At 47.1% G+C, this 61615-nt stretch overlaps 1 protein-coding gene across 1 annotated transcript; it reads right to left on the reverse strand.

Annotated features, from left to right (window-relative positions):
* Window positions 1–24447: 24447 nt before the first annotated feature.
* METRNL (meteorin like, glial cell differentiation regulator) lies at window positions 24448–48960 on the reverse strand. The gene is made up of 4 exons (XM_005144234.3): window positions 48703–48960; window positions 42654–43042; window positions 26152–26211; window positions 24448–25411 (listed from the first exon to the last, which is right to left on the reverse strand). The coding sequence occupies exons 1-4, from the start codon at window positions 48807–48809 to the stop codon at window positions 25095–25097; spliced, it is 873 nt and encodes a 290-aa protein (XP_005144291.1). The 5' UTR covers window positions 48810–48960; the 3' UTR covers window positions 24448–25094.
* Window positions 48961–61615: the final 12655 nt, after the last annotated feature.

Below are 61615 nucleotides of genomic sequence, written 5' to 3' on the forward strand. Positions count from 1 at the left end.
AACTTCCTTGAAGTCAGTGATTTCACCTTTTTGCATGTTGTTTTTACTTCCCTTGGTGCAAACCTTTTCTTGATAAAGGACAGGTTGGCTCCTCAGATACCTCAGTTCTCAAAGCTCTGATTATTTCTGTCTAGTGGAGACCCAAGTGCAATAGCTCCAAAACATATCTAGTATGCTGGACAACACAGAGAGAGGCCAGTGAAGCCAAAGAGGATTTCTGGCTGCTGATCAGTTGTAAAAGGTAGCTCTTCCTCTAGACATCAGCCAGTGTATTTTTGGGTCTGCAGGATGTGTGTTGCACTGCCCTCAAGGGTGTGAGCAGAGGAAAGGACTTGAAGCAAATATATCCCAGTCCAGGTCCCTGCTATCCCATATCCAGCAGTGAGCACTTTGCCAGCCATGCAAATGTTGGGGGCATTCCTGCTTTCCAGGCCAGGCCAATGCTCCCTTGCTGGGGGATTCATCACCTTGTTGCCACCTCTGTTCCTCCCACCAAGCTCTGCACCCAGATCTATGTCCATCCCATGGGGCCAGGAGCAATGCAAGGAGGCATCTCAGGTCCTACACACTGATGGACACACTGGGGACAAGAGATTTCTGTCCCTTCTCCTCCCAGATGGGGTCGTGCATGATGGCTCCTACCCTGCCCCAAGAGATAAAGCAACAGCAGCTGCCTTCTCCCATAGCTGCACCCAGCACAGCCAAGGGATGCTTCTGCTGGCAGCACAGCAAAGCCTCATCTCCGGCCACAGTAACACAGGCAGGGCAGCACTCAAAGCTGCACGGCTCAGGAAGCAAAGAAATCAGGGAGCTGGATGAGCCCAAACCCAGATGGACAGAGACGGCCGCTGGGATGGAGGAAATGATTCAGAATCTGGAAATGAGAACAGCACAGGCCGCATATGCTGGGTATTGAGTTGGCCTCTCTTGACACAGAGTGGTTGAGGAGGGGTTGGGACTCAGACAGGGATTCTTGGAAGCATGTCAGGAGCAGGCTGATCCACGTGGAGAAAACCTCCTGGTCTGGGCCATCAGCTGAGGGTTTTCCCTTTCCACTTTTTGCAGGTTAGACAAGCTGAAGATTAAATGGACACATTCCCTAAGGTAATTTGTTTTTATTAAAGGAATAATGTGTGTACACATCAACAGCAAACCCTACACTTATGAGATGTACTGGAGGTTCTAATAGGATCAAACTGGTTTCCATGGACAAAGCATGCCCAAAGGCTTTTCTGGTCCACCAGGATAACTTCTTTGTTGTAATTCCACTTCTCATTCCCAGTGAATTGCAAATAACTCAGGGTCAGCAGCACTGGAAAGGGCTCTTCCTCACCATACCCAGTTAACATGTCCTGCTCCCCAATGCAGCTTCCCTACCCCAGACCCTGCAGTATTCCCCTTGACAGCCAGTCCCTGGCTCCTGTGCTGGGCCCCTTCACCACCAAGTACTTAAGCTCACCTTATCCTAACAAGGCTGCATGGATGGTTCCTCTTTTAGCTTTTCCAGTCCACTTCCTAGACAGGAGCTCTGGTTTCTGCCACTCCATACAAATGGGATTGCATGGTCTAATTGTCCCAGCCTTTAGGCAGAACGCAACCTCCAAGATACCCCAGTGACTTCCATGCCAGCTTTCCTGCTTTTCCCACTCAACTGTTTGAGGCCAGAATCCTCCTTTTGCTTTGCCTCCTTTTTACCCCTCTTAGGCCAAACACTACAGGAGCACCTAAGCCACCCGGCTGCTTTATGCAAAGGGTTCCTCTGATCCCTCCCACCTCCACTGCCATCCCACCTCGGCCCCTACCAGCTCCTTCCAGCCTCTGTCCTCCCACCATCCCTACAAGCTGCTTGTTTTCCTAAAATCACCTCTTACCCTGCTTGTTCATCCTGCAGAGGTGGAACAAGTTCACCTTTCCCTGCTGCCTGCACTGTGGCCTCTCCAATTCACATCTTGCTGCCTATGGCAAGATCAAAGACAGCAGCCAGGCCTGGGTTGCTTTGATAATCTCAGATACTGCTGAGGGTGTTGTGACAGCCACAGAAGGAGAAGATCCAGGAAGGTCAGTCCCAGATACCATCATGTTTAATTTCTCTTCACTAAACTGAAATGGGGTTGAGCTACATCCCAGACTGCCTTTGGGAAATGCATTCATGGCAGGGGCAATGGTGGGGTCCAACACTTGGACATCCCTGGATGTGTGATGTGGGGTAAAGCCCTCAGGTCCATAAACCAGTTCCCCATAGGACAACCAGATGAAACTTCTGAATTTGCCCTTGAGCTGGCTCTGAATGTGACACCCAGGAAAGGCTTCATCTGCCCCCCTGGAAATTCATCTCTTCCAGACCAGCCCCAGACCTGGTCCTGGAGGCAAACGCACCTCCCTGCCCCTGTGTCCTTTGGCCACGGATTGGAAACACCACCTAAATGAGTGGGAAGGGAGTCTGCTTTCCTGTTTGTGCAAGAACTGACTTCTCTGAAGGTTTGCCAGTGGTGGGGCTGGGTTTAAGAAGAATAAAACACTGGTGAGACCAAGGGGAGCACCAGGGAAGGTCAGTGAGTGCTTTGGATTAAAATTTGCCCCCAGATTTATGTGAGGTTCGCATTGTCTCTCTTTGCTGGGTGATTTCTTGCATTCCTGTGGCACAAGAAGCCAAATTCATCCTTGCTCTAAATCCATTTCTTTCTTTCCTGAAATTAGTTTTGCTCTCGCATTTCAAAGACCAGTGATGGCAGAAGAGCTGCTAAGCTCTGTGAGACACAAAGGAGTTGTGCCTGCTGCAGCAGCATAGCTATAAACACAGTTTATGCCCTCTGAGGGATGGCTGTGGTCGTTTTACCTTTGGCTGCCAGCAAGCCCAGCTTGCTTTGAGCCTGCCTCGTAGTTCTGTTCTTTTCTTTTAGGGGAAATAGTAATAAAACCCTCAAAATCAGCCTGATATTTCCAAATGCAGCCATTCCCCACCATCTTCTTGGGAAAACACATGGTGAAGCTTTGTCCCAGCACATGTCCCAAAAACACGTGCAGAGTAAGAAGGGTTTGGTGAGAAGCAGGGGAAGAAAATCAGCAGACTTACACCAAGGCTGAGCAACAGACGGGATCCTGTCTCTGAAGAAATGACAGTGAGTCTGGTGAGGAGGAGCAGACTGTTTGTTGGCTTTTCCATCTAGGAAGCAGGAGGCTGCCAGGAGTCTCCTGTAAATGAAAGTCCTGGAAGAGCATAGCATGATCTGTCAAAGGGAAGAGGTGGTGTTAACCAACACCATCAACAACTGTTGACAGAAGAACCTTCCCTAGACTGCTGGCTCTGGGGAATTTCTGAGGCATGAACAAGTTCTGTCCATTACAGAATCTCTTGCAAAATCCCTACAAAATCTCAGCTCAGGCTCAGCTATTCCAGAAACAAGTAAATAACTTGGGAATAACAAGCAAATGTCTAAATAATCCCTCTTGATCCTGGGCCCAGCAAAGGGCTGATGTGGGGGAAGCACAGTGTTTGATCCCCTTCTGCAAGCACTGCTCTCCTTGAATGATTCCTTTCCCCTTGGCCAACCCCAGCATCAATGTCCCACCAGATCTGCTATGGCTTCCAGACCACTCCTGTCCTTTCCCCTGCATTGGCCCTGCAGAGAAAGGGATGGCCCAGCCAGATGGCAGTGCCAGTGCCACCCCTCTACGGGAAGGTCTTGGCCACAGCAAAATTCCCTGCGACAGGACAAGAGCATTCAAGGAACATCCAAGTTTTCCTCTGCCCCATGTCCCTTTGCTCCACAGAGGCAGGTCAAAGCCCTTTTAGTGTCCCTGCTGAGTCTGGCACCTCCATGTGCCACACACCTCAGGGCCATGCTCCAGAGGAACAGGTTGGATCCCAGCATCTCAGGTCACACCAGGTGGTAATGTAGCCAGGTCTGGCTCAGATCTGCACTGTGAGGCCTAGGATCAAATAAGAAGTCCATTCATCTACCTACAAATGGCAGATGCCCTCATTTCTTTTGCTTTCACTCTAGCACATTACTACTGCACCAGTATATCCAGGAGCTGCCTGCAGTGGCCACTCCATGGTAAGAGGACACATCCATGGCAGCTGGGTTGCCATAATCTACAGTTCATTCCCCTCCTTCTTCCCTAGCCCATGGCCACTCAGACAAGATTTTAATGACTTACCTACTAAGAAGAGAGATTTATAGCTCAGGCAGGAGGCACAGAACAGGTAAATGGCCATACCTATTTCAAAATCAGTATGGGTTTCACTGGGATGCTGCCTCCCTTCCAAGCCCTCAGTTCTGAAAGCTCTCTTACAAGAGAAAGCTGTTGCTCAGTTACGTGGCATTTTATTACAAGTGAGCAAGTGCTGCTCAGAAATCAGCTCAAGTCCATCTGCAAAAGCCTGAAAAATGCCAAACTCGTGATTCCAGGAGAGCATCATGTCCCAGGGCTCCCACCACCTGATCCAGTAGCAGATCTGGACTCATTTTCCAGCACTTTCTATTTAACTCTGGCCTCTTAGAGCTGCACATTGCTTAACCCTGAAGCAGCAAGTTTAATATCCCTTTCAGAACATCATTAGCATTAACTATTTTTACTGCATATTCTTGTTATTCATGTAAGCTGATCCCCCTTTGGGCCTTGCTCCAGGGAATCCCTTGAGCATTCAAGCTCAAGCAAACTCGGTGCACTCCAAGCCGCAGGGAAGGGCTGCTCCTGGATTTCCTGCACACGTGATGCTCACTCAGCATGCACTGGACCAGTGGGTATCCTTGGACGTGTCTTAATGGTCCATAGGCACAGCCTCAGAGAGTAACTGCACCTGGTTCCTGAGGCTCCAGAGCTGGAGGAGAAGGGAACAGGCACCAGCACGGGCAGACAGGAGCTGAGCATCACTGTGATGACACACACCCAGCTCTGATTGTGTGGCAAAGCAGAGCCAGGGCAGATCCCCCTGTCCCAACATGCTGCTCTGCTCCACCCATGCACATCATTCTGGGAGAGAGAAACCTTCTCTGATCTAGTTGTTGCTGCAGTAGGGCAGCTTGCCAGCCTCTTTGTATCACTTCAGAAGTGCAGAACAGCCTGATCTGGATCTCAGGTTCACACCTAGTTCTTGAATGATCTGTTTGGAGCGAGCCAGATTCTTCCTTAGGAAGGATGCTACCTAGTGGCTCTGGAGTGAGGATCAGCGCTAATGCATCGTTTCCTCTCATAGGTTTCCCCACTTGTCTTGCATTAGAAGCAGTCTTGAGACTTACACTGCTGACATGAGAAAAGCCCTCTCCCAGCAGCATCCTTTCTCTCTGATAAGGGCATTTTTCCTCCTCTGCTGTGAATGTCATTGCTGCAACATTCCCTCTTAGCGCTCTGCAGCTCTATATTAAGCCAACAAAAATAAGAAGTCCTAAAACGAAAGCCTCCAGATGATCTTGCCAGAAACAGCACGTCCATCACAAATGGAAATCACATCTGATACTCCACAATGGCAGGAAACTCACCTGGTTTTATTTAGTCTCCACACAGCTATGTGCTATTGGCACTCCTCCAGTGTATCTCTTTGGAGAGGGACTTTTCAAACTCTCTGTTAGTGGCTGTCCTGTCTAATCTAAAGGTGCCCTTCATGTTTGGTTTCCACTGATGCCCTTTGCTGAGCTTCTTCGTTTGCCTGCTGTAAAAAAAGCTATGAGGGAACTCAGCAATTCATGCATTTACAGCTCTGTTCCCACAACAAGGTGCTTAAAATAAAGCAACTGGCTCAGGGTAATTGCTTGATATGAGAAAGATTATACAGGCAATGAACATCTGTATCACAGCTACGGTTGATGGCTCTGAGTGCTGTATCATGTGCCAGGAGCTCTCTGCCAAAAAAAATACCGAAAAACAAAAAGATTTCCAACCCAACATATGCTTATATAAGGTTTATCCAGTATGCAAAGAAGCTCATCAAGAAAAAAAAAAACAGAAGGCAAGAAAGAAAAGGAGAAAAGAGTGTTGAAATAACCCAGGAAATTGTGCAACTGATACCTGAACCTGAGCACTGCAGATCCTATCCGGAAACCTCGCTATCTCACCAGGCTTTGGTGAAATAAAACAAGTTATCCTGCTTCTCGAAACTGAACTTGTTGATGCAGAGGCAGATGGAGGCTGTGCAGCAGCACGGTCACTGCAGGCCAGAGCTGATGGAACACGGGCCAAGTTTCGTGTCATCCCCAGCCTCTGGGCAGGGTAAATCTCCCCTCGGCTGCACCCTGCACGTCATGGGAGCCTCCGGGGCTCAGCACACATCCGAGGACACTGGTTGCTCCTTTGCATGGGGCTGCATTGCCTCCGTGGCTGTTAGCATGCACAATGCACAGATAAAACAGAGGAGAGGAACAAGTCTGGAATTAAACCAGTCATGAATTTTGGCCAAAAAATACAAGCTGACCCAAAGAAAACTTGTTCCTGAGAGGAGTTCAAGAACATTTCCCACCTTATTAGTTCCACGTTTGCATCTGATGTACAGAAGGGTCACATCCTCCCTTATCCCAGGACCCTCTGCTTCAGGGGCTCTGCAGTCCCCACTCATCCCCTGCACAAGACTTAACCTGAGACTCCCAGAAATACATCTGGGAGCCTGAGGCAAAGCCACAGAGCCCATAACCCCCCTCGGATCACAGGTGAGGGTTACGTGAGCTGCAAGTTCCCTTCTCAGCACATGATAGGGGAGCACGGTAGGGACTTGCCCGGGCATAGCACGGGGAGCTGAGCACCGCAGCTTCAGGCTTGTACAGGGAGATCCCCTTCCCATCTAGCAAGGAAAGGGAAAGTTCCCAGGCTCAGATAACCTTATCTGTCCCTCTGCTTGTGCTCAGGAGGGCTGCGGACCAGGGAAGATCTGGTTCAAAGCTCAGGTTCAGTAGAGAGCTCATCCATCCCATGACCAACCACCCTTGCTAATGGTTTGTGTCTGCCCTAATGATCTGGACACCAAGGGGCAGCTGCAGCAGGAGGAGAGAAGTGCCAGACATCTTAATCTTGCATTTAGCAAGGGATAGCACACAGAGGCAGGACAGGACCAGAGCTGTTGTCTTGCCCTGAGCAAAACACTCATACATGTCTCCAGAAAGAAGGGATTTGCCTACAGAATGCTTCAATGGGAGAGTCCTGCAGTAGCATGGTGTGAAGAAGCCTCATGGGCTCGGCCTTTAAAGGTTTGAAGTTTGGTGGCATTGATGGGAGTTTCACACTACCAAATGCTCACTCTTCTTGTTTAGCCTTAGTAATACATGCAGGGACACACATGGCGCTGCCTCACCTTGGTTTTTCACACATACACACACTCCCCACCTCACCATTAGGTTGTCTTCCTCCACCGGTCCAAACCACAACCCTCTTCCCTCCTTGCAGCTGCCTCCCCATCAGCCTTGGTGGTGAGCACATTCACAGAGTCTGGATGGAAGCTGCACTCCTCCTGGGCTGCAGAGCCCAGAACTGCCTAAAACCAAATGAACGACTTCATGTCAGCAAGAGAAATGCATCCCCACTGCTGCCTTCCCAGGCCCAAACCCATAACACCTCATAGACAGCCCCACTGCAGGATGTGGCCATGCCCTCTGGACCAGTGGGACCTAAGCCCTGTGATCACGAAGGAGCCCTTTGTACCTCTGGAATGGTGTCAGCTTGTGAAACCAAGCTCCAGCAATCCCAAACTCCTTGATGCCCAAGGAAATGAGAGAGCAGAGGGGCTGGGAGAGTTCCCGAGCACGTCTCAGTGGGCAGAAGGAGGACTATCAAATGAGATGTGGATGGAGAACAAATAAAAACCAGCTGCTTTTCACCAGCTCTTCTCCCAACTGGAAAACAACATGCACACACATTCAAGAGCAAGGGAAGAGGCACTGATGAGCTGTTATCTAAATTTATTGCCAGCATCTGACCCACAGTGGGGTCTATTTTTTTTCTCTCTCTCTTCCTTTAATTTACGACCCAGTTTCTCATCATGTCATGACATCACCCAGGGAGATAGATTTCATAAACACACACACACATCGCTCTGCAAACAGGATAAACCCCGAGGCCATCCCGGGCTCCGTTCAGCATCACCCAGCAGCGGTCCCAAGGCACCCTCTCTTCCAAGAAGTTACTTGGTGTGCCCATGACAGAGCTACCCACTGCTCCAGTTCTATGGGGCTGAAGGCAGCTTCGGGGGGGGGGGGGGATTTTTGTACCACATCAGCCTAAAAGCAGTGTTGCACCCCTGTGTCCTCTTGCCCCACCCTGATGGCAATTTCCCTCCAAGGGAGCCAGACAGCTCTGCTCTCAGACATGATTTATGCTGTTTGCTTTTGGCAGGAAAATAGATCAAATCCTTCAGAGACTGGGTGGAACCAGAACTGCTTTCTCCATCGCTCAGGCTGGAGAAGCCAGTGGTCAGCGTATGCATGACCGATGTGGTCCCCAGCCCAAGACCAGCAGTGACCATGCAGCTCACCCAGTAAGGAGCATTTGGCTTTCCTACATCTACATAAGCAAATCTATGGCAAATCTCGTGTTCCAGAATGCTTTGATATTTGTCTGCCTGTAGCTTGCCTTGGTGAGAAAGCAGGGATTACCCATCTTCACAGTGGTAATCTCAGCTGAAAGGTCAGGGCCAGACGAGCAAAGGGCTTGAACTTCCCTCTGCTTTTGGAGACGGCAACAGAAGCTGGAGCTCAGGGATGACGTGGTAAAGTACATAATCATAGAATCACAGAATGGTTTGGGTTGGAAAGGACCTTAAGATCATCCAGTTCCAACCCCCTGCTATGGGCAGGGACACCTCCCACTAAACCATGGCACCCAAGGCTTCATCCAACCTGGCCTTGAACACTGCCAGGGATGGAGCATTCACAACCTCCCTGGGCAACCCATTCCAGTACCTCACCACCCTCACAGTAAATAACTTCTTCCTTATATCCAACCTAAACTTCCCCTGTTTCAGTTTTAACCCTTTACCCCTTGTCCTGTCACTGCAGTCCCTAAAGAAGGGTAGTTTGCCTCCAAACTGCTTTTAAAACCAGTTCAGCTAAACTGGTGTAAGAATGGATGGAAGCCAGCCTTGAGAGCAGCAGCAGTAGCGCGAGCAGGTATTCTGTGGCTTCAGTATGAATGCTTCAGGATGCATTCCCAATAGCTTGACTTAGTTTGATCCCTTGTAAAATCAATTAAAATTCATGGAATGGGAAAAAGGAGGAAAATGAACTTCCCTGGTGTGTGAAGGCAGGGGGAGAAATACAGAACCCTGGCCTTGTTGTTTTGGAGGAAAGGTTTGACCAAGGAAGAAAGAAAGTTCTGTTTCTACAAAGAAATGTTCAGATGGTGAAATGACAGGGACAAGCACGTCAGTCCCCACATGTACATGGGCCATTAGGAAACCCAGACAAGCAAACCAATTATAGCACTCTCAACACTGACATTGCCCTCTTCATCTTCACAAGGTACCATTGCATCATGCTATAAAGAAAGAAACTGAGATTAAAGAGCTGGCCCATAGTAGCAGAAGCTGCAGGGCAGGCAGAGGATTACAGCTCATGTTCCCCAGGTGGTCCAGCTCCTCATGATATCCGGGAACCTCAAGCTGAGGCTCACAGCATGGGTACAACCTCACAATATGAGCCTTTTTAGAGCTCAAAAAGTGCTTTTGCATCATCAGGCTTTGAAAGACAACCAACATTAAATAGTGAAAACAAGTGTGACTCCAGATCATCTTTTTGTAAGGCTTATGGAGAGCCCCAGGTCTCAAATACCAGTTCTGGTAGTATCACAATGCAGCCATGGTACCTCCTCCATCACATGAAAGGCCTTAATAGACACAGCTAAAGAAGAGCTGACCAGAACACTGGGATTTAGACTATTTTCTGAGATGTCTTCCTAGAAGCTTTTAGCTTTCACTTTATTTTCTCATGCTTAGGACAGAAGTCATCTTTAACAGACACTGTGCATGACCTCAGCATTAAAATAGACTGCCTTCACAACTGGAACTTCCCTCATTTGTTAGCATTGGGTTTAAGTTCAAGTTGAACCCCTGACCTGCTGGCTCTGCACTAAGATGCTTAGCAAGCCATTGCAGTTAAGGATGCTATGTAATGAGCCAAATCATCTTTCCTGCAGCTCCAGCACAGCCAATGGAGCTGGACTGGAGGTTATTCTGCTTCAATGATTTCAGCAGTCTGTCAGAAAAGCTCGTTCTATGTAATCCATGTGTAAACAGTTGTGAGGTGGGTGGAAGGATATCGTGATTAAGGAGTCCTGTCCTCAAGGGTCACAGTGCAGAAGCTCTGTTCATGGATCTGCACACAAGCTGCAGACCTCACATTGGAAAAAGTTAGGGAAGACAGACTTCTAAAACTCTCCTTACTGTAGACTGAGAGTAAGCAGGCTGAGCCTCTTCAACCCAATCCTTCTCTGACACAGGATCTTCTCATGCCTTCTATCAGGTCTGTATAAAACCAGGCAAGTGACCCCATCTCATGGTGTGCTGAAGAGAAAGTCATTCCTTGCACCCACTCTTCATAGCACCCAGACTGAAAACAGAGGAGAATTGAGCTGTCCACACAGATACCCAGCTATGCTCACACTGGGTCACATTTCCTTCAGCACAATATACCTGAGCAGGGCTTGTCCCGGGGCTGGACACCAGCAGGTCCAGATGACCCCATAGGGATGCTCAGGAACACAAGTCTTGACATCAAGTTGCTCCATCTTTTTCTGTGCACCCAACCTAAACCCCACCTACCCAGCTCCAGACTGACATTCCCGGGAACCCCCAGGCTCTCAGCAGCACATTTAACCCAGGAGCTCTGGGATAACCTCCTGGCCAAGGGGGAGCAGCCTCCTCCAGCCTGTTTGCTGGTTAGGATAATTCTTCCTTTGACTGGTGATCAAGAAGCTATTATGTAGTGAGAGTGCAGTGATTTGTTCTGTAATGCTCATGGCACTGCTTCAGTGCTTGGCAATTCTGTCTTGTTATCACTGGTGGACAATTTTACAGGCCACTGAGAGACCTTCAAACGCAGCAAATCCAATTTGCTTTGGAAGTCTCCTGACACAAGGCCTTGTCTTCATGGTCCCTCGGCAAACCATTTTCAGCACATGCACTGGTTCATGACCCTGTGATTTAACCGACATCATTAAATTTTAGCAGAAGAATCCATCACTTTGAAGGAAGCCCTGACAAGTGTGTGACCTAAACGTGAGACCTAATACACTGGCATCTCCACACAAAGGACTCCTTTTCTCTTACCATTTGGCTTATCTCCATGCCACTCCCAGGTCAAGTTCAGTAGTAAAGCCCTGGTAGTCAATGCACCATTGAGCTGCTCCAGGAAAAGCAAATAGCATCAATGTGAAAAATGTAAATGTGTGTTTCTTTGCAGCATCCCCTCTGCCAAACAGATAACAAGTTTATGTAGGCACAGGGAAAAATCCCTATTTGAATCATTATTGTTTGCTTATAAATTAACCCACAGAACTGCGCCGCATGCCGTGAAACAATTTTACATTACATGGGCTTAAACGGTAGGACTGGTATAATAAACTCTATGTTGAGTCACCAAATTCCTCACATTCTTTGACTTCCCATTCGGTCTCAAATGTCAGATCTCTCGCTGTGGTAACACAAGTGGTAGCGAGGGAAGGGGGTTTGCGTGGGGTTTAATTGTAAAGGCAACATTCTCACAGAGAACAACAGGGTTCACAACCCCACACTGCAGCTTGGGCAGGCTTCAAAGGCTTCTTGCCTCTCCAGTGGGTCTTGAGGTGTTTAAGGCCCCTCAGATCTGGTGGAGGGTCTCAAAGCTGTACAGCACCCATAACCCCTGGGCACCAAGCCTCTGCAGGCTACTGCCTTTTCTCATAGTGCGTATGGGAGTGGGTCTGAGCATGGTGGCCAGCTTGGGGAGGCTCCTCTCTTTGGGCTGCAAACCACCAAATCATTGCTGTAGCCTGGCAAATACTCTCCACTCCTGTTGTACCAGTCCAAAGCAATCCCTTAGAGATTGTTCTGCAACACCTAGGCTTGATTTATAACTTCAGTACATAAAGATTTTAAGATCTTGTGGATTCTCCTTTGTATCCTGGTGCAGTGGAATCCAGACCTGCACTTGGTTATGCAGAGTTCACTGATGCTTTTTAGCTTTCTTTCAGTTGCTCCTCTGCCTTCAGCTGAGCACCAGTGAAGATGATGCACCTTCTTCGGGAAGCCAAGAAAAACCTGTAGGTAAATGGCATAACCTTCCTTCAAAAACACAGGTGATGCTCAGACTTCTTCCATGTCCTTAAGTATGGATGCTTGGTGAAGGCACCCCAAAGGAGCTCAGGAAAAGCTTGGGAGCCCAGAAATATCCCACAAAGTTCCAAGATGTGTCTGCATGCCTGGATTAGGAGAGAGAAATCACACAGAGCCAGCACAAGGAGCTGGATTCCACTTCCCTCTTGTGCCTAACAGCATCCTGATCCAGCAGCAATGCCGAGCTCAAGGCTGCAGCAGCAGATGTGCAGGTTTGACACTTGCAAGCGAAGCGAAAGCACCGCAGCCCTGCTCCATCCAGCTCCAGAGGAAGCCCAGCAGCCCACGGGAGGATGTCGTGCACCTGCAAACCTCTTCATCCCAACAACATGGCCCCGTGCCTGCAGTTTTCCAATGCTGATAGAAGGAGGTTGAAGGGGAGAAGCAAGCTGCGTGGTTACACCGGATCTGTTTCACTCCTCAGGGACCTCTCTGGCCTGAGCCCATTGTGCGCATCCAAGCGGTTTGTGCTTGAGCAGATCTGGCAGGAGCTGGGCTGGGGAAGGAAGGGGCCTGGCACCCTGCAGCCACAGAGAACCCATGCAGTGATGTAGGGGAATGGCATCGAGATGCACTTTTTCTCTACCTCCTCTTTTATGCAGGAGAGATGCAATCCCCGCAGCCACTCCAAAGGACCCCCACTGTGGTCCACCTCATTGCCCCAGTGTCAGGAGCATCCAGAGCCAAGCAAGCCCTGTGCCCCACACTGATTTAAACAAGCCCAGAAAAACCACAAATGAGGCACATACATTTAGCATCTAAGGTCTCTTCTCAACTATGACCAACAGAAAACATGTGTAGGGGGGTCTGCTCATTTACTATCCAAAATGTCAGTGAAACCCAAGAGAAAAGGAACCAAATACAGCAGTTACCCAGGGCTTCTGTAGCCCCCTACAATAATTGAATATAGATAATTTGCACTGACTCCTTTTTGTGCTGACTCCAGGCATGGAACAGAAAGATCACAAAGGAAAATTACCCCCAACCCCCTGTTTGGGGGTTTTTAATACTTAAAATTGGGAGCAGAGGCTTATGAACCCCTCAGAGGGAAACATCCAGCCAGAAGGGCAGGAGAAGGGATTAAGGATTTAATCCTTTTAGGCAAATGCAAACTACTTGTGTTTCAGCTGGAGAATGAATCAGAGATGATTCCCAGCAATCCCTGATTTAATAACAGCAAGAGCTGGGTGCAGTGGATGCAGCTTCCTCTCCTCCCTCTACCTGCTGAATCCATCTCCAGTTTTTGAGGTTGATTCAGGGCTGGTCGGGGTAGCATTAACTCAAAACTAAACAGCCTGCTCCCATCATCGACAGGGAGCCATGGGTCAGCTGGAAACCAGAGAAAATCTGTTTAGTCATTTCTGAAGGCAAAGCAAACCATGATGATATCACTTGTGCAGGCGGTCGCAGTTCACTGCCAAAGCACCTGGTCTCAGCACCTCAATAAAGCTATCAGGGATCCTTTGGTGAGCTATAAGGGAACCCCTTGTGCTTTATTAACCAAAACCATGGTTTCTTTCTAGAAAACCCAGCAAACCAGATGCATACGGCCACGGGTGCAAGCAGGGCTGTGTGAAGCTAGGCTCAACACCAGTGCAGTGGAGCTCAGTCCTCCTTCATCCCCATGACATGCTCTGGGGAGCTGCTCAGACCCATCCCAAGCAGGACTTCTGTATCTGCATCCTGAGCTTTGGTGGTGGAGAAGCAGCCCCATTGTCCTCCAGCCACCACTGAGCTCCCAGCCAGCACCAGGCCACCCACCCCAGCAATAACCAAACTGCTCACAGGGACTGGGGCAGAGCAAGGACACATCCCTCAGGAGCTCCTGTGGGACTTTGGATGCCCACCAATGGGACATGGAGGTCAAGAAACCTCACGCTATGAAAAGGCTGCATCCCACGGGCCCATGATGGAGAAGCATCCCAAAGCCATGGTCCCAGGGAGATGTGGCATTCCAGCAGAAGAGCTCATCTCCCCCACCACAGGCAAAGGGAGGGTGGGAAAGCATGGAACAGCACTGTGGGGATAAAGGGGCACAGCTGGAGCACTCAGTTTCCTGGGGTACCCACCAGTAGTAGTGTGATGCTCCACTCTGTAAACCAAATAGCTCATGGCTTTATCAACTCCAGAACAAAACAAGGAGCTGCTGGCCTCTTCCCTAAGGGATTTACTTACTGAGGAGGCCACAGATAGAGCCCCTCTAAAGCAAACCCATCCTCTGCTCGAGCCAAAGGGCAGGACCCAAATAGCACCAGCAAACAGCTCACAACACGCAATCATACTCAGCCCCTGTGCTGATTGCACCTGCAGGTCCAAGCCGGGCTGAGAGCCCTGGTGCAGCGTGCTCACAACCAGCAGCACTGCTCTCAATAGCTGTGGCACTGCATAAGCAGGATAAACAGAGGGAAAGGGAGGCTCAGAGAGAGGAAGCAACTTGTCCCTGAGTCACCGGCAGCTAGAAATAGATTGCAGGTCTCCCCCTCCAGACCTGCTCTGCTCCTCTCCCTGGGAATGCTCCTCTCTAACTGCATGAGCATCTCCCAGCCTCCCCCTGCAGCACTGCTGCACTCCCTTCCTCCTCCCCAGGACTGAAGTGGTTCAGCAGCAAGCTCGGGGTTGGTGGTCTAGCCAGAAAGGCAAGCAGGGAGGCAGCCCCTCTCCTGGGACCAGACTAGGTGGCCTTTTCTTCTCAGCTCATGAGGAACTCAACGGGGGAAGGAGGAAAATAGAAAAAAAAGAAGAAAAAAATCCGTGTCTAAAGCTCTTATATTATTTTTTTTTCCAGCAACTGCAATTGTTTCTGTTTCCTCATAAATCACATAGGCCAGGGACAGCCAAGCTGCAGAGCATTATTATTGTCTCAATACGTTTGTTGAAAGAAAAATAACACTGCGGCTTTGCCGGAGCAGACAGGATCGGCTCTTCCAAAAGGTTTGTTGATATTAGCCCGCAATCTTGTCGGGCTCCATGTATACTCTGGACTGAAAGAGCTTTGCTGCATTCCCATCTCTAAGATACGGAGAGTCACCAAACCCAAATATTGCTCTGAGCAGCTGAGACCTCAAAAGGTCTGTCTTTATTTGCCATTAACTCTTCAGTGGCGTTTGTATGTGTTAAACTCAGAGTCCAGCAGCTGAACTCGGCTCCAGGCTGAACTATCTCACATCCATCTAAACAGCAGCAGTGGTTTGCAATGCGTGATTTACTGCAGTAGATGTTCCGCTGGATGTGAGCAGGACAAGTCCCTCCTGCTCCGGGGCCAATCAGGGACAACCCAGGCTCTGTTGTGTGGATAAGCATCAGACTTGGGTACATGCTGGCCATAGATCACCGAGTTACTGCCATCACACTCCCCCACACAGTGATTCTCAGCCCCCCCAGCCTGGGTAGCAGTGAGGAGCTATGGGTTCTGCTCCTCACCAGCCAGGTTCTTTGCAGCTCCCCATAGCTCCAAGCAGCATCAGCACCTCAGGGATAATACTGGCAGGCCATAGGCTTAAAGCCCCAGTGTTTAAGCAGAACCATATGATGTGCCAGAGCAGAGCAGGGGCCACCAGCACCCCTATTCCCCAAGAGAAGCAGCTGGTTGGGTTGGATGTGGAAAGCAATGCTCTCAGGTCAGTGGTGTGCCCATGTCCTTGTCTGTCTATGCTCCTCTTCTGTCATTGATTTCCCTTAAGTATTGGAGAGCCTGGATTTCTCTTTCCATAGCACATGGAAACCAGGAGAGCTCTCCAGCAAGTCCAGGAAGCTCCAGCCACAGCGCATCAAGGGCAGCTCCAGCTCACACAGGGACAAGGACATACTCACCCCATCATGAAGAGTGTCAAAACTGACCTCTGGGCTGACCTCATGGTGCTTTTGAATCAGGTTTCCTGACCCACAGGGGTCCCATAGCAAACCTGAAATGCCTGAGTTGTGCTCACCCCCATCCCATCCGCATCTGCAAAGGATGCACAAACGATCAGCCAAATCAGGACAAACAAGGCAAAGGAGTACTGAAGGGCTTTGGGTAAGCACCGGCAGGGAGCCCAGACAGGGCACATCAGCTTAGGTGTGCCCGTTCACACCTACCACAGACTAATCCCAGTCTGCAGACATGGAAATAAGGGAAGCACCAAGACAAAAGAGCCCACAACAGGGAGTGCTGCCCCACTCAGAGATGCAGCTTGAGTGAGAGCATCAGCTCTGCTAATTACAGCAGTCACTGGCTATAGCCCATAGACAATGCCACAGCAGGTAAAACATGTCCCCTGATATTTCCAAGTGCCACATATCCTGGTACTTATGACTTTGGATAATAGAATGGTTTGGGTTGGAAGGGACCTTAAAGCTCATCCAGTTCCAAGACCCTGCTGTGGGCAGGGACACCTTCCACTAGAGCAGGATACTCTGATCCCCATCCAACCTGGCCTTGAGGGAAATGATAGTTTAGTTTTGGGTGCTGAGCTAAGGCTATGCTGCTTTTGGAAGTTGAACAACAAGCATGGAGGGGGTTTTCCACCCAGCTGCACTTCCGCTGCCTCTGCAGCAGTTCCCCAAAACCAGGCTGCTTACGCAGGGCTTGCTTAACATCATCACCCATGCCCTTCTCGCAGAGGGCCCTGTGTCACCAAGGGAGAAGCAAAGGGCATGTGGTATCACAAGGGAGATAAGGCAGGCAGACAAACCAGCCCTGCAGAGGTAGGCAGACATGGTTCAACCCATCCCTTCAGGAGCAGCAGGAAAGAACTAAGTGAAATAAAAGCCAAGGTTTAGCTCGGGTTTAGCTGTTAAAGGTCTCTCAAGCACAATAAATATGTATAATAGATCCTCTCACCTCCAGGAGCCACTCCTGCACTGTTCGCACCCACAGCATAAGGAATCATTTGCATCCATGAGTCAGCAGAAGGCACTTGATCTCCATTCAGTGCAAAGGGGTGATTGCACTAGACAGACCCAGCCAGGGTCACATCCCCGCTGACCATGGCACTCACTGTCTGAACTTAGGCAGAGCTTGAGCAGGGCTGACCAACTCAGGTCTTCCTTTCCCAAAATCCACCCCTGATCTCCAGTATCCACATTGCGGATGGGATGTCCCTGTGTGCCCCAAGCACTGACAAGAAAGCAGGTACAGATTCAAACATGCCCTGGAGGATTAAAGCAGCTGTTGCAGGGTAGCAGCCTTTGGGGTAGACTTTGAAAGCATTTATTTTCCATGCTGGAATAGACACAAGGTCTTTTTGCATCTGGGACACAGTAATAGGCAAACAGGATTTCTCTGCAATAAGGCTAGGAACAACCCAGGAGTGGAACATTGCACAGTCAGAAGCAAAAGGCCCAAGGGCAGGGTAAGCTTGGCTTAGCTGCCCCTGCTATCATTACACAGGGCTGAGTTGGCAGCCAGAGCCCTGCGTAACAGTTTCATGCCCATGCAGAAAGCTGTCCCTGGGATGTGGCCATGCCTCAATTCCACCTTCCCATTAGCCAGCGATGCAAAGGTGAACGGTATCACCAGCAGGCTGTCATCTCCATGCAGCAACCAGCTCCCCTGCGAAGCACTGCTGCATCCCCAGCAAGCTCAGATCACAATGAAAGATGTGTTTGTTTGTGTGGCATCCCAGTCCCCATTTGTCCTCTCTGAAAACCGCAGTGTAACAGCTCCAGGGCAGGCTCCAGCTTGGCAGGAGCACAAGAGCAGTGTGGGGGGTACCCAAGACAAGCCCCCCTGCTCCCTTTCAAAAGCCAGCTCCAGGCTGAGGAGGCCAAGCTGATGTGTTCAACCATCAGTATTTTTAACTCTCCAGGCAAATAAAGCCTCTGCACAAACCAGTCTGACTCCAGTTGGATTTGGTGCTTCCCAAAGGAACTGGAGAAACCGGTTGGTGATGGGGCAAGCTCTCCACAACCACCACAGTGCTGGAGGGGCATCTCTCCTGGCTCCCCAATGGCATCCACACCACCTCATGCACCCCTCCTTTCACTAAGGAGTTTCAGTGGGTTTCCACGCAGGGCAGTGACACCCTCACCACTGTATGTGACAGCAGGGCTCTCCAAGCTTGGTCCAAAGCCCTTCTCCCTCAGTTCAAGTGGGATAAACATGTTTATTGCAGGATTCAGCCTCATTGCTTCAGGCTCCAACCCCAAGAAGAGCCCACAGGGGCTGCTGGAAGCATCAGGAAGGACCCATTAACCTTTCAGGGCAACCTGGACCTGGCACCAAAGCTGCTGGGTTCAGCATCCCTTTGTCCAGAGCAGGATCCCACATCATCCCAGACTCCAGGTTTCTCAAAGCAGGTCTCAGGGAGCCACACAAGAGGTGGCAGCCCCAAGGGGGGGTCCCCACTTCTGTATCCCCAGTTGCTGATGCCATGGAATGGGGACCGCAGGGCAGGAGAAGCAGCCCTGCATCCCAACACACGCAGCACACACTGCTGCACGTGAACAACACGCTGCTGCAGGTCCCAGAGGTGTGACCTGATGCAATGGAGCAGGCGCAGGGAGCCTCACCCAGCACCCCACGCACTGCTATTGCTATGAGATCCCTCCAGCACAAGCAGATCCTCATCACAGGCACGAGATGCTCCACAGATCCCCTCTCTGGGCTTGAAACTACGTGGTCACTGGCTGCAGAGGGCAGAGCCAAAGCTCAGGTGTCCCCAGTGCCATAAGCCCAGCATGGCCACCCTGCCAGCAGAGCACAAGGCCTCCATGGTGTGTTTCTCAATCCAGAAACCCATCACCACCTCACCCAGCCTCCTCCATAGCAGTTTTGTCCTGACATACACATGAGTAATAACATGAAAAACACTCCAGTGAGACTCTGCCAGCCAGAGGAAGAGCCTCCACCCCCAATTCCCTCCTGCAATGGGTTTCACTGCAGCAAAACCAGCACTGCTGCAGCACACATTTCCCCCAGCAATTATCCCAGGCTGGACACCACATTCTGCCCTGAAAGAATGTAAAATATACACCCAGAAGTAACCTTAAAGTTTTTACTGAACTTCTTGACTATTGCCCCAAAACATCCAGGACGTGACTCTCCCAAAACCAACCACTCGCTTCTGCTGCGCTGCTGTGGATCCTAAGCCCCAGGAGATGACTCTGGTTTACAGAGAAGCCAGAATAAAGCAAAGCAGCTGAGTCAGCACTGAGGATAAAGCACTGAGGATAAAGCCCTGAGTCAGCTCTGCTGCAGCACAAGCCAAGGCTCCTCTCCACACTGCTGGCAGCCTCATCCTGCCCCTGGCAGCACTGCATCAGCCTGCAGAGACCACAGGGGTGAGGCATCGCAGGCTGGAGACCTCAAATATAGGAGCAGCCCATCCCAATCCACAGCTCAGGGGCACTTAACTCCATGGAAGGACTAAGGAATCACACACACCTTCTGGAGAGGCTCACAGCAGCAAGGACCATCACTAGCACAGAGCAAGGCTGAGGGTTATATAGCACCGTGTCCTACAGCAGCCTCCGCTCAACACGCTTCAGCTGGGGGAAGAAGGTAAATGCCATCAGGAGTCCCCGGCTGAGCCTGTGCTCTGCTGCCCCTCCATAGGAGCCACTATCGGTGCTCTCATTGCCCTGCTTCATGGCCACGAACAGGGGGATTTGACCATCCTAGAACTGCCTGTTTGTCCCTTCAGAACCTCTCCTACGAGCTGGGCCCCTCTGAGGCTTTGTGAATCCACATGCACACAAAGACTGCTTGCCAAAGCTTCCTCCAGGTTACTATATTTGGAAGTTGTGCATCTTCCCCCCCTGCAGTGAGAGGAATAAAACATGGGACAGTGTTTGTTTAAGCCAGGTGAGAGAACCATTGAAAATTGCCCTTTCTTTTGACACCTGAAAAAGAACTTCATGGGGCTGTTTGCTTTTCATTGCTACTGAACATCTTGCTGTTGGTAGGAGAGGAGGGAAGCAAGAGAGTGCTCACAGTTATTCACAGGGTCTGTCCCCCAATGACTCTCAGTGATGCCCTGAGGCAAAGGCTGATGGTGAAGAACAAAGGATTGCCTGGAGAAGGTGCCTTCTTTGCTCTAGCACCCTGACCATCCCACCATGCCCCTGCCCACCTGCAGCCAGCCAAAGCAAGGCTGGATGATCCTCACTGAAAGCAGGATCAAAGTCAGCCGAAGGAGGAGAGGGTTGGCCCTGCAACAAGAAAGGGGAATTGCTGCTGTCAAACTGGAAGGGATAAACTTGCTATCTCCTCCCTCAGCCCAGCAGCTCCACTCCTCCAGGCCTGAGTCTTGCTGCGGTCAAAACATCTGCACCTTGTTCTGGCTCCGTGCTGCTCCTAGCCCCTCTCAGAGACCGGCACATGTCTCCTGATACTCTTCTGTTTTACTTAACACTCAATTTGGTTTTCAATTTGATACCTACTGGAACAGATGGTGCTGACATTGCTAACCCTGTTTACCATCCAACCAACACCTCTGACAAGCATCACTAAGAGACTTTTCCAGTTCCAGACGTTAGTATCATCTAATTAGGTCTGTAATGAGCAGAAGCAGGGCTCCTATCTCCCTCGGAGATGTTGCACCACGTCTGCTGGTCAGGCTCAGAGCTCATTCAAGTCCTGCCACACTTCAAAGGCAAGGTGCAAGAGCCAGATCACCTCTGTTGCCTCCTGGCAGGGTGACTCACATCAGACCAGGTCGTTCCCTCCCTTGTTTCAAGCAGCACAGACCAAGCAGGTCTCTGTCCTGAAGGCACCGACACCAGTGTCAACAGATTGGCTGTTGTTTTGCTTGAGCGTGGCCACAGTGTCCTCCCCCACAGCCCATACGTGTCCTTAGATCAGGGAGAAGCTGTTGCACAGAGGACTAGACCACAACGTGCCCCAACACAGGAGAGATAAATCAAGGCAGTTCCCTCCCCTGCACAGCACAGGCTGAGCCATGCTGATGATAAGGTGCTTCTTCCTTATCAGAAGAGAGCAGCAGTGGGTTGGTGCTAAAGCAATGTCTGATGCATCCTGGCATGAAACCCGGGGTCACCAGCATAAATGGGACAGCAGAGCAAGGAGAAGGTGGCAGAAACAGAAAAGAGGGTGATGAAAAGCTGCCTACAGATGTTTCTGATTGTACCAGGCAGTTGGCCCGAGGGTGGGATAGGACATCACCTGATGGGCAGGCTGCAGGGCATGCACCTTCCTGCAGCGTGGCCATGGCTCACATGCAAAGTGTATCAGTGCAGCTTGGAGGTAAATGGCCTGCTCTTCCTGAACGGGAAGCAAACAAGTGTTTGAATCAAGATCCTCCAGTCTGGCTGTAGGCAAACCAAGCACAGTGATCTCGCTCCCCTCCACTCCAGGCACTGAGGTCATGGTGTTTGGAGATGAGATGATCCTGTCTCTCCACAGGATGAAAGAGGGCAAACTTCCCCCCAGGCAGGCAGCATCTGATAGACCTCAAATAGACCCATGAAGACACCCACACGAGTTTCCCAACCTATTTGTCACTGCAGTAAGCTCTGCGTGCCTCTTACCTAGGAGGTGACTTTAATTCACCAATGTGTTTGTTAGTGATGCTTTATGGAAAAATAAGAGAAGTCGAAGGTTACCATGGAAAGTGTTTTCACTAACAACCCAAACCACAGGCTTGCCAGTGTTCAGATGCAAAACCAGCAGATGCCTTCAGCCTATTTATGGATAGTGTTGCCCAACCTAAGGGGCTCTAACCAAGACAATTGAAGTTCATTAGTTCTGCTTTCTTAGGAACAGATAAGTAAGTCTGTTGCTGTAAAGAGGAATTCCATTATGTTAATTATGGCCCAAGAGGAAGCCCTTCATCTTGAGAGAGCAGGAGCAGTAAGAAAAACACTGCTTTGCAAGCACCTGCCCCACCTCTGTCCTGAGTCACCTTCAGCCAAGGATTTTCATTAGGTGGCAACAAGCACGTCCTCACATAATGCTGCATACGTGTGTCATTTGCTTCTCATTATACAGCGGAGTCAGCACATGTGAGCAAAGTCATTTTTAATCCATCCTTTCTACCCTGATTCTGCCGCCAGATAGGTCACGCTGTAATTGTGCTTCAAAGACTTCATGGTGAGCATTTGGGAACTGGATTCTGGGGCAGTGGGTGGAATACCTCCATTAACCTCTGGCTGTACAAAGTGCACACACACCCCTAACTACTGAGAGATGTGGCACCAGCCCTGTGGCCAGCCCCAATCCTGCAGTTAGCCATGTCTTAATGCACAGCAGCCAACCTGTGATGCTGCACTGAGCAAGGCTCAAGACAGGGACACGTTAAGAGAGGAAACATTGCAGAGCAAGATCTTAACATCAGTTTTGATTGAAGACCTGGGTTCTGGGCAAGGTTATTGCTCACCCAGCCACTCCCTCTGACACTCTAATTGTAGGCACCATCAGTGGGATGGACACATAGCAGCTACAGAGCGGTCCAACACTGCATCTCTGCAGGTTGTTATGGAGCTGAGGCAGGGGAAGAATCAGCAGGGAAACATTTCCCCTCCTGCCAAGGATTTCCAGGGAGCTCACAGGCAGGACACAGACAGCTTCTTAGGGAAGAGCAATTCAGCAGGGAACAGGGCCAGTGCCAGTGGAGGTGGGGAAAGCTGCACTGCTCCTGCTTGGGTAGACAAACAAGGCAGGAGTGAAGAAAGGCACCAATTGAGTGCTCGGCTCCAAGTGTGGTTCAAAGAGTATCGAAAGAGAAAAGGTCTACAAACAATTTAAACTGCCATAAAAATAGAACTGCAGCCAAAGGTAGAGCTCCAGGGCCAAAGCCTCCCTGTGTTTTGCTTGCACTCTCCTCACTGGCTCAACATTTAATTCAGACTCTTCCCCTCGCTCCTGCAGCCTCGCATAGGAAGAGGAGAATGGGCAGGTTGGAGACAATTCCAGGAACATGCTGTTCTTCCCATCTGATCCTGCCAGCAGCCACTCTGCACTGGAAAAAGCTCATGAAACACAACAGGAGAGGTTAGGTACAGGGCTTCTGAAATGCTCCCTTAGATGTACTTAGTGTTAAATCACAGAATCATTTTTAAGAGCCTACAAAAGGCTGGATTGACATCCCTGGAAGTGGAAGCAATGCTGCAGGAGAGGGGTTGGGACAGGCTGAAGACAGAGTGAACCATTTCCACTATCCAGTAGCCCTGACCAGTTTGCTTTTAAAACTCCAAGTAGGATGAGGGGGGAACCTTGAACCACGCAGAATAGGATGCTTTGCCTACAGGAGGCTGGAAGGCAGCTGGGGTCAAAGCAGGAGATAGATGGGTACTAAATGGGGTTTAGGTCTTTGCAGAAGCAGTTATTGAGCCTCTTAGGATCATCTTAGCACAGCTAAAAGAAACTCCCATTCTCCAACAGGCCCACAGGAGGAATCTTGCTGAGAGACACCTTTAGAATCGCTTTCAGAGGGATTTTGGTCCTGTATACTTCAGACCTGTATTTGGGGACAACCCTGGGGTCTCAGAAGACATCTCTGTCCTATCCATCTTAAAACTTTCTACATCCCCCTGAGGAGATCATCCTGTAAGTCACTCCAGATGCCCTCCCTGAACCTCAGAAACAATTACATAAAGGAGGGATGAGGCAAAAGGAGTCACTAAGTGGAAACTTTTTATTTAAAGAACGTGAGGGCCTAAAATCAAAATTGGGGTAAGTAGAAAGCACAAAAGAACATGGCCAAGAGGTTAAAGATCCTTGTGAAGGTACCATTAATGTAATGCAGGTTATGGGGAATGATGGGACTGAACAAGGGGGGAGAGCTCCTGTACCTCCCTTGAGACAACACCTGCAGAAGTGGCCCACCCTTAGGAAAGCCTTTATTTCTCAGGAGGTGGGCTGGTCCTGTCCCCTGCGACTCCTCGCCCCAAGCTCCCAGGCAGCACAATTCAAAGCATCAAGCAAAGCACGAAAGGGGCATCCAGCTCTTTAGAGCCATTCCCAAAATAACCCCATTGGCATCGCAGAGAAGAGCTCCCAGAGCCTTGCCTGGACACATGTCTAAAAAACTTCCCAAAATAGCTCCTGCTTCCCCTTTGAAAAGCATTGCGGTTCCCAATGCCTCACAGGAACTCTGTTTCTGCTCAGAGAAGCCACAAACTAAGTGAGCAGCCCAGAACTGATCTATGAGCACATCTGGACTAGCTGAAACCGGCCTTATGGAGAAGGAAAAAAAATAGATTTTAAACAGCATATGTCAAATCCAGGGACCTTTATTTCTCTGGAATGGAAAGAATTTGCCAGCCTGGACAAAAAACTGCAGGCAGCGATTGTACATTCTTTCAAATAAAAAAGAAGAACACACACACACACACACACAAGAGTTTGGCTCCATAAATTTCTGTCATAAGAAACAACTTTGAATTGTACACCAAGCTTTTTACAAAGCATCAATGTTAAGATGTTTTACCGTGCTCTATCGCATTCGCGGCCATTTACACAGAGTACGTCATACCAAATGCTACATCGGCTTAAAGACAGCTTTCAAAATTAGTATTAAAAAGATACAAAGGCATGTTGGCTTTCATTTGGGTTTTTTATTAAGACATGGGTGTTTTCTTGGTTTGTTTTCCTAAGGAAGTCACTAAAAAAATATAATAACTTAATTCATAAGGACAAGATTGGTTAAAATCCAGCCTTGCTTGCGTGGCAGCCTTCTGAGCTCGTACCTCTGTTGCTTCCATTAGTCTAACTGCAGGCTGCAGAGGTGTCCTGCGGGGTCTCAGCCTGCACTCCACATCTGTCCGTGCTCTCAGTTACTGGTTTTGTTCAGTTTTCACGCTGGCCAGGAAATATTCCCAGCCAACCACTGAAAGCACTCGCTCTTCAGCCAAACGGGGGACTTCAATCTGGGCCAATTTCACATGGGTTTAGCCCTTTGTCTTTTGCCTCTTTGTACATCCTTTGGAAGTCTTTAAAACGAGGGGCACAGCCTAACCTGGCCTCCCCAAAGTGCATGCGTCCCGTGAAAAGGAAGTCCCCATCTCCTGGTTTCACCCCACACTCCAGCAGGGTCTTTATTTGTCCTCGCCAGTTCCCACTCTCCCCTGTGAGCTGGAAGACTTTGCTCTTCTGCCTGTACAGTTTGTTGACACCAACGTGGATTATGGATTCTTGCTCCTCTGCCTCATTTGTTACATCCTGAATGGAGCCTCTGATCACTGGAACAGAAAAAGGACATAAGGAAGGATTACTCAACTCTAGAACCTCATTCTTCTAGAATAGTTCTGGTCCAAACTCAGCCCCATGCATCCAGGCAGTTCAAGGAGAACCGATTTCACTACAGCAGCCCCAGTTTTGGTCCTTTACTTCTATCAGTAACCTCCAGTGTATATTTCTATTTGTTACAGTTTATATTTGTAACTTGCCCAGCAAAGGGAACACACATATTAAACACAAAAACGACTGCATCAGAAAAATAGCATCAATCATGATAAAGAGTTCTATCAGCAAGATACATGGTTAAATCTCCCTGACAACATACTTTATGTTATTTAGCCATTACAGATACCAGCTGATATTAATTTCCCCTTTAAAAAGAGAAGCATAGAGTATTGAAACGTTTGATTTTTCTTTACGAGTCCATTTTAGGGCAGCAAGTAAAAGCCTCTCCTAGATGCACCCCTGTCTCTGAACATCTACTTCCGTTGTGGTTGCTGGGTCATTCTCTGCCTACCCTGGGGAACACAGAATGACCCAGAGTGGACAGAGAAGTGCTGGCTGGGCAGCATGGTTTTGAGGTCCTTCACACCATGTCATCCTCCTCCCTTTCCCATGCACACAGCTCGTTTAGACCATATTCACCACCTGTGGAAGTTGCCAAGTGTAAGTAGGTGTCTATCAGCGTTCACGGATGTCACCTTCAAGTGAGCCACCCAAGGAGAAGGGAGCAATAACTCACCAAAATCACTAGTGCAGACAGCCAAGAGGACCTCAGTGTCACTGCATGGTCGGCAGGGAGCTGCAGAGAAAGGGAAAGGATTAGCAAAGGATTAGATGGTGGTAAATAAATAAACCAGTATTTAAATTAACCAAAAACAGGACACACACATACACAACACAGGGACAAGTGGTCCAAAGCCCTGTCAGGCATCACTGTGGGTACAAGAAACGGAGGCTCACCCTAGCCCCTGTGAGATTCTTGTACTTAAGCAGGAATATGGATCTCTTTAACACTCCTGCTGGGATATATTATCTAGCAAACGCCCCCCTACTCTCTGTGCTTATGCACAACCTATTTTGATGCCGGGTGCATTTGCAGCATGCTCTGCTCTAAATTCAAAGCTCTCAAAGGCTTTGAAGACCATGTGCCTTTTAAACTGATGGCAATGCTTCTTTCTTACAATTTCTACCAAGTGTTGGGCTATTTCACAGCCATTTAGTCTATCACCACATCAAAGATCCAGGAGGTTACAGAGTGGGGGAGGCAAAGAGAGGAGGGGAAAAAAAACCCCAGCGCATGTGTTTGAGGGCGTTGAGGCAAAGCGGAAACTCGAGCCGGTATCTGCTAGAGCTCAAGCAGCACAAAGACCATTTCCTGTACTGCTGGAAACATTTGGATATCTGCACTAATCTAATCAATGCAAGAATGTGGCTCCTCTTTGTACTCAGCCAGCGATTTCTGAGGAGAAGGTACTGTAAGTCGCAGTACAGATGTTTCTATAATACCCTGTTGAGCTGAGGAATTTGCTTACTATCAGGGTCTGCCCTGCCCAGCGGTGCTAATTAAGTCTGTCCACTGGTGGCCCAAGGATCAGAGCCACGGCCTTGGCTCGATGTCATCTCGAAGCAGCACTTCCACATCACTCAGGAAAAGGAAAACCCATGGAGCGTGCTGCTCTGCCTGGATCAGCGCAGGCAAAGGCTGCGGCAAAGCAGGGCTCACGCTGGAGATGAGGCGAAGCAGCGGAGATACGGCATATTCATCACCCAGCCCACCATCAAACCCCCAGGCTGAAGCTACCGCGCTTCCCACCCCCAAAAAATGCAGGTTTAGAACCTCAACATCTGAAAACACTTAGTCACCAGATTCCCAAATAGTCACACCCTTCCTCTCACCCCCACCCAGAGAAGTTTATCCATTGCACTAAGTAGATTTAAAGCAGTCTAAACAACACATAGCTGATGCCTACAACACTCGGCTATTAGCCTTCCTCTGTTAGACAACACAAGCCATTCTTTAAACGTAAGACATAGCAAATCTCTTATTTTTTCCAAGGTCCCAGAAAGGCAGTGATCCAGAAAGAAGGATTATTGAACCAAATCCACCAGATCTGCTCCAGTCAGATGATTAATACAGTGTAACACACATTCTCTTTAATCCTATTAAACAGCAAAATGCACATTTCTGGTCAGGGATATTTGAAGGAATAATTCAAGCAGGTTAAAAAGCTCCAAAAGAAGAGACAAGGAATAGGCAAAATAGTTTTGCTAAAGCATCTGGACCAACTGGGCATTTCTATTTAGTCAAGTCTGAATGCCTCTAGGTCCTTTAGAAAACAAGTCAGCCTTTACTGCTCTTCTTTCCCCTCAAAGCATTTCGGCTCTCTTTTCTGTAAAACGTTTGGAAGCTGTTTAATATCACAAGAAATACAGAGCCAGGCAAAGTCTGGACATAACTGGAATACTGTAATAAATTCAGTCTGAAGATATTTTTAGACTCAATAGGTTTTGATAGGTGGCTAGACCAAATATTAGTCACATAACATCCTACTATGGAATTGTTTCATCCATGGCACTTCCAAATTCACCCAGAGCAAATGCCTCCCTCTGCCCAAATCAGGACCTGAGCTAGAACAACCAAATGGAGAGAACCTGCACCCCAGCACAAATCCTACAGCGTTTTCACATGGACAGAAGCTGTAGAACAAAGCACAGCTGATGGATGCCCTCAAAATCCACAGCTGGATTTCAGATAGTTTCTTCAGCAAAGTTCTAATAATAAAAAGACATCTCAGCCTTTTTAAGTCTGAGTGAAAACAGTCTTGGTTTAGATCAGACATCTCTGTAGTTCGTCCAACCCCATCAGAAAATTGAAATGACTAAGCCATTTTTGTTCTCAGAAGGAGTGCAGCACAAGCAAGAGCATTTAAGATGAAAAGCAAAACACTTTAAAAGTGGTTCCCCTTCCATTTAAATAGACTGACACCATCATAAATCAAATTAACAGATCCTCGCATACACACAGAACCAAATAAGTTTAATTGTGGACTCTAGGCAAAATCCTGCATCCTTTTTAAATGCAAAAGGAAATTAAAAGTGCTCAGCATTGCTCACACTAGATCATTACTTATAACCTGCTTCAGATCCATGCTGACTCACAGCAGTTTGGTGGCATGCAAGCTTATTTAACAGCCATTTACCACCACCCATCACTGCAATACCAGGCATATGAAGAACAGAAATCCTTTTCTGTGGAACAACTCCCACATCTGCATTCACAGAGTATCAAATATATCTTGCAAGTGGCAAAACCAAGGTATGCAAGCACAGATGGAAAGCGGGTCGTGAAGGATTACTTTCGAGGTAAATGGACCATTAAAAAGCAAATAACATTCACTCGCTACAACCAAAGCTTCATTCCTGTACAGCCTCAGAAAAGAAACAAAAATCTTTAGGTGGAGGCAATGCCTGCACTTTCTTTTGAATCACAGCCATTAAGGAATCTGTGTGTTGATGCCACAAGTCAGTGATTTTAGCTGCAGTTCAGCAGTCGATCATCCCGGGACCTGCAGGTGTTTTCCTTCATCAGCAGGTCAAAACAACACACACACCTCAGGAGAAAATGGGAAGCATCCTTAGAACTAAAAGCAAGGAAACCAAAAGCAGCACTTCACTCATGCACAATGGGTGAAGATGTTCACGGGCTGGGCAAGCAGGCCCAGTTACTAAACAAGATGCTGTGTTTGCTGGATACCCGACTCCCCAGGGATGTCTCAGGCTGCCCAGGTTCTCACATCCAAAAGCAAGTCTGTGAACTTGCAACAACAACAATATCAACGTCAGCTGCTCTAATTCCTTTAAACTCGATAAGCCAAAGAGCCTTAATTCATACAGCAGCAGGGGAAGGGTGAAAAAAAGAGAGAGAAAAGCAACTTTTTATTGAAGCCCTCTAAAGCCCAGATGCCTATAACTCAACTCCACCGCCGGTGGCATAAAGCCTGCATTGTGCAGGTCGGCTGCCGACTCTCCTGGGAATGCCTTTGATGGATTTTGACAGTATCCTGACCTGAAGTAACCTGAGGCAGCCCTCTCCCTCCACCCCCCAGTCCCGTGCCTCCAAAGGCCTCTCTATTCACCTCCCCGCAGAGGGAGATGTAATTACATCATTCCTCACAAGCCAGCAGTCATGTCCCAGCTGCTTTGAGCGATTTGCCCTCTGAACCTGATGTTACCGAGAGGGACATGGTGATACTAACAATAGACTGCACTTGTTGGCCAACAGCTTTGTCAAACCCTTTGCTGGAGGTTGCTGGTCCTCTCCACGGGGAGGCAGAAATGCTCAGGAAGAGAGGGACATGCCCCAAGGAGATGCCACGAGCTCCAGAAGGTGCCAGCTAAACCAGCATGGAGGAGTTATCTAGAAAGGATTTACTGTGAGGGTGCTGAGGCGCTGGCACAGGGTGCCCAGAGAAGCTGTGGCTGCCCCATCCCTGGCAGTGCTCAAGGCCAGGTTGGACCCAGGGGCTTGGAGCAAGCTGCTCCGGTGGAAGGGGTCCATGCCCATGGCAGGGGTTGGAGCTGGATGAGCTTTAAGGTCCCTTCAGCCCAAACCACTCTGATTCTATGATCTCCAACACTGGGGATGGATTTAAGTGCACCATTACTGCTGCATTGTAGCATGAGTCTCCTCTGCCTCGAAAGCTGTGGATAGTGTTGCCGTCCCCTCCCAGCACACACACACAGAGCTCCAATCCTCCTGCCTTTGGTTTGCGACATTTGCACGCAATCCCCCTATCCTCTGCAGCCAGGAGATGGGGGTTATTTGAAGGGCAATCATCATGGTTTAGGATGACAGCTCTCTGCAGGACACGTTCAAAGTGAGACGTATTGGCTCTGGCTGCAGGCGTCACGGAAACCACATGAATGGGCCTGATCTTTTGAAACATTTGTGTTTCAACAGCCACTCATGGTTACAACTGACCTTACCTTACCCCAAACCCAGCTTCCAACCCATAAGGAAGAAGTCTTCTGTCTGCCTTGAATGTTCTGAACGTGCTTCACAACCTCATAGCTATCAAGAAGACCAGAGGAACGAGGCTGCTGGTCTCTACGCACTGTCCCAAAACTTGACAAACTGAGCCCCAAAGACCTTCTCCATCCACCCCATCTCTGAGTAGGCTCAGCTGAATATACATCACCGCTCTGGCAGCACGCACAGGAAGAGAGACGCCCTTTAAGCAGAAGTGAAAATGTTGAACACAAAGCAATTGCAGAAAACCACTTTACCGAGGAATACCCTTTGGTTTTATTAAGCAGCCTGCATACGCGTGCGGTGAGATAGAGGTGTGGATGGTGGGGGAGGCAAACAGAGCTGGTTTATCTGTGCTTCCAGTTTCCGTGGCATACATCACCCACACGTCAGTATTTCTGAATAACCCTTTGAAGAGCAGTCAGGGCTTTTAAGTCTCAAAAGCTATTGAGGAGGCCCAGGCAGGGCTGGGGCATTACTTTCTGTTAGTTCTAAGTTTAAATCTTTTGATTAAAACAAACAGTCTTTTCTCTTGCATGCTCAGCAGAAGACATCAAACGGGTCTTGTCACAGACCAGGTTGATTTAAGCTAAGCCAGCCTGTACTGCAGCACCTCAAGCTGTACCAGTGCAAGGCCACAGCAGCCCCATTTCCCAGATGAAAGCTCTCAGGCTGACATCAGCATTAGTTCATATGGAACCAAGAAAAATAACCACCCACAGCCTTCAAATTCTTGCTGGCAGCTCTGTAATTGCAACCGTCCTGGAAAGGGCATCATAGGATGAGTCTCCTTCCTGGAAACACGGGGCGCAGACTTCCGAGAGCAGATCATAAAAATAGAGATGTGGTTTCTCCAATGATGGTGCATTTCTCAGTCATCTTTTTCTAAGGCCTAAGTAGAAATGACTGTGTCTCAACCGGATCAGTGACTTAGCTGCGAGAAAAGAGTTTAAGGGCAAACGTATGTGCATGAAAAAACAGTATCTTGCCCTGATCCTACTTTAACTAATTAAAAGTAGAATAAATCCTTGTAATTATTTCTGCCTCAGTTTGCTCAAGCTTCCTGGCTGAAGAGGCAACACTTCTGCCATGAAACAAACCTCTCACAGCTCATATCCCAAACAAAGACCTGCCACTTTGCAGGGGAGGTGGACAAGACTTCGGCAACCGCTCTGGTTTACCAGGCACCTTCTTTCTAGATACACCTTCAACTTTCCTCACCCCCTCAGAAAGCTCTTCCTGAGCAAACCAAAATAGCATTCAACCTCAAAACACTCATAACCCCCACACTGAAACACCATCTAAACTACATCAATGCACCTCCAACTTAAAATGAACTTGCTAGCTGGAGCTCAGGGCAGCAGAGCAGCATCCAGCACACCTGCATTTAACACAATACCTGCAGCCACGCAGGGAGGGAAAACAAGGCCAGATGACACAGAGCATCTCTGCAGCTGGGCTGGAAGTTACTGACACCCAGTCACAACACACAGAGGAGCTCTCTCATCACTCTTTTTGTTTTACAAGGTTTTCCTGTCTTTGGATGGGATAGGATTACGCAGCTTTCTGCAAGCACTGCACTTTTTCCAGCCTGTCAGTAGGAAAACACCAAGTCAGGGAGCAAGCACGAGAACTGGACTTGTGCTGCTCCCAGCCCCTTGGCTCAATAATCCTCAGACACAGGATCCAAAGGGATTGTGCTTCTTCGATGAATAGAAAGTTAATGCTATGAATAACATATGGAGAGAGTTTAGTGCACTTCTGAAGGCAGAAGAATTCATCCCCATGTTTGCTAGGAAGTTCATCTGAGCCCCTGAGCTGAGCAGAAAAGGCAGCTCAGAAAAGGATCACGAGCAAAGACACAAAACTCAAAGACTCCCTTCTTCTATGGCCAAAACACAGCCAGGACTTGGTACGGGACAAGATGGTGATTCAGCAGCTGGACCAAAATCATGATGCTGCAATGGACATTCTCCCCTGACCTCTTTGTGTGAAGCAGGAACGTTTTACCTCTTTAGAAAAGAAAGTGTCAACTCCAGCTCCTTGCCTTGGCTCGTTTCTAACATTCGGTTCAACTTGCACATGTGCACAAGTTTCCAGAAGTGACTCGGAAAATACAGACCCTGGCCAAGAACAATTTAAACCTGCAAATAAGTTTAATGAAATGCAGACTTTCATATGCTGGGGCATGGACTGTGCCAAGAGAACTGAGTTAATACCACTTCCTTCCTGCAAAGAAAGGATAAAAAAAGCATACTGTAAACCTCACCGTCAGAGATGCGATGACCTTTGTGTTCTGAGGAACGTGAAGACAAGAGACCATAAACCAGAAATTTATCTGCTCACAGAATGTCCTCCAAGAGGTTATTAAAGCCCTTAAGTACCAAAGAAGACTATTTCTGTAAACAGTGTGAGGAAGAGATTTGGTCCTACACAAGCTCCATTTGCAACAGCTTTCAAAATGAAACTTGGCTCAGCAGATACAGAGCACGTAAGGATCCGCTGGGATTGCAGAGTCGATGCCTTTCTGCTGTTCCAAGATGCAGCACCCATTCTAACAAATGAGCTGAAAGGTCAGCAAGAAACACAAACAGCCATTTGTTTAAAAATGTAAAAAAAGGAATGAAAAAAGGCACAGAGCAGTTTTTATTCAAGCAGCATTAGACACATGAAAAACTCTACCTCCAGGCACCCAGGAGACATTATGAGAAGTGTCACATCTTCAAGACACCTCTTTCTATCCCACCTCCTCTGGGCTGTGTATTGCTTCATCAGGGAAAAACACTGCCTGTCCTGAATACCACCTCTCTCCTGCCATATGCAGCCAACAGGCAGAGCTCAGCCTCTATCAGACCCCAACTCTGCTGATCCCAGAGCAGTGTTCAAAGAGTAGTGCTGGGCTCCAGGCTCTCACACTGTTGTGGCAAACCCTGCTACTGGGGTGGGCAGCAACGTAATGTTAACAGGAGCAGTGCCAGCTCCCAGCCAAGCTCCTACACTTACCCATTGCATCACCAGCTCTATAAAAATCCTCCGTTACAGTCAAGTCTGCAACGTATCATGTCCAAAAAGCCCTGCTCAGCAGATCAGGCTTTCAGTAAAATTCCTTCTGTCTGGATTGCAGCAGCAGAGAGTGAGTGCAGAAGACAAGAAGTGTCTCTACAACTGTGCTAGTCCACGTTTCTGTGCAAGCAGCATTTGTAATCATCTGCTTCCATTCCCCCCTTTCTAACTGCAATTAAAAACAGTCAGAAAGGTAACTGCTGGGAAATCCTCCTGCTGTATGTGCACAAGACACCAATATAAAGCCATAAAAAAATACATCTATTCGCCTCTCTCACAGAAAACACCCCTCTCCTTCCTCAAACCTACCGCTGCTGCCCAAGCAAAGGGGATTAGGAATGGGAAGTGCTGGGGGGCACAAGGATGTACAAGTTGCTGGAAGCTGGAGGTGCTTCCCAAAGGGTTGAGGGACTCCTCGATCTCTCCTCAGTCATTTTGACAGGGGAAGAACTAAACCTCTCTCCTGGCTGCCCCAGGAGAACCTGCCAGCACAGGCAGCATCACACCTCCACACTGCCCATCCACCACCCGGCAGCACAGCACCAAAGCAAGTATTTCTACTGAGTCAAAACGCACAGAGGTTTATGGCTTGGCTCATCCCCTCCTAAAATTCACTCAGAAAAGGCTTCTTTTTCCTTCTACAGAAAATGTCATTCCAAAGCCTTGTAAAAGCACGCACTAATCGGGTCTAGGAAAACACCAAGCTACAAAGAGAGTTTTGATGTCTTGTTTGGTTTTGTCTCCGATAGCTAACAAAACACTCGGCTGAGATGTCACACAGGGCTTGCAAGGCAGAAAATGAAAAGTAAGGTGTTTTGTACTGCCATGCCCTGGGGAAGCTGTGCAGACAGGCGCACGGCTCTGGTGCCAGAACTTCTCTCTGCCCCTGCCAGGGCTATGGGAAAGGCTGGAGCCAGCACCTACTACCAGGCTGGAAACCTGCCAGGAACACAAAGCCTTCCCTCCCTCCCCACCACTCTCTCCTTTTCGGTCCGGTCCATTAATGCCTCCTGTGGAGCAGGGGAATAGAATTAAGTAACAAGGGTCTGGTTAAAGTTAAACCCTGAGAGTGCAGTAATGACAGATCAAAGATTAAGTGAGTCTTAAAAAAAAAGAAAGCAAGAAAAAGCAGCCAATCTGCACTCCCATCCACACAGGTCCTCCCTCCTGTTTCTAGAAATCAAACTCTTTTTGGTGTGGGAGAGCTCTGAAGGAACAAGGGCAGTCTTCATTCTAAAACTGTGTTTATTTGATCAGCCTGTTCTTGAGGAGGACTGCGAAGGGCTCTCATGCAGCAAGATCCTCAATGCTGGAACACTGTCCAGTTAAACCCCCAAAAAGTTAAAGAAGGGTTTCAATGTTGTTCGTGCACAACAGGAAAAGCTTTAAGATAGGCACACATTTTCTTTCTTAACAGCACACGTTTCTTTGTCATACTGAGATCATTCACCTGTTCTACAGAAGCTTGGACCTTTTCCTATTCTTTTAGGTTTCTCACATCCACTCACGTAGATGAAGTTGGTGTAAAGCTCCTAACAGTACCAGTGGGGCAGACTTACATCCTATACAAACAGGGATGATCCTAGGGTGGTTAAGGCAACAGAAAGCCAGGCTCCAAGTGCGTATCAGCAGTAATGATCACTACAAGTCTCCCAGCAAGCAGGGCTTCAATCCAGAACCACCACAGAGCTTATGCCTGTTGCAGGAATCAATGGTCAAATCGCATACAGAATCACAGAACAATTTTGCCTGGAATGGACCTTAAAGCTCATCCAGTTCCAGCCCCGCCACAGGCAGGGACACCTTGCTTGCTTTCTCCAAGCTCCATCCAACCTGGCCTTGAACACTGCCAGGGATGGGGCAGCCACAATACAGGAGTCGGAGCAGTGCAGAAAGATACCTGAGGAGTGTCCATATAACTCATACCAAACAAATCCTTCCACAAATTTGGATCAGCAGCAGAAGTTCATGCTGGATCAAAGCTGTGTGTCATATGGCGGCAGCTTTTTTAACCCAGTATGAAGCCACCCAAGGTCAGATTTAACATCTCACAGCTTTGGGTCCAGGGTAGCTTGCAAGTATCGTGCAATACTGCAGCGCGTATTATGGCTTTTAGAGCAGATGAAGGTGAAAGAGATTTTCTGTCGTGCAAATTAAGCCCCTAACAGAGGGAAAAACTTGGCCCATGTTTTTCAGTAAGTTTCTTATTCCTCTGGGAAGGTGGGGGGTGGGAAGAGGAATGCGGTTCCCCCGCCCTCCCATCCCTTCTTTAACTACAGCCTCAGGAATTAGCAAACTAAACACTTTTGCAGAGCAAGCACAGAGCATTATTAAAGACTGCCAAGCAACTCCGTTGGATTGCAAATCTGTTTGTGGGACGATCTTCTGCAGCACATAAAGGTCAGAGCGATGCAGAGCCCCAGCTGTCCGGACAATACACCTGACTGCTTATTGGTTTTGACTGCCCACTGAGTTGAGAAATAAGCTAACGGCATTTGTGGCCAGTCTAGCAAAAATAAGCTATTTTCTTGCCCCCTCTCCCCTGCAGCTGTGTATTTATCATTGCAGCTCCATTGTCACCTCCTCTGCCCACTGCAAAACCAACTCTGGTCCTGGCAGCATCAAAAGACAAGCAGGGCCAGAGGAGACTGTTGTCAAACGCATTTTCTTGGGGGAAGGAGATTAAATTAGGGCATCCTAATGTCTGTGGGCTTTTTTTAGATGAAGGCTTCTCAGTTCAACACTTTTCACCTTGCTGAGGCTCGAAGCCCCAAAACATCACCCTTGCTCAATTTAGTAACATGAAGAGCATGTGCGTTCCTCAAGCACCAGAACTGCACTTTGAAATCATTTCACACAGGAAGAAACTCCAACAACTTTGCTCTCAAACTCTCTCTCCCCTCCCCAGCCAATCATTCGCAGCATATCTGACCACTTTTGGCACATGAACAATAACAGCAGGTTTCTAGCTCCTCAAAATTAATCCCACTCCAAGCCCTGTTATACAGCAGCCGGCCTGATCAATTTATGTGTTGACTCATGACACCCAGTTCAGTGATATACCCTCAAAATCTAGCTTAAAATGTGCTTTTTCAGAGGCAAAAAGGCTTCGTGAACACAGTTTACTCTTCTGTCAAAAGTTACTTTTTATCTGGTTTTGTATCATCATTTACTATGGGAAAATACATGGAAGTTACTACAGAAGATCCTCCTGCAAGGAAGATGAGCGCACAAAGAACTACTCAGAAAACAACATCTCCTAAAGCAGGAGTGTCAAAATGGTCCCTTACAAAGCAAATAATTGATGTCTCTTTTGAACAACTGCATTAAAGGCTGGTTTCTGGTGGTTTCCTCTTAAAATTTGCTGCTGATCTTTTAGAGAGAAAAAGCATATAAATTAACAGCAAACTAGCTGTGCTGGTGAGCCTACCTTACATGCCACCCAGACAATGTGTACTCAGACTTACAGAACAGACCCTTCAACTCTGTTGCTCATTATGCATTTCACCATCAAATCTTTACGGGAGGAGCACATATCAATTGTGCTCTGTGCAAATCGAACCAGACCACACTTGCTTTGTTTTCCCCATTTTTTTCTGATGGCAAGGGGTGCACTGGAACACACAACCCTGCCAACCCTACAACACAGAGCAGTACTCCCACCCCTGCCACACAGCACGATGCCGGCATCTCAGATGGTCACAGTGACTCAAGCAGAATCTGTGCTGAGCATAAAGGTCATGGGGACTTTCAGTTTAAGTGTTCCAAATGCCTCTTTCCATCCATCACCTCTTCTGCTAATGGTGGTGATGAGCAGAGCAGGGACTGACTGTGGTTTCCATATTGCGAATACTGGGCAGAGTGGGCACACCAACCACAGCTTCCTGATCAGTGGCCTCTGGGACAAAAAGCAAGAACATTTCCACTCCAAAAAGAAGTGGGAAATACTCCAGTCCACCTGCTGCTTCGGGCTACAGACCTTAGCAATGCATTCACCCTCCAATAAAGAAATATGGGAGTATGGGAGCGACCAGGGGAAGTCATGACATTAGGAGCCTATAAACTGCAATGACAACAGCACTCTAGGAGAATACCTGCAGAGAGATGGCAGAGTGGTGCCCCACCTTTGCCAAACCCAAACTGCAGTAAAGATCAAAAGTTAAGAGGGGTGCTTCAAAAACCATTCATTGGTAGAAACACCAGCATAGCCCAAATACTTCTGAGCCTTCTTAATTTCCAAGCTGTTTTCTCAGGCCAGTGAATTAAAAGCATACAGGAAATAGCTGGATACTGTTCTTAATTAGTTAACTGGATTTATCCAGTTTTGCCTTGTTTTTCAGATACCCACTCAAGTGCTGGACCTCCTATGTGTTAATATTCTCAGTCAGGTACCCAGCATTAATAAAGAAAACGTATAAAACAGTTACTAGAACCTGCACTAAGTTGGTAGATGCCATCAAGATAAAGGGATATTTTTGTTAAAGTTTGACTTCTTTACTACACAAAAGTGGGTGGGTAATGAAAGATCTTCCAATTTAGCCCTTGAGCTCTAACAACCAAATTACAGACAACCCTGTGAGTGTGCAATGGGAAAAGCAAACTACACAGCTTACACAAAGCTGGATGCAGTGCTCAGACACACTTGAAACACAGACTTTAGGAAGGAAAATAATGGTTGGTTGGGGTGTGGATGGGGAAGGATTGACCTTCCTCTCCAAAAGGTTTGGTCAAACCTACTGATTCTTGTTGCAGGCTACTTGAGCAGAAGCTGAGGAACTTAAAAAGCAAATTACTCAAGGGACATTCACACTTTTCATAGGAATTTAATCCAAGCAGCTTGCTGTGGTGCAAGGCAGACCTAGACCAGGCACATGTTTCACTAGAACTGAGAAACTCATGAGGGTCATCTCTTTTGAAAACCTCTAAGGACTACATGGCCAAATGACACTTGCTGTCTACTTGCCAGTACAGGCAGTAGAGTGAAGAGCCAGGGTGTTTTCTTCCAGCACAAGCAGAAAAGATTAGAATCAACCCAATTCAACAACTTCAACAGGTTCTGCTGCTTCTCAAATGGCCTCTGGCCAAAATGTCACAGTGCTTCAGTACTTCAGCTGGGCAAACACCAAGACTTGCTTGCAAGCATGAGCTAAAGTTAATGGCCCATCAGGGTGGATGGAAATTACATAGGGGTGCAATGCAAAACCTAATCTGAAATCAAAAGTACTTTCAGTCATCCATCACTTTGGGTATCAATAGGAGAACACACCCATCAACGCATCTGAATCGGCAAGGTGACCCTTCTTAGGGATTACTCCCATGAACTAGTGACAAGCACTGCAGCATGCTTGCCTTCACCCACCTTAAAACACAAACGCCCAGAAATGTGCTTTTTTGCTTGCTACCATCACAGTAAAAACCTTCCCATACCAAGTTTCAGCAGTCTGCATTAAAACCTACCAGTACACTACAAATATCTCCTACAGTTAGGGAAGTCTTAAGAGAATGTGATAAAGCAGACTTAGACTAGCCCAGAAAAGGGTTAAATCCCCAAAATCTGGAAATTGTGAGACTTCACTGTGTTATTCAACCTTCCCCAGCAAAGGGAAAGGCCAGTTCTGAACCTGCTGTGTCTTCTACTGAATTATTTGCTAGACTCTGATTAAGTGGGAAAGAATGACTGTAAACTAATAAAACTTGAGGTTTTCTAATTAAACCACAGGCGCCCTGCCAAGCATTGTTGATTTGTTGATGCACCCTTCAATGTCAGGACTCTGAGGACACAACAGGTCATTAAAGTATTAAACAGATGACTTATACTCTTTAATCAGAGCTCCCATGCCAGGTTAGGAAGGGAGAGTAAAATTCAAGGGCAGAGTACAATAATTATCACCAGGAAGCAAACACACCAATTAGGGAAAGCAGAGAGAAGTTGTTAGCAAGTAGTTATTGCACAAGGAAAGGGCTGGATTACTGAGCCCAGCACACCTGGGTCTTTTACTATAGTCATCTGCCCCAGTCTGCAGCCTTAAGAAAACTGCAATATCAGTGACATTCCTTTGCCAGCAAGTGCTGCAAGTGCAAAGTGAGACCAGGAAGAGCGTGAGTTTCCTCCTCTGCCCAGCCCTGCCTGCACAGCTCAGCCCCCATCTGCAACAGCATCTCACACCTTTGTCATCTCTGCATACATACTGCCAGCTCTGCTGAACTCCGTCAAACTGCAACCGACACGAGCAGGCTTGTTTTTCCAGTGTGAAACTGCCAAAAAACACTGTAAGCCACATTTGAGAGCAAGGGACCCAAGCACAGTTGGAGAAACATGCAGGATCTTAAATCCAGTTTTCAGCTCCTTTAAGGTCAGCACTTGCATTTGGCTTGAGCCTCCTCTCTGATGAGGGAATCACCAGTGATTTCAGTCCACGGGCTGTAAACTTCCCCTCCAACTGAACAGCTCAGTAAAGGGCATTTCTTTGGAGGTTTCACACAATAACTAGAAGCAGCTCCAGAAGAAAGAAGGTCTACGAACGGCAGAGAGCCCTAGATATATTGCTCTATGGAAGCCTCACAAGGCAGCTATTTGGCAGTTTCCCCAGACATATAGATATTTATAGGTGAATAAAAGCGCTCATCTGACTGAGTAGTGGAAAGAGTCATGTATGGCATTTCCATCGCGTTTTCACCCCCCGCTGCCCTGCCCCAGTCTGGGGATCCAAAAAAAGGCAAGAGAAATCATTTAAAACACAATAGAGATCCCCAGTTTGCCCCAAAGGCTCTGCTGATGAACTATGAAAAAGCTTCTTCTGTCCAAACAAGACACTTGGAGCACGAAGCAGATAGCCTACCACATTGTTTCATACGACAGCACTGAAATTCAACCAGTGTCTATTACAGCTGAAAATACAGCAGTCACAGAAAAAGTGATTTAATATGCCTATCAAAGAGGAAGGCTGTAATTGGATGCAGTCCTCAGTCTGACTTCGGAAAGTCTCTGAAAAACAGTCCCATCAGCTTTAAACACCTCCCCAAGATTTTACATGGAACGAAGATGACTAAAACCACAGCAGTTTGTGCTGGGTTGTGATGTAAAGTATGGCAGCAGCAAGTCCTGGGGATTTTAGCACAGCTAAGGGAGAAACCATATCTATGTGCAAACTAGAACCAACAGGGGTAGGCAGGATTTCTCATGTATTGTTTTACTATATGCAAAACCAGTTTCAACTTTTGGGGGGAAAGCAAGTAAATATAGCTCTTTTCTTGGTAAGTTTAAGTCACTTATCATAGCCTGCCTGCATCTCCATTCTCAGCTTGTCAAAGAAAGGACTGAATCTGGGAACATTCTCCAAATAACTGATTAAACAATGTATTTAATGTCTTCTACAATGGAATTTTACTACATAGCTAACATTCTGCACAGCATATTCATCTTTGCAGAAATGATCTTACTGTGAAAACAGCTCTGCAGCAGACCCCGTACTTCTTTTGCAGCACTGGTAAAACACAGAAGCAGAGAAGTCTGCTTAAAACACAAAACACTCAATAGTAAGCTACAAGTTGCATACACAGCAAGAGCAAAGAAGACAACTTCCATATTTTAATATTTGTATTTATAGGGGTTTTGTTTTAATAGCAAACACGCCATCTATCAGTTATCGGGGTTACTGCATTAGTCCTCAGCCAAGTTCCTCCTTGCTAAGAACTGCTCATCTCAGACGAACTAAGATCTGTACAACAAAAACCAGCCACACCTGAACTGGCGTGCCAACATCTAAATGCTAACAGGGTGGCGAGTACACACGAACATACAAACTTCTAAACCCAGAATCCTGTTGTGGAAGGGAGCAAGGGGAAGGGAGAGGATGGAGCTCAGCTCTGCCATCACTTACCCTGAAAAGGAAAGAGGGATGTAATGCCTGGAAGATGCAGGTGCCGTTTAACTAAGCCACACTGCTGTTTCTCAAGTATGAACTCAGGCAAAGCATATGGTATCACTACCACAGAATCTAAACAGCTTAAGTATGGTGTCTTAGGCTCACTTCACACTGGGTTTTACCTGGGGTCAGTGTGCTGGGAGGACTCTTCTCCCTGCAGCAGGCCTGCCTTCACTCCCTACCATTTCCAAAGAGAAATCTGGTTGCCACTACGGCCTCCCCCTTTAAAATACCTAAAGCTTGAAACCTCCCTCAGTCACCTGGGACATTCCTTAGGCTATTCTGGACATTTCCTCTCCTTGGTTTTGGGGATAAAAGCTAGAGGCCAGGCTGAATGGAGATGCATGAACCAGATATACCTATCTAAAGAGAACTTCCCTTCCCCCTCCCCACCCCATCCTCCACAAATGCTAGTTTTTCTTCTTCTCAAGCCATTTAATCGATTAGCACAATTAGGTTACACCTAGAGCTATTGTTCCCAAAAGGTATTTAGCTTGCTATTTGGTATCAGACTTTAAAGGCTTTGTAAGCTCTTTCAGTTTGTCCACTCCCCCTTCCTACAAGCTTTTCGTTGGTGTAAAACTCCTCCCTACAAAACTTGCTTTTTGTAATGGTTGAGAAAAGACAACACTGGCATTGTAAAAGTATTGTCATGGTGTTGAAGAGCTCTGCCACGGCACAGTAATGCTCAAGAGTGTAATAAGCAGAGCTGAGGAAGGAACACACCATTTTCCTTGTTAAAAAAAAGCAGCAATAATTAGGTCAGCAAGTAGCAGTAGTTGCAGAGGGACAAAAAAACCCACGGAAAAGGAGTTCCTCCTTGTTTCAATGTTTATTATTCAAAACATGCAGCGGGGTCTTAAAAACTGAGTAAAAAAGTAGTTAGAAAACTGTTACAGCTAGGCTCGGAAGCCCAGTTCACACTGGAGTTCAGTGCAGGGTAAAGCAAGCTCCTGTGATTCACCCCACGCCTGCAAGGGGAGAATCATTCACCATGTCGCCCTTAAACAAATCATTTGGAAGGCAGCCTATGCTACCAGCTTCCAAAAAACAACAGCAAAAAGAAAACAGAAGAAAATTAATTCTTCCGCAATAGCCTGTTTATAAAACATGTCCTTAAAAGCACATGAAATTCAGACCCAACACTTCCCCACTCACTCACTCAGCCATCTGTTATGCATCCAATACAGCACGTGAAAACACAACCAGTATCCCACAACTCACCAGAAACTGTGTGCAAATCAGATGCTACCCCCTTGCTCATCAATTCGTACTGGAAGCCTGTAATCTTCCTGCTAATGTCCTGCTGAGGAGTGGCCTCAATAAACAGGCCCCCCTGATCATAGCCGAAGCAATACACTTTACTGGGGCTGCGATCTCCATCTCGGACCAAGAGTTTCAGTTCTCCAGTTTTTTCCAAATAAATATTTGCTCCTGCAGAGTCCTTGAAGGGCTTTATGCAAACAGTCAAATGTTTGTAAGAGGCAGGTGAAGTATTGGGTCGCAGGTTGACTATGAGTGCTCCCGTGGGATACATCCACTCTATTGACCCTTCAGAACAGCGGAGGTAGACCTGTTCAACATCCTTCTTGTGAGACTCGTGAGTTAAGCCACTGGGGGAAGAAAGAAAGAGAAAGTTAGAGAAATGAGAGCAATGGTAATGTGACTGTCGTAACCTCAAACCTTCAAAGACCCACATCAACAAATGCAGGAAACCTATGACACTATTGAGTATTTGCCTATCCTGCTCAGCAGCACTCGGAAGTGCTTGTCTCTTTCAAGACTGCAACCTTAACATTAGGAGACAATCTTAAGTCATCTCCCAGAAGAAAAAGTCAAACCACTCGTAATTGACTTCAAAATGAAATAGGATATAAGCACATGATCAAAAGCAATTAAATTACTACAGCCTCAGTTACTGCCCGTCAGCTGAGCTGTGGCAAATGACTTGGTGCATACTAAGCAAAGCACGTACACCTGAACTCCCTTCCTGGTGGCTTAAACCAGCACCTTCTCCAGCTTCGGACTCCACCTTTTTCTAAGTACTTTGTTCCCCTTCCAAGTCTATATTCCCAATGGATCTGAAACTGGGAAGGATGCCAAGCTCACCCTGTGAACTAGAGCAAAGGGATGCTCTGGGTGCTGCTGATACCCTCTGCCCCAGCTGGGCAGCCCAAGTCTCCAAATTGGGAGGTAAGGCAAGAAGACACTACACTTCTCAGCCACAGCTGGGGAAGCATCAAACTATGCTGCTTTAACTTTCCTGCTCCCTCTATTCTCCCCGGTTAGGTTAAAGTTTAGCTTTTCATTTTATTGCCCAGCTTTGATGGGCTGCAAGCAGACACACAGCTATGGATATTCAGCAAGAAAGAGAACATGTGCCCACTCACTATTGCTGGGGCACAGGGCCACCATCAGTCTGTGCCCTTATGAACACCATGGCACAGAATCAACAGCCTTTTTGAGAGCTGGTGATCATAGAAATAGGATAGGAGGACAACAAAGAGATCCCAGGGCCAACTGCTAGTGAAAGGAGAGCAAACTGCCATACTTGGGCAGGATGACTAGTAAAGCCCCATGACTTGTCTGCCAACAGACTACACTGAGGACCACTCTAAACCAACCGTTTGTTGCCTGTCATTTGATGCTGGACCAATTCCCCAGGTTCTTTATCCAGAGTGACTCAAAGCACTACTAGAACACTGCATGCTGTAGGCACTCCAGTTAAAAGAAAAAGTTGTGGAGAGCCTGGTTTATTGGCTTCAGAGTTGGGCCATTAGGCAAAACCCCTTTGGTCCCAGTCGCTGTCCTGTCACAAACCTATTATATGAGTAAGGGCAAATCACTTTACCACCAAGCTTGTTTCTCCTCCTCCGCTTTGAGCACCTAGCTCCCAAACAAGCATCTTTTACTCTCTGTAAAGCACCACTCAAAACGGGACTATTCAACACAGCTCACGGGTCTGCTTTGCAATACTTCAGAGAACTTCACAACATTCCCACTTGTAGGCAGATGAACAAAGACAAGGAAAAAAAAATAACTGAAAAGAATAAAGTGACTCGTCTGAGGTTGCACAGGAAATCTGTGGTGAGGAACGTATTTGAGTGTAGTGCAAGTAATGACAACAACTTCTGGTTTCTCCACAGAAACCTCCAAATACACAGATCGCCACCCCAAAGATATATTCAGGTGCTGAGCCTGGTTTAAATTCAAGTCAGCATTTAGAAAGTAACAAGAAGCCATGCATAAAAGAAGGGGGGGGGGAAAGCCATATGGTTTGCATTTACTGTTGATGTGACTCATTATTGTGAGTGTCAGTGTGACCCATTTGATAGAGGTTACATGAGGAAGCTCAGGAAAAAAGTCATATTTAATAACAACGGTGCCTGCAAACATGTGCTTTTGAACCATCTTGAAAGCCACATCAAGAACACAGATGAGGAGAAAAGAGGGACAGGTTTTTGACCTTTAGTCTTTTGCCCTCAGATTCAGTAGTACTTAACACATTCAGGAAACTTAACATGCAATGGGATATTTCAAGTTGACTGTAAATCCACATCTGGTCCACAAACTCGGTTTCACTACAGCATGCACACGATGCCACTCAACAGAAAACACAGAAGTCTATTTATGTGCAAGCAGTGAGTAAGTAAAAGTCAAGAGTGTAAAGCTTATCCCTCAGCAAAGGGGCAAAAAAACTACCCTCACTCATCACTCGCTCCTTCTAAAGATATCAAAACAAGCAGCAGAAGTTTTGTAGGACTTATACTGGTAAATTCCATGCTGAAGCCTGAGTGGTTAAACACAAGGAAGGCAGCAGGGGCAAAACTCTGAACTCATGCAGTGAAACTGCTTTTGCAAGTGATCCCAGCAACACTGAGGCACTGAATTTCTGCCAGGGAAAAAAAGCTTTAACATTCATTTTGTTCAAACGTTCATGCAGTTCAAACAAAACCAGGGTGGACTCTGAAATTATCTTCTGAAAGCCAATTATATCCCACAGGCAAGAGTGATGCCATTAGACAGATACATCAAGCACAAGTACCTGCACACATTAAGCCTTATAATAAAGGATGACTCAAAAGCAGATTTCAAAATACATGTTCACATTACTTAACAGCAACCACCACCATCCAGTAAAACCTGTCACTTTGCTTTCTGTCTAAATGGCTTGTCACCACACTGAGGGATTGCTTAGCATCACGTTTAGTTTCCACTAGCCAGTTGTCAGATACACCATGTCCATAAAATAATGGAGGTCCAGGAGACTCCCTCCCCACCTCCAAGCTCATTTGAGCTTCGGTTTTTCACGTACATGGCAAGGAGATAGGGCAGCTCTTTCATGGTTACAGTGATGGATGAGCAATCCATCCTCCCTTTCAAATCTGTGCTGTTTATTGGAACTTACTTCTACAACAAGTACTACTTCCTCATACCAGCCCATGAGGACATCCTGACTCACTGCATTTGTCTTCTCATTCTTCTCCCTTTCTGTGGTTTCAGCCATCCCCCTGTGTCTTCCCTGGAAGATCTATTATGGTATCAGTGCAATAAACTGTTATGCTGCAACAGGTCTTATTTAAAGAAAAAGGGAGCAGGAGGAATATTCACATTGTCTACTTTAGCTATTTACTTTATTTATTCTATTAAAGATACTCTGAGGAGCCCAGAAATACTCACGTACTCCCAGCAGCCCTCTGTGAACACAGGGAACTTTTGCTCCTAACCCCAAGTCCATCTAGGGAGCATCCAGACTTCCCTAGAGCCTCCACTGGTGCAGAGGGTGAGATGGATGGACATGAGCAGCCACATCAGAGCTGAATTCTTGCTCCTACAGCCTACAGTCAAACCCGCCAGAGTAGCATATTCTTAGTGTGTCACTGAAATGCTCTTGCCCAAAGCATCGAGAGGTCATTGCAGTATAAAAACCTGAAGTTACAGCAAGAGTAATAAGCAGGCACACACCACTGTGAAGTTTCTGCTTTCTTCTGGACAAGGCTTTCCTGGAAGCTCTCTGCCAAGCTTTTTATTAAGATGCTGCTGTGGCCTACTGAGTGTACTTAAATTGCAGGTGTCAAGCTGTGCATTGCATCAGATTTCCTTGGAAGTGTGGGGTATCTACAGGAATTCCAGCAAAGCTCTTCACTCTGCTGCAGGATATAAGCTTGTCACTTCTCCACAAGCTAACGGGAGGGGGGGGGGGGGGGGGGGGGGGGGGGGATAGCATATCCAGAATATTCTAAGATTGGTGCTTTCAATATAGACATTTATACAAAAGATGAGAAAACACCTTCAGGTTTATGGTAGGAGGTGACCAGACTCTCAAATCTGCCAGTACAAGAACTTCACTGTGGGAACAAAGACTACATTTTGGTATTTCAGCTCATAGGGCTTTCAAAGCGAGTTGAGGTAAAAAAAAACATCACATGACTTCAAAACACTATATTCCACATAAAAAAAAATCCTTTCTGACCCATAAAGCTATTAGTATCCACATTGAAATATTTAATTAGAGGGTATTTTTCTAGTACACCAAATTACCTTTCCTTCCTTCTCCACTGCTGGTCTTTCAGGACAAAGCAGATGCTATTTAACAGCCTCAGGAGCTCTAGCATTGTTGATGACACCTGTTTGCTACCAGTAAGACCAAAGCCAGCCTGGTTTACTTTATCCCCTCTCAAGATTCTTGTCCACCCTGGCTCTGGTTCTACCTCACCCAAGTGAAACCACCCAGACTGAACAGTGTAGGAATGCAGCTTGTCCTTCCTTGTGCCTCCTTCCCTGTGCCTCCAATAGCATCATCATGGAGTCATCACCACTTTGCTCACCAGAGCAACGGCAGGTGAGTGAGTCCAAGCTTGTACCACCAGTTCACCCCAAACTCAGTCACAGAAAACACATTGCCCCCTTAGCTGATATGGGAGGCATTGCTTATTCCAGCCCTGCTCAGATGGCATGGGCAGACACTGCTTGCTTGAAGAAAACAGGACAAAAATAAGAAAGAAATAAGACAAGACTTGTCATCATCCCTTTAAAAATTATGCCGTGGCACCATATGGTAAGAGCCAGGTAAATATATGCAGTTGAGATGCTCAGGGAGGAAAGCAAAATGATACAATTAGGAGTTTGCCACAGAACTAATAGGGTTTGGTCCCGATCGAACAGGCTCGCCTTCAAGAGGATTCACTGGGATTAGCTATACATCAGTTGTAAAGAGTCAAGAAAAGTTCAGAAAAGATGTAAATACCAAGCATCTGCACAGTTTGGACAGTGACAGATAAGAAATTACTACGGTGAAAATCAATCCAGCTGTTTCCCTTCCATGAATTCTCCCTACTGCAGAATACCTTACCGATACAGGCAGGCTAAAGGTTTATCTTAAAGCAAGTCAGATTTAAGCAGCACATTAGAGTCCAAACGTTTTACACTGCGAGAACTGAAAGCCCAACCCAGCAACACCTGCCTGTTAGCACAGTCGCTTATTTAAAAGTAAGCACAGTGGAGGAGGTCACAGACCCAACCACACACGCTAAACTTATTACAAGCAATTAAAGGCAAGATAATTTGGGAGATAAACACTTGAGAACTGGAGAGGTTTCACAACCCCTGCAATTAGAATAAATCAGGAGTGAAGCCGCTGCGCCAGCCCCCGCTCCCAGGGCTCAGCATCATCTCCATGCCCTCCGCAGCACGGAGTGCGGGATGATGATGCCATCCCGGGAGCAGGGCTGACGCCAGGCGGGGAGTGCGGAGCTGCGGCGGGTGCACTCCGCAGGTGCAGCGCACCCGGGGCCGGCCCCAGCGAGCCGCGGCGGCCGGAGAAGCCGGGTCAGAGAGCCGGGGCCGGCGGACGCGCACCCGGAGCCTGCCCGGCCCCACTGATCCACCAGGGAAGATGGTCGCGGGGAGAAACTTCTCCGCGGCGGACATGGCACCGCCCTCCTCGTCCTCCTCCTCTCCAGCCCCCCGAGCCGCGCTGCCGGGCGGGGGGAACCCAAGCCCGCCCCGGCCCCTCCATCCCTCCCGTAGCCGCTGCCCCCCGCCTCTCCGCGACCAGCGGCGCCGGCTCCGCGGGGCAGGGCTGGGAGGCAAAGCCGCGCCAGCCGCTTCCCCGAGTCCCGGCCGGGCACCGCGGCTCCCTGCGCCGCTCCGCAGCGGGAGGGCTCTCCCTTTTGTGTTCGGCACCGACTTCTTCCCCCGGCGGGGCGGGGATGGACGTGGCAGTCCCCGCTCTCCCCCTTAAGCCGCTCAGCTCGGCGGGGTCTCTCCTCACCTCCCCTTCCAGTTGCACAGGTCGCTGGAGTACTGAGCCGCGGCGCCCAGCAGCAGCCGCAGCCCCAGGAGCAGCGGCAGGAGCCCGGCGGCCGGGGTGCTCCGCATGGTCCCCCCCGGCCCGGTGCGAATACGGTGCAAGGCGACGCGGAGCGATGCAGCGGCGGGAGCTCGCCTACATGGCTGAGAACGGAGCAACTACCCCATGCCCGGCTCCACGCTGCGCTCCGACTCAGCTCTGAACTTCGCAGGAGCGGGCTGCGGGCTCCAGCTGAGGGGCGGGGAGCGGCCCTGCCTCCCTGGGCCGCCCGCGGGGACCCGGCTCCGCCCTCCCCGCCCATCCCTCCTCTCTCCCTCCCTCCCTCCTTGGTGGGGCCGGCCCTTGCTGCAAAACGCGGCGCCGGATCGAGAGCTGCGGCTGCCCCGTGGGCACGGCTCGGTCCGGTTCGGACCCCGCCGCAGCGCTCCCTGCCCCGCCTGTCCTGTCCTGTCCCCCAGCGCAGGGGGCAGCGGTGATGGGCGACAGGAGCAGAGGGGTTCCTTTGGCCTCCCTGCGGCGCGGAAGCGGTGGGTGCTGGCAGTGACCGGCACTGCGGGGACAGCCGGTGCCAGCCGTGCACTCCGGCTCCCCTGCCCCGCAGCAGGTTTCCACCTGGGCGCGTTGCTGCGTGCGGGGAGAGGGATGAATTTGTTGAAACCTTCTTGTGTCTCCACTTAGCAGGAAGCACTTGGGGCTTGATGGTGGTTGTAAAACTCTCCAACACTTAATGACCACTCTGGATAACTCCTTGTCTTGTTTAATGTCCCCGTTTATTCCACTGTTGACTTTGGATACTTAACCCTTGGTGGCAGAGAGCCTTCTGCGAGAAAGCAGAGGCAACAAAAAAATGCCTTCCAGGATGTGAGGGAAGTGCAGGGGGTGAATCAGCCCAAACCCCAAAGTACCATGGCCAGGATAAATGGGGAAAAGAATCCTGGATATGGGGACAGGGCGAGAGACTCCAGCTGCACACAGGCTGTGGTCCGATATGCCAGGCGCCACGTATTTCTGTCAAAGAAGCAACAAGGGAGTCGAGATTGATACTGTACATCCGCAGATAGGAGAGGGGTTAAAGCATTTCCAGATCACCGAGTTTCTTGGTCTCCTGTTGCTCTTTTCAAGTGCCTGTCACGCAGCTTTGTTAAGGGCACCGCACAGATTTTTCTAGGTGAGAGTTCATGGATGAGTATTAAAGGTTTACACCCTGCTCACAGTGTGTTACTCTCGTTAGTACCTTTTAAAACACCTTGCAAAGTGCCCTGGTGCTGTCTGGGAGGATCTGCTGGCTAAACCGGGGTATTCCAGTTCTGAGTGCTTCCTGCCTGCTTCTGCACCACGTATTAAATCCTTTGCAGTGCCATTTGAGGGGTTAGCTTTTCATGTCGTTTTTGTCTGGTAAATTACAGGTACTGTTCTGTTGGTGATGATGTATTAACATAATTACAGTAATTCCATCAAATGATGCAATGCATGTAAACATGTAATTAGCATGCAGGGACAACACTGAGCAAAGTGATGACAACATGCAATAAATGCAAAATGCTTTATTCTCCCGGTCATGTGCAGCGACAAGGGCTTTAAAGCTCAGTGCCTTGATTATTGCTTTGGAAGGAGATTTTATTGGAATGTTTTGCTTCCTTCCCTCGTACTGGAAAGAAAAGCATACAGAGACAATGTCGTAGTGGTTTATTCCTCGGTGTGTTTACATGTGAGACCTTCTGCCTGCCTCCCAACTTACTGTATCTGATTTCCTTTGCAATATTCTAACTTGCTGCATTTGACAAAACAAACAAGTGCCCAGGCAGCTGCTCACATTACACTTTGGAACTTTGGAAACTGGCTGAAAACTGGGAACTTTACGATACAGAACAGCATGTGCTATTTTGCAGTTGCCACTGCCTCTGGCTTTCCTTCTCCCCCTTCAGAAAAGGCAGCAGCATTTAGTGCGGGGGAGCCGGAAAAGTAATGGCAACATGGGGACTTTGAAAGCCCCTCCTGTCCTCCATGCCCTTATGATGCTGATGCAGTTCCTTCATCTGACCCAAGCTGATGAGTCTTACAATTAGCAAAGCCCACGTTTGTGGCTGCAGAGTCAGCGTGGCTGGCTGCAGAGCCAGGGCTCATGGCTGCAGAGCCATGGCCAGGTTAAGCCTCCCCCAGTTCAAAAGTGAGGGGCAGAAGGAGATAGGGAACCTCTGCAGAGAAGGGGGCTGCTTGGTTTGCTCATTTGCATCTCAATCCCCACAATGCTCTTCCGGCTACTCACAGCTATTCCATAGTAGTGCTCTTGGCTGAGATCTGGGAACACGCTCAAAGGGTGAGGCAGCTTTTGGATGCACTGAGCTGTTTTCTGTTTGAGCTGTGAAAAGCAAACATCTTTTCAAGAGAGAACATTCTGAACAGTAATTTTTTCACATTTACAATTCAGAAAGAGCAGAACTTCACTGAAATCTGGAAGGAAAATATTGTATAATGTCAAATGGAAACATAAATCCTCTGCAGCAAAGGTTTCACACTACTCTGAAAATAGAAGCCACTAAGTTACTACACTTGGCCTAATTGTGGCAGGACTGGAGATACAGGTTCTGGAAACAGCTTCATACACTCAAACACTTGAACCCCAATAAAGCTCCATCACCTTCCTTCCTCAAGGAGCAACCTGAAAATGAGGATCTACACAGTCACTTCTGACACTTGCTTTTAAATTCACTTTAAATATTTGCTTGTCACAGCTACAAACCCAGGCACCAACGGTGGCAATTTGAAAGGACTCGGAGAGCAGGTGGCTGCGGGAGGAGAACCTGCTGAAGGAGAGATGGCTAATTTGCTTTGGTACTTTGGAGAAAACAAAATCAAGCAGTGATTAGAGATGGGCTCAAGCTCAGGTCTGGATTTACATTTTCTTCAAAGCATGGCTGCATTTAGATCCTATGTATTAGGGACAAAACTCCCCTGCCAAGCTGGGGCCTGGCCCCAAGGCACGGTAAGGATACTCTCAAATGCAGGATTTTGGGTTAAGCACATCGCAGCTGAACACGCAAAGCTAGTTTAAACAGTGTGGCAGAGCTAATCTGTTGAAAGGTCTCACTCAGCCTTGCTTGTTCCAAAGGGAATATATATGGGAGAACTGCAAACTTCTTGAGAGCCTTGCTGGTCATTGCCTAGCCCATGTGTTGGTTTCATCATGTGTCCCTGTTTTTGCAACTCCCACCCAGCTCCCTCTCAGCTGATTTATTTTCACACTACTCAGCTTGCAGGAGGTGAATCAGGTCCTGTGGTTACAGAGCAGACCCAACGGCTAGTGCATGGTGTGCAGCCCCTCACCGGCTGCCAGCAAGGGAAATCCGAGACTTTAAAGGAGGAGGGGGAAGGAGGAGAAGCAGGGTATTTTGTGGAAAGGCAGAGCCATAGCTAAGCAGCATGCATGGCAAAGCAGGAGGGAGAAGAGAGTGGTCTAAGAATTCAGATAAGCCACAGAGAGGACAATAGAAAATTCACATAGGCATAATATGAAAGAAGTAGAATTTGTAAGGTAAATCCAGCAGACAGATGGGAGTAAGCAGAGTAACAAACCAGGGAGAGGTTCAGAGCTGAATGGACAGTGTGAAATCTTTGTGTGTAGTAGAGGGGAGACCATGTTACTTGCTCTCATGAAATTAAAATTAGTAATGAAAATACATTCACCCATAATTGCACCCGTATGCCTATTCCTGCTTACCTCTCTCAGTCCAAATATCTGAGCATAGCTGCTGTTACTCCTAAATTGCTGCTACTCACATCTTGCTTTTCTTGGTTTTGTTTCTGTTTTAAGTGGAAACATTTTGGCTTTCAGAATGCAACAGAAAATGACACCCATTAAAAGAAATACAAGCAAATCCTTCCTAGAAGAAGCCAGCATTAACTGCACGCTGAAATAGAGCCATAGGCCAGCAGTACTGCTGATGGAACAGTGTCAGTTTAGGGACTGCATTTTAAAGAGCGAGGCAGCATTGCAGAAGTGTTGAAAGAGGGGGCGGGGAGCGCTGGAGCAGAGCTGCCCCTCTCCCCTTGGACACACAGGCAGCGCTGGGAACAAACAGCTCCCGCTGCAAGCGCAATCCAGCTTCCGCCTCTGGATGTTTGCATTCGGATCCCAACCAGCTCCCACCCGAATCAATGGATCTCGCTGCAGGCACAAATGGAAGACTCAAAATACTGAGGTTTAATTGTCAGATAAGCAGAAAAACTCTGGAAAAAAAACCCAATAATCATTATTTGGACAAGTTAATTATAAGACATTACCCTAAAATAAATAAATAAACAGGTGGAGATGCCCGGACTTGTGATGTGGCCAAACCAGTAGGTGTGCCTCGAGTTACACGTATGGGCTCCCGCTGTGCAGAACACAGGGATGCCACCTCTGCAGGTAGTGAAATTCATTGACCAGGAATACTGGGACATTTAAAGCAAATCAGTAGTTTGGCTAATGTGTATATTTTATTTTTTACATTTCTGCACTTAAAGAGTTGCTGGCAAATAAATGTCTCTTTCTCCTCATGGTCTTTATTTCCATCTCCTGCATATGAAGAAGGATAAAACACAGGACTAACACTGCCTTTCAGGTATGTCCTCCTCCCTGGTGTTCCCTAGAAGCAATGGGGAGCAAAGCCTCTTTTCAAGACCAGTAACTCAGCCCAGGTAAGAGCTGAATCACCTTCTGCAAGTGCCTGCCTCTCCACGCTGACTGCAGAGGGAGACTGACTACACTCCCCGTTACACTGCTCTTAATATAAGCACCTTAGCCAGCTAAAACATGCAGATTAGGCAGACTGAGTGAGGTGTCATAATCTTGGCCAAGAAGTCTAAAGTGGAGTAAGGATTAGACCCATGCTCTGTGATAGTGCTAAAAACATAATTTAGGATACCAAGGCCCATTTTCCCAAATCTCACTGCTTGGTTTTCATCGAGCCAAGGGCGAGAGCATCAGTAGCAATGGTTCCGGTGCTGTTCCCACCCGCCTCCAAACACCTTAAAGTGTTTTAAGCAACCCAGCTCATGCAGACAGGACTTGCACATCAAACTGAAAAGCACTGAAAGGAATAATGTCTGCACCCAAGCAGCCTATTAGGAGGATCAGCAAAGTAACACAAAGCACAAAAGATGGCTAAGAAACACTCATCATTTGTCATCCCACACAGCAGCCCCTATCTCAGGACCTAGGTACCTGGGCAGAGGATTTAGTGACTAAGCCTAGAGACTCCTCTGGGTTGCAGGCATTAACTCATGCTTGCATGCCTGAGACTGCATAAAGCTGAAGTCAAACCCAAAAACCTCTACAGAGGCCTCAGCGTATTGTTGTTCTGGGGATAGTCCTCTGTGTTTTGTCCACAAGAATTAGTGTTTTCTTTTCATTTCACAATAACCTAGGTATTTCAAATGTCTGCCAAAAAGCACTCAGAAACCCAGCATTTAATCTGAGGACTTTTAAGAGGACCAGTTGTTTATTTCCACCATCTAATGAACATTAATTTCCTGTTTTAGAAAGCATAATTCATGCCACTGGTGAAGCTGATATTTATCTTGATGCATATCCTCTTGGCTGGCTTAGTTTTTCATTTTCCCCAGTTCCTCCAGCTTACAAACAGCCTGCAACCTGTAGCCTCAGCCTGTGCAGTCAGTAGTGCTGCAAACCCATTCAGAAGTTTCCAGTACTTCTTGGGAGAATCTGATAGCACAGGCCCGAACCCATTAGCATTCACTTCTCATAATAAAAACAAAGCTAAAGAGAGTGTTTGTAACACTGATCTGAAAACAAGAACATATTTTCCTTTCTGCTTCAGAATTTAGACAAAACTAATGCAAGTTACACTAAACAAATCCAGCCCTTGCCAGGATAAACAAACATTTGCAGTGTTGCTTGTCATGAAATAAAGCCACCGACATGCATTTTAATGCAAGTCTCCTACAAATTGTGCAAAAATAATTGTGCCCTGTGTATTCGTTGCCAGGTTACTAGAAGGGAAGAGGATATTTTTGCCGACATGATGAACTAACAGGGTAAATAATTCAACTTAATCGTTTTCAAATTTCACACTTAATTCTCAACAGCAGGTCTTTTCAGATCCACCTCAGATCTGACGACAGGGATGACTTTAGAGCAAGCTCCTGTGAGCCATATTTAGTCCATGGGGTAGTTTTTATACGACAAACTTCCCCACCCCCCCCCAATACAGTAGCAGTTTTAGGGCAGCAAGCTTTGCTGATTGGTAGTAGGAGCACATGGATTTCACTTTTTCCTGAACAAAATCACTCACTAAATAAGTGATGTCTTAGCAAATAATGCAGCATTAACAGAGACAAAACAGAGCTCCCTGTCCATACTCAATCTGCCTGCACAGCTCTCCTATCAGTGACATTCTGGGAGAAACAGCATTAATTCTTATTAAAGCAGATCAGGAATTACATTATTACATATTCGCTTAAAGAAAAACAATGGATCAGATAATGGAATGAGATCTGTGCTGCTCCATGAAGCAGGGCTTTTTGTGCTGTTTTGTGGCAGTATTTGCAGGGCAGATGTATGCAGAGGAAGGGCTAAAGGGCCCTGCATCCCTTTTAGCACCACCCAGCTCAGCAGCAAGAAAACTCCTCCAAAGAGACCTGCAGCTCAGATGACAAACTTTCTATTTTGCAAAGTTTCCAGATGACAAACAATACATCTGCTGAACGAGGTTCTGATGGCTTTTAACTTTTGTTCAAAGCATATTTTGGCTTTATTAGGTCAGATTACACTCTCATTTAGGTGCCAACAAATCTGAGCACAGAAACTCTCCACTGATAAAGGTCTAAGAAGACAAGTGAGGTTCTATGTCAAAGTCTCCACTCAGTTCCTTGCATGACCTTCTGGAAGACGTTTCTCTGTATTATGATGCTGAATTTAGTTGGTGAGGAGCTCTGAAAATCAACTGACACAAATTTATGGTGCTCTGCCAGTTTGTGAGAACAGTGGCAAAGGCCAAACAACATGAAAGCTTGAAGGTATGCTGACAGGCCTTATAGAAGCTGCAAGATCTTCATTTGAAATGTCCCAGGGACAGTGACAAGCCATGAAATCTAACAAAACCTGTCAAGAAATTAATAGCAAATTCATAAGTATTTTTACTTGGAAATACCATGCAGCCAGAATAAATGTTAATATTTTTAGAAGATGCTGTGGTCACCCAAACTCTCTTTCTTTCAATGCTTTTGGGATAAGTCCTTGAAGCAGTATGTATCAAATCTGACCTTTGCCATCTTAGTAATACATATGTCTATGTATCTCCTGCATTCTCCAACAGGATTCTGGCTGAAAGGCCAAGCAAATCCATTCAAGGGTAAAAAGATAAGTGTAGGGCTTCGAAAGTAAGGGAGGTATATGACTTTTTTCTACTTTATCAAACATGATGGACCATTTCAAACTAACTCAACTAGTTGATTATCTTTGTATTTCTAGTTCTATTTCATTTTACACCTCCCTCACTTCACAGCACTATAACTTTTCTGAATTGCCCTCTGTGATATCCACTCCTTCACTGTTGACCATTGCTCACTTATTCATTGCTTGTTGGATCAGCTGGGCACTTGCACAATCAAGTCTTTGTTATGCTTTCAGACAGGCTGCAAGTCACAATATTGAAGCAGCACAAGGACTGTTTCCTCTGCTGGTATTCTTCTTCCCTGGCATTTAGGAAGACAGCATCCTAAACACAACTGATATAAAGTAATTATGACAATCATTCATACAACAGCTCTTACTTAGAATGCCTTTTCCCCTTTAATTGTTATAATAGACTGAAACCCCCAGAGGTCTGAAGATTTTTTTGCAACTTGGTCAACTGAGAAACAAGGATTTGCTACTTTAAGAGCACAGCAGAGCTCAGGTCTGTTTAATGCATCAGTAGATGATGGCTGGTGATACACAGCTAGTGGGAATCCTACAAGAGCTGCTCTCTCCAACCGCTTAATTGGCCCAAACAAACTGGAATGTAGTTTTCTAACTAATAAGCACTGACAATAATGAAGAGCAACTGCAGGGATGGTGGGAAGATAAAGGAATGCACATACCAATGTTCTGCAACAGTATGAAATGTCAAAGTTCAAGTTTACATGCATAATAACCACAACTGGCACATGGATTTTTCGGTGCCTAAATAATCTGAGAATCCAAGATGAGAGCACTAAAGAATACAACTTCATACAGTTGGAGGTTTTAAAACAAAATTAAACTTCTCATATGCATTTACAGATACACCAGTATTTAAAAACCTGCAGGATCTGCTTCTAGGTCAATGCTATCAATGGAGTTGAACACTTATATACCCTTGAATTCTGCCCCAACAGGCAGAGAATTGGATGTAGCACAAGAAGCAAAGCTAGCAAAATGCTATTTTTAGTTGATTTCACTTGAAGTCAAAATGAGGATCTTGGCTTCCAGATCGTGAAATTAAAGCTCACTCTCTCTTGCAGTTCAGAAAAAAAAAAGAAGTATCTAATTTGGGAAGGGAAAGTTTAGATAGAAGTTAAGTAGTTGGGTTGGTTATGGAAAGAATAAGAGTATTCAGCAGAAGCAGACGAGTAAGCATTTTGTCACAGGGAGGGAGAAGTAGAGTCTTTTGTGTATGGTGGTTTATTGCAGGCTCTAATGGCATTGGGATGATGTTACCAGGGAGCCTCCACACAATGGAATAATTTACTGTCATCCCTTATATCCTGCTAGCACAACACAGTCTCCCTAAACCTCCTCCTCAAACTGTTTTGATAGCCAAATTCTATCTGTAATGTCAGAGAAGATATCTTAACCCTACCTTAAAAATAACTTTGACACAATTGTTAGCTTATTCACTCAGAATTACTGTGAATTGATCATGTCCTTTGGAAGGATTATCACACAGACAGATTTGCTGAGGTCTGCAAGGCTGCAGACCCTCCTTTCCTTTACCCCTCCTGTGCCCCAGTGCTGGCAGCCCCCATCATCCCAGTGCTGCTTGGGGCTACAGCTTCTCCTCAGCTTCCCTGAAGCCAGAGAAGTGCAGCGATGCTGTGCAGCCCTGAGAGCTGCTCCCTGCAGCATCCCACACCTCCTTCATCCAACACGAGTCTTGACTTGACAGAAGATCTCACATAGGGGCAATGTCTGTCCCTCCCACAACGCAGGACCCACATGCACCACTGGATAAGACAGTAACAAGCCATCACAGATATCACTTGCACAGCTTGTTGGCATGTCTCCTTGTAGAGCAGGAGGTCCCCAGGTTAGCAGCTTATTTGTCAGGCTGTTCAAAGGCCTTCCTGGCCTTGAGAAGGGTTACATTCAGCAAAGAAAGTACATAAAACTGGAGTAACAGCTTTCCAATGAAAGAGAAGATTTTCCTGTCTCTGTTCTGCTCACATCTGGTCAATTTTCTGTCAAGAATTACATCTTGACTACTCTTTTACAACACAGCCAATACAGCTGAAAGGGATTAAGTTGCTCACTATCCAACCTTTGTACTATCAGCAGTATTATTAGTAACTTCAATGAAGCTGTAAAGCAGTTTTACTGAAGATGCGTGAACCAGAAAGAACTTTGAATTTCATAACCCAGAGTGAGTCTGAAGAATTGGCATTTACAGTAGACAGGAAAACAGTATTTGCTTGAAAATTAAACAACACTGAAATGGAATCATTCATAATAAACTGCACTTTAAGATGCACTTTCCATAGTAGATTAGTATTTTAAGAATTATATTAAAAGATAGAATAAGATATGATATAATAATGTGTTATTTATAGGGTAGTATAGGGATTTAAAGAGCCTATTGAATTCTGTTTTCAATGAAGATGTATTAAGTAAATGCTGCTGTATTCTCTAGAGCTATCCAATTCTTGTAATCTTTTCTATAGAGGCCTTTGGCTAATTCATAATTCAAAATGTTACTCATTTCCCTTCCTGTCTGTATGTCATATAAAGATGTGCATCCAATACATCGTCTTGTGGTTCTCAGTGTATTATACACATTCCAGTTCCTGTTATATATACATTCCTTTGTAGCTATATGATTTATTTCTTTAAGCACTTTCCCATCTTAAAATGTCAGATGCTTCCTGTGCTTATATACAAAGAAGTTTAAGCTCCCAAAGGTACTGAAGTTCAACAGAATTCTGACTGTGGACAGTATGAATTTACCAATGAATCGTTGGGAAATGCACAATTGCACCTACTTTCCTCAGCTCTCGAGCAAAAATTCATTTCATAAGTATTTAACACGTCAGTCATCAAGAAGATCAAACAGAGGCATGGTTTTGCAAAACAAGTAAGTTAAACTGAACTTTCTAGAGGTTTATTCTTCAAGTAAAAGCTTTGATTCTCAAGGGTTATCACTTGTGGCACACAGGAACTTGTCAAGATTAGGAAAATGGGATTTCAAGGCTAGCTTTTATCTATTTCTGTTATCTGAATCTTACTATCTTTTGTAAATAACATTTTTCCCCCACCAAATAACTTACCTATAAAGCTTTTCGGGTAAGTAAGGAAAATACCATTATGACTTTCCTAGGTTTCAGATTGGTTACTTAATAACAAAACTAAGCTGTATTAACCAGGTGGTTATTGCCTATCACTGGATTCTGCAGCAGACTTCAGATGCTTCTTTTATTGCATTCTAAATATACACACATTATATAGAAGCATTCCTTTATGAATAGATTGCCAAATGAAAATGTAACTTTGCATAAAGGTTGTTCAATTATTGGAGCCCTAGGTAAAGAAAAACCTGCACTGATGATCTCTAGCTCTGTGGAAGAACCATGCCTCTCCCTTGCCACTACTTTATCTCCTGCAGCCTTATTGCCCCAAGGCCACACTAAACATAAGGGTATACTCAGTAGCCTGAACTAGAGCAGCTAAGAGGATGGCTCGAGCAGAACAGAGGACCTGCACAAAACTGCAGTGTGGCTCAGCAGGGTGATGAGAAGACATGAGATGAAGGTGCATGGGGAGAGGGATGACTGGTGGTGGTCAAGAAGAGTGTATGTTTGGAGGTGTGGACTGGTACTGAAATGAATGACATCTTTCTAGTTTACCCACAAAGGTACTGAAGTCCAGCTCTCCTGTTAACAAAATATTTGTGACATCTGCCAACTCATAAAAACAACCACAGGCTTCTTCAGATTGACTCATTTAACAACAAAAACCCAAGCAACAGCAACATCCTTTGTAACGACAGCTAGTGTTTTGAAGAGACAAATGTTTCACACAACACTCCTCAAAAAAGCAACAGCATTTTTCAATGAGATTATTCAACCTCAATATCTTTAAATTATAAGAGGCTTTTTCAGAGCAATCAGCCCTGTAATTTCAGTGGAGCATTTGAAGTCTTGAGTACACAGGGAAATTGGCCCAAATAACTCCTAGGTACTAGTCTCCACGAGTAATAAAGGCTCTGAAGGCCAAAGGAAGGCATTAGAAGCACTTGTGCAACTCCCTTAACAGGGTGTACACATGTAACTAATTGGAAACCAGTAAACAATTCTGGTATTGAAACACAAAGCAGATAATCTCACTCACACTACTTCAGTCATTTTCTTCTCATGTGGCTGACTGGAATAAAACTGCTAAAATACTGTTTCCCTCATGCAGAAAAAGATCTAGGGGATATAATAGATCACAAGCTGATTAGAAGTCAACAGTGTCAAGCCATTGTGAAAAAGGCAAACACTGCACTAAGCTGTGCAAACAGGAGTAGGGCCTGTAAGACATGCGAAGTAATCCTGCTCTGTCCAGCACTGGTCCAACCCCAGCGGGAACCCCAGGTCTGGTGCTGGGTCTCATCCTCCAGTGGAGATGCAAAGCACCCAGAGAGAGTCCAGATGAGAATGAATAGAGGTCTAAAGCACAACCAGTGAGGAAGGGCTGAAAGAATCAGATGTGCATAACCTTAACAAGAGAGCAGGATGGAAGGGAAATGTGACAACAACTTGGCAATACGTAAATAGTGGCTGTGGCAGGGTGGAGGGTGGATAAGGAATAACATATTTGGGATGGAGTTTGCAAGCTCTCTCAGGCAAAGAATGAGTTAACATAGGCATTAGCAAGAAAGCAGCTGAGAGGGAAGGCACACAGCTGCAGGGATAACCCACTGGGGAGAGGGTTGTGAGAGCACCTCTGAAAGAGGGGGCTGAGGGAGCCATTCAGGGCAAAGGTACAGGCTCAGGGGATGCTGGGCTGTGTCCTGTATAAGAGATTCTGGTCTTTGGCAGGTTAGTTGCCTTCTCATTTGTATTGACTCTATGTCTGATTATGAAATAGGTATTTCTTTGTTAGGCCTGCAAAAAAGCAGGATAGAATGCTGGGGGGGTTGTGGGGTTTGTTGTTGGTTTGGTTGGTTTTAATTGCCCAGCAAAACTTTTCACATCTGGCCTAAAATGTGGTCAACTTGCTGAATCAGCTGAGATAGGAGGAAAGGAGGCTAACTTTTGCCCAAGGGAAAATATTCAAACGACTAACACTACCTAAACTGGGGAACTGAAGACTTTAGTCTGTGGAGAGAGAGAAAGCAAGGAGGTTCTGTGTAACAGGAAAGTCATGCAATAGGCTCAAAACTGAGGCAATGGTAGGTGTCTGGATGTTTTTGCTAGGGTAAAAAGATCTGGTGCATCCCTTCTAGGTAAAGCATGACCCAGACTAGATGTCCCAGCACCATGCCCAGCCATCCTGTGCTGGGGAGTCACCACCCCCCTGGGGAGATAACTACAATGGCTGATTATTCTAATTGTGAAAGTTTATCTTCTTGGGTCCAGTCAGAATCTCCCCAGCAGTAACTGGTACCCATTACCCCTCATCTAGATAATAAGAAATTCATTCTAAGGGTAAAGATAG

The sequence above is a fragment of the Melopsittacus undulatus genome, chromosome 11 (assembly GCF_012275295.1).
Source record: "Melopsittacus undulatus isolate bMelUnd1 chromosome 11, bMelUnd1.mat.Z, whole genome shotgun sequence".
Classification (NCBI taxonomy): domain Eukaryota; kingdom Metazoa; phylum Chordata; class Aves; order Psittaciformes; family Psittaculidae; genus Melopsittacus; species Melopsittacus undulatus.

Coding starts and splice junctions, on each gene's coding strand:
- METRNL (XM_005144234.3), bottom strand. CDS start 48,809: ATGCGGAGCACCCCGGCCGCCGGGCTCCTGCCGCTGCTCCTGGGGCTG. Junction 43,043..48,702: donor CTGTGCAACTGGAAGGGGAG/GTGAGGAGAGAC, acceptor TTCTTCCCCCAG/TGGCTTAACTCACGAGTCTC. Junction 26,212..42,653: donor TGATTTGCACACAGTTTCTG/GTGAGTTGTGGG, acceptor CTTTCTCTGCAG/CTCCCTGCCGACCATGCAGT.